Raw genomic sequence first — 72,089 nt, 5'->3', positions numbered from 1 at the left:
TGGTCAGTTTGCAAAAGAAGTATGGAACTGGATTGGAGATGTAATGGGCTGGGATAGATATTAGTTTTCAGGCTTAAGGGATTTATGAGACCTGGTTCGGTGGTTTGAGAAACAACCAAAAAAGCTTGGTTTCACATTGTTAATGGCTGTTTTGTGGAGCATTTAGCATGAGCGGGATGGTAGATACCATGGTTCTTTGGATAAATTACCTAAAGAGGTGGCTAGGCAGGCTGTGTTTGAAGTGGTGGATGTGTTTGGCATCAACATTCAAGACCTGCTTTAGTATGGGTTTTGATTTTGCTCTTCTGATTGGAGTTTTTTTTAAGAGCATTGTTTATTGTTTTCAATTTCATCTGAGGGTATGCCCTCTGTGCACCTGTAAATATATATTTTTATTTTATTTTACAACCAATTATGAAAAAAAAAAAGAGGGGGTGTCATCGTCCAAAAAATAGCTAAGTTGTATATGGTTGTCAATACATCAATCCTCAGGGGGTGTCGTTGTAATTAACCCTAAAAAATAAAAGTGTAAAGAATTTTAGTATTTATTTTTTAATATAAAAAATATTTATTAATTAATATAAAAGAGAACTTTATCACATATAACCCCTGTATTTATTTATTATGAGTTTTTTAATAAAAGAAAATATAATTTTAGAAGGATATATTTAAATAAAATAAAACAATTTCTATAAAACTCTACCACAAATTACCTTTTTTTTTTCTTCTATAAAACTCTATCACATTAGATAAGGATATATTTAAAGAAAATAAAATATGACCTAGGGTTTTCCAAAAAATCACAAACTCTGTATAATAAAATTTTATATCAATTTCAATCTAATGTATGATTAGTATAATTGAATTTTTATATTTAAATTTAATTAAAAATTAATATAATTGAATTTCTATTGTAAATTAAAAATTATACTAAATTTCGAATTACCTAATAAAATTGAAATTACAAATTACCTAATAAAATTCAAATCTATACTATATATATATATATATATATATATATATATATATATATATAATTTTTTAAATATTACCTAATAAAATTTAAATTACAAATTACCTAATAAAATTCAAATTACCTAAAAGAATTTATTACTTTGCAAAACTCAAATATTTTAGTATTAAAATAAAAAAATATTAATTAATAAAAAATAAAATATAAATAGTTCAGTATTAATATAAAAACCTAAAAGAATTTATTACTCTACAAAACTCAAATTGTTACAAGCTTCAAATCAACAATTAGAAAAAATATATATATATGAAAACAAAATTTTTATAAATTATAAAACATTCACCACGTGCGTCGCACGTGTCAGTATATATATATATATATATATATATATATATCTATTGGACCGGTTATATTATATACTGAAAAAACAAAACTTTAGTAAAACTTGAATACAAGAATATAATTAGTAACTTTGCATCTTAAAAAGGTAATAAATATAATTTTTAAATAAACATATTTAATTATTATTTGATATTAATACATACTACATATTAAAATTGATGTTGGTGTTGATTATCTCTAGTACTATTGTCTATGTAGTTTAGGGATTCCATCTCACTAACACTAAGACATTGGAGAGAATAAAGTTCCCCGTAAATTGTTTAGGCATTGTAATTCATTGACGGACAATCCATTAGGCATGCGAATTAAGCATCATTGTTGTCTAGCTCAAGATGTCTAAAACTCGCCAATTTCGCAAAATTACTTTGCAATTCTTCAAGACAGGAACACCGATTGAGTTTTAAGGTCTGCAACTTTTGCAACATGGGTATAAAATTTGGCAGTGTCATGATACGATTTTCACTGAGATCAAGATATCTTAAATGTTTTAGCTTACTTGTGTAACTTGGCATAATCTCAATCCCCACATAATGCTGATTTAATATTCGTAACCTTTTAAAAGTTGAAAGAATCCTTCCAAAAGCTAAAGTTCCCGAAAAATTTGACATTTCTAGCATTCAAAAAAAATGTTCGTAACTTGTTAGCTCTAGCCAAGCGGGATGAATTTACACCGAAAACAAGTGACACATGATGATTTCTTTCATTAACATTTTCTACATTCAAATTCACCGTGAAGAATTTGGCTTTCGCAACCAATTGCGTAAGGCCATGGATAAGATCATGCATTTTGCAACTTATTACATCACCCCATTCATCTCTTTGGACATCTTGAAAAAGGAACCTCCAAAGTAAATCCATAAAATAAGAATCACCAACATCCTCCAATTGCTGATTTTCATACACAGGCCGAATGAATCCCTCTGCAATCCACAATTGGATTAATTTTTGCTTATTAATTGTTTGATTTTTCAAATATAAGATGCATAATGTAAAGCATCGATCTCTTCAAATCTGAAGGAAGGTAATCATAACAGAACTTTAGTATTGATAAAATAACATCCTCTTTTTCAGCTATTTTTGATAAATCATTCTTTTTAAAAAGCAACCATTCATCATTTGTATCTTTAGTCTTCAGTATAGCCCTTATGGCAAGTGGGACTCCTTTACACTTTTGAACAATTTCTTTGCCTATTGTCACTTGAAATGTATTCTTGGACTCTTTCCCTTGTTTGAATGCCATTTTCTCAAATAAAGACCAAGAGTCCTTACTAGACAAGCCTTTTATAAAATATGATGAATTTGTCCTTGTAACATTTGCAACCAACTCAGAACGAGTAGTTATTAAAATCTTACTTCCTCTCATGCCATCCATCAACAAATCTACTAGTTTTAACCTAAGTCACATAGAGCGAGTTCGAGTGTGGGAGCAAAAGAGTCAAAGTCTAAATTTTTTTAAAGCGGGAACGTCTTGAGGGCGTCTGTATATTAGGTTTAAATAAAATTATATAAGGTCATGACATATATTTTGTATTTTTATTTATTTAAATACATATGCAAATATATTCATTATTTTTTATTCCATTAATGATATATGTAATAAATAAGCTAATTTTTCTCACTAATAGATATGTGGTTTATTTGTAATATTCTCCAATTGAAAAGTTTTTTAGTAATATATTTTCAAACATGTATTATATATATATATGGTAGTATAGCAATGTTATATAGCTGGATGATAAGCACTGAAAAGTGCGTATTTAAACCCCTTAAGCTTGAGTATTCTAGGGCCTTATTCTATTTTATTTTCTCATTTTAGTCTTATTTTGTGTTCTTTCACTTATCACCAAAATAAGTTAATTCAGCTGAATTAGAGCTTTAAAAGAAGCAATCTCAAGCTAAAGGAAGAAAGGAGCAAAGTGGAAGCAAAATGAACCCAAGCTCTAATCGATCTCATAGTGATTGATCCAACCATGCCATGATGGATCGAGCCTTTTATCCTTATCCTCAGCAAAATATCTTGTTCGATCGATCCAACATTTACTTCGATCGATCGAAACCCTTTGATCTTATCCTCACCTACCACTTTTGTCCTTTTCCCAAAAATATTTCAGCCTTGTCATTATCCAAAAAGTATGCCGCCAAGGTTTGATCGATCTAAGCAACCTTGTGATCGATCGAACTGCCTCAAGTTATGTGAAAAGTTGATTTCAAGCCAAATTAAATGTGTACTCGTGGTGTAATCATTTGGAGGTCCTAGTGCACGAGGTCTGATCATTGGGTGTGACACTTAAGCTACCTATATAAGGATTTTGGTTATTTTGAGTAAAGAGGTTGGTTAGTTAGAGAGGTCTGGCTAGAGATTAGAGAGATAAATTATACAAATTAAAAAAGTTATTCCTCTCATCTAGGGTTTTCTACCAAGAACACAAGAGGAGGAAGATGAGCTCTATCATGGAGATAGCCCTTGAGGGTTGGATGACAATATCAATGAGTGGCTAAACCATCATTCAGAACTCGGCCCTAATCTCTAACTTTCTAGAGAGAGAAAGTAATGAAAATATAGAAATTACAATGAAATATATGAATCTCCCTACAAGAATGGTTGAATCCCTCTTATATACAAGGCTTTGAGAGCCCAAAAAGGTAAGAACTCGGCCCTAGAATCTTCTCTTTCAAGCATAGCCCGAGTTGGTTCGAAATGAGATTTAGAACTGCTTTTTAATAACTTTCGCGAACAGTTCGATTGATCAGAGAAAAGTTTGATCGATCAGAGTTCAATCGATCTCACGATCGATCTCATTTGGCGGTTTTCAGCATCAGCCTCCTTTTTGCTCCAAATTCTCATTAAGACTTAGTTTGACTCCAAAAAGGCCTTAAGAAGCCATTTTTAGCTCGTTTTAACTTTATTGACCTGAAATAGACAAAAACACAAATAAGTATTAAAACGGGTAAATAAAGATAGATGAATGGACTAAAATACCGTCGCTTAGGGGGTTTAAATGCGCACTTTTCAGCGCTCATCAAGATGCAATGGTTCTTCGGGATCTGGGGTAGATAAAATTGGGGGGTTTGCTATATATTCTTTGAGTTTTGCGAGAGCTTCTCGGTGCTCCGCCCCCCAAATTTCTCCTTTTCTTGCTTTAATTGCATCGAAGAATGGCTTGCATTTGTTTAACAATCTGGATATGAAACGGCTGAGGGCTGCTACTCTCCCGGTGAGGATTTGAACTTCTTTCATGGTTCGAGACTGCTTGCTCTGTAGTAGTTTTGCCAACTGGGCAGGACTTGCCTCTATTCCCCTCTTATTCACTAGATGGCCGAGGAACTGGCCCGAGGATACTCCGAATGAACACTTCGCTGGATTTAACATCATTTTATTACCTCTAAGAGTATCAAACACATCTTGCAAGTGTTGCCAATGATCTTTCTTGTTTTTGCTTTTGACAACCATATCGTCTATGTAGGCTTCGACCGTTCGGCCGATCTGTTTTTTGAACATTTTGTTGACTAATCGCTAATAAGTAGCCCTTGCATTTTTTAACCCAAAGGGCATGACCTTATAACAGTAGGTCCTTCGTTCGGTAATGAAAAAAGTCTTCTCCTTATCCGTAGGGTTCATCGAGATCTGATTGTAACCTGAATAAGCATCAAGGAAAGTTATTTTTTCATACCCGGTCGTAGCGTCTACCATCTGATTGATTTTGGGAAGCGGGAAACTATCCTTTAGACAAGCTTTGTTTAGGTTGGTGAAGTCGATGCATACCCTCCATTTGCCATTCTTTTTGGACGACCACTATATTTGACAGCCATTAAGGATACTGGACTTCTCTGATAAACCTTGCTCTTAAAAGCCGGTTGACCTATTCAGTAATGATTTTGTTTCTTTCAGTGGCGAATCTTCTTTGCTTTTGCTTCACTGAATGATGGCTCGGGTCCACGTTTAGGCTATGACATGCTATCCGCGGGTCAATTCCTAGCATATCCTAGTGATTTCAAGCAAAGATATATGCATTTTGCCTTAAAATCTCTATCAGCTCCTCCTTCTCCTGGGCTGATTGGAGTGTCCCTATATAGTTTAACTTGTGCTTATCCTCTGCGACTATCTGCACGGCCTCTAAAGGTTCTTCAGTCGGGCACTCCTCTTCGGGCTCATCTCTTCCCTTAGGAGAGGAAGAGCCCTGTAATTGTTATTTCAACACTTACTTGCCTTTATCAGTTGGGCAGATCGTTGTGTGATAGCATTCCTTTGCCGTTACTTGATCCTCTCAAATATCGATAATCTCTCTACCGTTTGGACCAACGCATCTCATGATTTGATGTAGAGTTGATAGGACCCCTTCCATGCGGTATATCCACCCTCATCCCATTAACAAATTGTAGGTTGGATGAATATCCACAACCACAAAATTCTCTTTCAGAGATCTTTTGGTCGCAGTGACTGATAGTGTGATTACACCTATGGGCTCTACTCTTTTGCCGTTGAACCCTACTAAGGGGTTCCTGGTAGGGCGAATTTGATCTGCGGCCAGCTTCAATTGGTCGAAAGTCCACTTTGTTATAATATTTGTACTACTGCCTGGGTCGATCAATACTCGTCTGATCAAGCAATTGGCTACTAGCAGGCTAATTACCAATGGGTCTTCATGTGGGTGCTGTACCCTTCTGAGATCCTTCTCATGAAGAGAAACCTGTGTCAGGTTAGGTCTGTAGCCTACAACATTGATCTCACCAATCTTTCGTAACTTATGGGCTTGTTTAAGCTGAAGCCTGTAAGAATTCTTAGGTTGCTCGTCTTCCTTTGGACGGCCATGAATTGTATTAATTACTCGGATAGGATGATTTTCTATCGCAGCCTTTGGAGTTACCCGGGTTCGCTCATCTGCCTCTACTGTCCCGGGCTAATCAAATAGTCTGTCAATTCGCCCTTAGCTATTAGTGCTTCCACTTGCCTTCTCAAGCTCCTGCAATCGTTGGTTAAGTGGCCAAAATCACTATGGAATGCACAGTGCTTACTTTGGTTCCTCTGGTCCATCAGTTATCTGACTGGTGGTGGGATCTGGAAGATGTTTTTAGCCTTAGTCTCTTAATACAGCCTGGCTAGTGTCACTTTAAGTGGAGTGACTTTCTTGGCTGTGCGAGATTTCTTTTTGGGAGTTCTTCTCTCGATGCTCAGGGGTTCGCGCTGGACTCTTGATGCACTCGGTCGCTCCCTTGGTCAATTCTCCACAGTGACGAGAGTTGCCCTTTGCTGCCTGGTTACTTCGTTATCTTCGAGTCTAATATAGTTTTGCGCTCCTGAATTCAATTTTGACATGTTAGTTGGAGTTTTCTTTACCACAGAAGAGTAAAAACGTGAGCCTTGCACCATGGCTATCTTGAATGCTTCTATAGCTGTAATACCCTAATTTTAAAAAGGATATTCCTGGTATTTAATGGTATTTAATTTATTATTTAAGTGCATTTTATTTGATTATGTGTCATTATTTTTTTTTATTATGGGTGCTTAATTGTTTTCTTTTGTGGTGATTTAATTTATTTAAATGATATTTATTTTTAGTTATTTGATTGGAATTACTTGTTAGTGTTTTAATTATTTAATTGGCATTAATGGTTTAAGTGTAATTGGTTTAGTTATTTGATTGGAATTACTTGTTAGTGTTTTAATTATTTAATTGGCATTAATGGTTTAAGTGTAATTGGTTTAATTATTCTATGTGTGTCTTATTTTATGTGTGTCTTATTTGGTTTAATTGGGTTTACTAATTATTATTTTGTTCAATTAGATTATTTGTTAAGTATTTAATGGTGAATAGGGTAATTAGGTAAATACATCTAACTAGGGTTTTAATTACAGTATAAATTAGGGTTTTATATTATAGCCGTCGTAGGTTTCTACGTTAATTGGATGGGCCGGTTAGGATTGTGAGTTGGACTTAAATGAACCTAGGGTTTAGGAAAACTCTATAAGTATAAGGTAGACGTCTGTGTAGGGTTTTTTTAAACAAAGCACACGTTTTGTGGAAGTGGAGAAGGAAAAATGCAGTTTTTCACATTCTGCCAAGGTTTGATCAAAGCTCCGATCCCACTTCGTCAGTGGTCCGATCAAGCTAAATTTTGGAGGAGAAGTTCATGACTCAGTGACGCACAATCTGAACGGTGAAGATCAGAGTTTGACCTCAGGAACAGTGATTCGTACTCGTGAACAGTAACTGGGTCGCACAGGTTTTTTTCCATTCTGCCCAGATTTCATCAAACATCCGATCCCGCTTCGTCCGTGGTCTGATCGAGCTAAATTTTGGAGGAGAGGTTCACAACTCAGTGATGCACAATCTGAACGGTGAAGATCATAGTTTAACCTCTGGAACAGTGATTCGTACTCGTGAACAGTAACTGGGTCGCATAGGTTTTTTCCATTCTGCCCATATTTCATCAAACATCCGATCCCGCTTCGTCCGTGGTCCGATCGAGCTGAAATTTGGAGGATAGGTTCATGACTCAGTGTCGCACAATCTGAATGGTGGAGATCAAATTTTGAGTTCGGGAATAGTATTTCATACCCATGAACAGTAACCGGGTTTTGGAACTCGCCGGGATTTTTTAAGAAGACAACGTTGAAACTTTGAACAAAAGTTTCTGAGGCAAGATTCTATCCTTACTCTTTCCCTTAGGCTTCATACTCTTTGCACTCTTATATGATTTCAGGATTAATGAAGATTAAACCAAACTAAAATGATATCTGTTTTGCTATGAAACTAGTAGTTACAGTAGTGTTGTATGCTTGTTCAACCTAGACTAAGCATGTTTGTGGATGCATTGTGGTTCTGTGGTTCACATTTTTCCTTACCACTGCTAGTATAAATTGTTGGAAGGATGGATCTAGATGAGAGCTATCTTAACTTCTGTAATAGCAACTGTTGGAACTTAAATACTAGGAGGATTTGAGTTTAACACTAGATCGGTTTTGTGGAACACTATAATTTGAGCATGTCTACATACATACTGTGAATATTATTTTGATGCTTACATTATCACAGTTAGTATCAACTGTGGAGGTTAGGATTTTGTGATACATACCCTACATATCTGTATGTCATTTGTAAAGTGTTAAATGGAAGTTTTAATTAATTCTGTCTTTATATCAGACTAAAGGGAACAACTTAAATTGGGCATGTATATGTTGTTGTTGTGACCCTGTTTATCAATGCTTATTTTATCACTGCTAACATTGACTGTTGGATGTTGGAATTTAGTTGATATATACTTAATTTATTGGTATTATTGACTACTGGAGGATTGGAAAGTAGGCACCGGTATGGGACAGTGGCATACTAAGGATGGGTTTGGTTTTTAAAACAATACCATTACCCACCTACTTGGAATAAGGATGGGATTAACTAAAAGTTAAGTCCCGTGGATTTGTATTGTCATGGCAACTACTTGTTGAGCGGTAATACCAGGGATTTTGGATGGATTTTATATATGTACTGTTATGGTGCCTCGGTATGAGCTTGAGCCTCAAGACCGATGACTAGGGAGCGTATATGCATCGGGATGTGTAGCTGGCTACGATGGTTGGAAGTGTACCCTGTTTAGGTATAGGTATATATGCCCACTTCGTGTGCGTTTTAGCATGTTACCTCTATTCAGGTTGAGACTGGCCTGTAATCCAGTGAGAGTCCTTTAGTGTGACTATATATATATTTACGGACTATTAGCTATTATTGAATTGTTTAGGATGTACATGCGTATCGGGCCTCTGTTTGGATTGTAGTAGTATAGAACTTGCGCGTGGGCCTGACCCACTTCTATTTTTCAGGTACACGACAATTCCAGGCTTAGACGTGTTCGTGCTGAGCAGAGGTCTCTATTCACTCTTCCGACGATGTAGGGCTCTCTCTATAGTTTTATTTCTGGACGTTTATTACAGTTGTTCTATCTTCCGTTTGGATGTTTAATAGGGGTCCACTAGAGATGGATTCCCAAGTTGTAAACTGATAGAGTTTTGGAGTTTGGGTTTGATGGATTTTAATAATTATAATATTTTGCGGAGTTTGGGTTTGAGGAATTTTAATAATTATAATATTTTGCGGATTCTATTTTTAGTTCCTTCCAGCTTTAATTTCATTTCTTAATTTATTTTGTATCCCGTGTTCATTATAAAATATTAATTGTTTGATATTCCCTCGGGTTTGGGCCTGGGCCTGATCAACCCGTGTCTCGGATCCGAGGGGTATCTCAATAGCCGTATCCTGGATGCAATCTGGAATGTCGGAGGACTCCATATTGAATCGAGTAAGGAAGGCTTGCAGGTTCTCTCCCTTCATCTGTCGAATAGTGAAAAGACTAGCAATGGTTTTTTTCTGTTTCTTGTTTCCGCAGTACTAGGCTAGAAATGCTACACATAATGATTCAAAGTTTGGAATTGACTTGCAGAGACGGCTTTTGAACCACTCCAGGCCACCTCTGTCAGACTGGATGGGAATATTTTGCACATAAACGGATCATTGTGCGCCTCTAGAGTTATTTCCTGAGTGTAATGGTTTAGGTGCTGGAGAGGGTCCCTAGTTCCATTGAATTTGATGAACTTCGGCATCACAAATTTCTTGGGTCTCACAACTCGTTCTATCTCATCAGTAAAATGAGTGCTCACTATTGACGCAGTGAATTCCCCCGCCATGTCTTCTGGCGTTTGGGCCTTCAACCCTTTGATTCGCTCGTCCATTTCCTTTCAGAGCCTAGCAATAAAGTCACTACCTGAGAAGGGTTGATCAACTGCTGGGATCCGTACTTCCTTCCCGCCTGAATCAGCATCATTTGATGGATGGACCTTAATGGTTCGAAGTCCTCCCATAATAGAGCTTCCAATGATGTGGGATTAGCTTGCTGTGTCATTGGCATCATCCAATGTTTCATTGAGCTGTTGCCGCGGGACCCTCTGCTGGAGAGGTGGGTTATTGGGGATTAAGAGGCCTAGTTCCGGAGGAGGATTTTCGTTCGGTCGCTCAGGCGGTAGGTTGATAAGATGTCGTAAGGGAGGTAGGTTGACCGAATGTCGTTCGGACGATAGATCGATCGGATGATGTTCGAGTGGTAGGTTGATCGGAGGATTATTTCGTCAAGCATCCCCTCGAAGTCTTTCATTTTCCTTGCGCAGGATACTGATCTGCACCATGTTGGCTTCCTGAGCTTGTCTTGGTGCATTGATCTGTTCAGTACTGGCTTCGTTGGCTTATCGAAGGACGTCAATTTGCACTTGCATCTTTTCACGTATTTTCTACATGGTCTCTAGTTGTTGCGGCTATACGGTGTCTTATCCTGTTACCATTTTGGATCGATGTTACATGAAAGTGATAATGGAAAGGCTTTTTGCAAACGCTTCCCACAAGACAGTGCCAAAGTGTAGGTGCAAATTTTTACACCCGAACACTTAAAGAAAATATTAATATAAAAATCAAGAACAAGAACAAGCTTAAATGAATCAGACAATAGAGGAAGTATTTCCAGTCGAATCCGATGATCCTTTCCATTCTCATTCAGGCTTTATTTATAGGTTTTTTTTCAAAGATTTACATGGAGTCGTTTCTTGGCTTTTATTCCCAGACGTGGGTATTTATGGCTGCTGGTCGTGTGCATATCATTATGGTGAGCGTTATGGATTTATGGGCTTGGGCCATCCATTCAGTCTTTAAATTAAGTGGAGCTTCCTAAACTAGCATGTGCATGTAGCTTTTATTGTTGGGCCTCCAACTGTTAGTGGGCCTATGGATGCTCTCAGTTTAGTAGCAGGCAAAATCAGCCAACAAACCCACGTGCAAAAAGCACAAAACCAAAAACTTACTCTAAATATCAACCAGTGGTCCTACCACATTATTACCTTATCTTTACTTTTCTTTAAATTCAAATCTCAATCTGACATAACTTAACAAAGACACTAGTTCAGCCAGCGTGAAGGAAAGTAAAGCCAAGTGAAAACAAATCCCAAACAAATCCTAGTGGGTCCCGCCCCATTTCACACCAACTTTTCCTTTCTTTTTTTCTTTTCAATTTCAGCCACCCATTAAGCTTCTTTTCTTCATCAGACCAATATATATATATATATATATATATATATATATATATATATATATATATATATATAAAAGGTAACGAATCTAAATAAAACTCATTAATCATTTTTAATGGGACCCTCAACTATATCACATTTTTCTCTCTCCTTTTTCCATTTGGCTGACTTGCTCTATTTTCTTCTACTCATTTCGGCAGTTAGCTCCCACCAAGCATACATTATATATGTATATATATAATGTAACAAAATCAAACAAGGCTAATTTAAATCTCTCAATAGGTAATATACTTAATCCTAACAACTAAAAATCATGAAATAATTTAAATTAAAATTCTTAAAAATTCAGGTCATCATAAGCTCCACCACTTAAAAAGAATTTCGTCCCCGAAATTCAAATCAAACAGTCCGTAAACCAGAAAACACCAAGAACCACAAAACCAAAATCCAAATCTTTACCCTAGGCGATGTGAGATACAGTGATATGTAAGACGTTGTGGTAACTGTCAGTGCTAGTCACCCGCTCATACACTCCGTAACCGTTGTGGTAACTAGTCAATGCGTCACCCGCCCACTAAAAAATAAAAATAAATAACAAATCCGGGCTACCTGCCCAACCACACTAACCAACCATCCCAGTAGCTGCTGGTGAACACCATCCGCCCACACACACCTAGCTACGAGTGGTAGCTCACCAGTGCTATACACTCGCCCACTCACACCCGTCTACATCATCACTATACTCACACTTCCGGCTGGGTACGGTTCTAATACCATTTTGTCACGCCCCGAAAATTCTAAAAAAATGCTTTGATACCATTTTGTCATGACTCGAATTTTCTAATAAAATTCTCAATTTATACAACTCCAAATACATTAAAATACACCATGATCATAAAAAAAAAAAAAAAAGCCCTCTTTTACATAGGGTCAATTTTCTCAAATATACACAAAAATTCTCCAAAATAAATAAATAAAATCCTGCAACACCAATTCTTCAGCCTAAGCCCGAATCTAGCGATCCCCGTCCATCTTCGGTACCTGAAACTGGAGGGTGGTGAGACAAAAAGTCCCAGTTGAAAAAACCATACCAAGAATTTCATAGAGGTTTAATAAAATAGCTTCACAAAATGTACATAGTCATGTGAGTATATAAACAAAATACATATGCATTTAATTAAAATATTTAATCAAAACCATTGAAACAAAACCTCCCCATGCCATTTAAGGTATAGAGAACCCTACCAAAAAAAAAAAAAAAATTTATTTCCTCACTGGATCATCAAGACCTCAAGCTCCAGCCTTCTCTGCACCTCTCGACCCTTCATTTTTCCTCAAAACTCTCTATCTCTCTCTCTCTCTCGGCTCACTCTTTCTGTGTCTCTCTTACAAAGTCCCAAACACTTAGGCTATGTTTGGTAGGGTGGGTTTGAAGGGAAAGGATAATATTAGTTACCAGGGAAAGGGAAGGAAATGGAAGGGAAGGATAATTTTAATTTTATATTGTGTTTGGTTGATTAATGAAGGAAAAGAAAGGGAAGGATAATAATCATGTTTGGGAAAAGGAAGGAAAAGAAAAGGAAAATGAATTATTTTAATAAATTGACTAGTATACCCTTTTATACTTTAAAAGATATATATATATATATATATATATATATATATATATATATATATATGTAGTCTCCTATAGCCACAAGAAAAGAAAAAAAAAAAAAAGGCAAATCATTTCAGCCTCATCTCGCCTCTATCTCTATTATATATATATATATAGTCTCCTATGGCCACAAGAAAAGAAAAGAAAAGAAAAAAAAATAGGCCAAATCATTGCAGCCTCATTTCGTCTCCATCTCTATATAGGGCAAATCATTTTAGGGCAATCATTTTAGCCTCCCCAATCTCGCCTCCAGGCTCCATCTCTTTTCTCGTTCTTAACTCTGAACCTGCCCTTTCTCTCTTTCTCTGCACTACAAGAATCAGAAGTTCAAAACCCATATCTGTCTACAAGAATCAAAAGTTCAAAACCCAGTTCGGGTTCCATTGCCGCTGTTCAGAAAATTTCAGATTGTTCAAAAAATCAAAACCCATATCTTTCAGTTTCCATCGTCGCGGTTCCAGTTTGGGTTCACAGTTCGCAAGCTTCAATCACCGGCCCGCCGTCTCTCACTATCTCTGTAACTGCTAACTTGTATATATATTGTTTTACAAACTTGTGTAATCTTGAGGATAAAATTGGTATCACAGCTCCTCCATCAGCCATTACCTTCACTTTCCTTCCATTTCCTCCAATTTTTGGGAGGATAAGAAAAACACTGTTGAAGCTTTGACATAACCTTCCAAACCCTTCCCTTTCCTTCCAACAATTTTTACCAAACACAAATTTTTAATCCCCTTCCATCACCTTCCTTTCCCTTTCCACCCTTTTCCATTGCACCAAACTGACCCTTAATATATAGACAAGGCAACCCATTGACCTCAGACAAAATCAGCCAAAAACCCACAAGCAAAAAGCACAAAACCAAAAACTTACTCCAAATCTTTGCTTTTCTTTAAATTCAAATCTCAATCTGACATAACTTAACAAAGACACTAGTTCAGCCCACGTGAAGGAAAGTAAAGCCAAGTGAAAACAAATCCCAAACAAATCCTAGTGGGTCCCGCCCTACTTCACACCAACTTTTCTTTTCTTCTTTTCTTTTCAATTTCAGCCACCCATTAAGCTTCTTTTCTTCATCAGACCAATATATATATATATATATATATATATATATATATATATATATGGTAACAAATCTAAATAAAACTCATTAATCATTTTTAATGGGACCCTCAACCATATCACCTTTTTCTCTCTCCTTTTTCCATTCGGCTGACCTGCTCTGAGAGAAAGGTGAAAGCCATTCTTGATTGGTCTGTACCAACTAAAGTTACAGAGTTGAGATCCTTCCTAGGATTGGCAAACTACTACAGAAAGTTTATAAAGGGGTATTCCAAGAAGGTCCGTCCTTTAACGGACTTGCTGAAGAAGGACAAACAGTGGGTTTGGTCTGAGGAGTGCCAGAAAGCTTTTAGGATGTTTAAGCAGGCAGTGTCTATAGAACCGGTCTTGAGACTGCCTGACTTTGGTTTGCCATTTGAAGTGCATACTGATGCCTCTGACAGAGCAATTGGTGGGGTCCTAGTCCAAGAAGGACACCCATGTGCCTTTGAAAGCAGGAAGCTTAAGGATGCTGAATAGAGGTATACAACTCACGAGAAGGAAATGACTGCAGTAATACACTATCTTGACGCATGGAAGCACAATCTGTTGGGTACAAAGTTTACAGTGGTGACTGATAATGTGGCCAATACCTACTTCAAAACACAAAAGAAGCTTACTCCAAAGCAAGCTCGTTGGCAAGAGTTTCTGGGGGAGTTTAACTTTATGTGAATTCACAGGCCTGGAAAGCAAAATCAGGTTGCTGATGCTTTGAGTAGGAAAGAAGTGCAGGAGTATGTGGCGTCACTTACAACAGTGTATACTGATTTCCTTGACAGAATTAAAGAACAATCCCAGTCCGACAATGCCTATCAGAAACTTAAGTAACAGGTTGCTGATGGTGAAGTCAGAAAGTATTGGATTGAAGATAATCTACTCTACACCAAAGGAGATAGATTATATATTCCTGTTGGAGGGCTAAGACGGGAATTAATACGGGAGATGCATGATCCTCAGTGGGCTGGACATCCAGGGGTGGATAGAATGCTGGCGTTGATATCCAGATCATATTACTGGCCCAAGATGGAGGATGACATAGAGTTATATGTCAAGACTTGCTTGGTCTGTCAGAAAGATAAGCATAAGAGGAAGAAGGAGGTAGGGCTATTGCAACCCTTGCCTATACCAGAGCGTCCATGGCAGTCAGTTTCAATGGACTTCATTTCTGGTTTTCCTAAGGTGGAAGGTATGAGATCTATTTTTGTTGTAGTAAATAGATTCTCTAAGTATGTAATTTTTATTGCTACACCACATGCATGCCCAGCGGAAGTTGCTACTGGTTTATTTCATAAGTTTGTGGTGAAATATTTTGGCTTGCCCGAGGATATTGTTAGTGATCGTGACACCAGATTTACGAGAAGGTTCTGGATAGTATTATTTGGCTTGATGGGTTCTGAACTGAAGTTCTCCACAGCAAACCATCCTCAGACTGACAGATAGACTGAAAGGATGAACCATTTATTGGAAGAATATCTGAGGCACTATATCACTGCAAGTCAGATAAATTGGCTGGAGTTGCTAGACACTGCACAATTTTCTTATAATTTGCACAGGTCTTCAGCAACAGGGCAACAACCTCGCACACCACAGGAGGTGGCAGTGCAGAGGACTGGTGGAAGATGCCCTGCAGCATACCGATATGCCCGTTCCATGCAAGATGGTGGAGGTGGCACAGGACAGCCTTGCCAAGGCTACGAGAAGGATGAAAAAGTATGCAGATAAAGGGAGAAGGCCATTAGAGTTCCAAGTGGAAGACAAGGTTCTGTTGAAATTGACTCCACAGATTTGGAAGAAGATAAGCAATAAGACTGTTCACAGACGGCTGGTTCAGAAGTATGATGGTCCCTTTGAAGTTGTGAAGAAAGTGGGAAATGTTGCTTACAGATTATAGTTACCTGAGAAACTGAAGGTCCATCTTACTTTTCATGTGAGTTTCCTCAAGCCTTTTCATGAGGACACTGCAGATGCATCAAGACAGCAGGCTAAGAGAGCCCCACCTGTTATTCGGTTGCAGTTTAACAAGGAGGTGGAGAAGATTTTGTCTCACCGGACCCAAGGTCAGAGTAGGAAAAATCGCAGAACTGATTACTTGGTGCTGTGGAAATGATGCAGTGAAGCAGAGGCGAGTTGGGAAAGGGATGTGACATTGTGGCAGTTTGATAAACAAGTAAGGGAGTACTTGGACAAGTCAACGAGGGCGTCGACTTCTTCTGGTGAGGGTGGTTTGTTAGCCCCTTGACGGTTGTCCAAGGGAAGACATGGGCATTTCAAAGCCATGCCATGCCTTGGGAATACTTTGGCTTTGGTTAGACAGCCATGAGGATGCTCAGTGGGTTGTCAGCGTGCATAGGATGCTCAGCGTGCACACAAAGATGCTTAGAAGGATGCTCGGCGTGTACTGGGGGTGCCCAGTGGCATTTTCGTATATATGGCGAAAAGGTGAACTTTGGAGTTTTGTCCCGGGATCTTTATAGGAGGTACCTTGAATCCATAGAAGTTGGTTGGCACAGACGGCACTCGATTTGGATGTCGGGAAGGGCCTGAAAGGCCTTTATGACTCCTCAAGTATAGGTGATGTTTACTCCTGTCAGAGTACTGATTTTCCTTAAGACTATACTAAGGGGGTCTGTTGAGCACATCAGTTGGGCTATGGCATGGCTTGCTTAGAGGGCTTAACCAACGTGCATGGGCACGTGTTGCACCATTCCAAGATGGTTACACAAGAGGGGAACATTTAAACTAATGATGGGTAAACAAGTGTGCACCCGCGCGCACTGGCGTTCAGCCCGGCGTGCGTGTAGCCATGGGCACACGAGGGTTTGAGTACGGCGCACATGGATGGGCACCAGTGTACACACTGGCGTACGGCAACGCGCTTATGGGTGTGCACACGGGCGTGCATGGCTTGGCATCAACGTGCGCACCGACGTGCACTCGGGCATGCACAAGGGTGTGCATGGCATGGCACACCGTGCACTCAGAGACATGTGGGTACAGAATAGTGGACTTGGCAAAGGCTAAGTTCACAAGGTTGACTCAGATGCTGTTAAAGCATGGACCACACAAGTCATGGCTTGCGATTACAAGAGATGGCTAAGTGGGCTCAGTTGGTTGGGGAAAGTTACTAGGACTTCCCCGCTCATTATGGGAGGTGGGGGTGTATTGATTAACTTCCCATGCAGGTGGCACAAATCTGAGATGACAACACGCAAGTGGTTGGAGGTGGTTTCTTCCACTATGCAGAGTGCAACTTCTTATGGGATATGTGGCATGACCAAAACATGCTAACAACAGTCTAGCAGTTGGGCTTGTCAACTACATTGTAGTACTGGCATACTTAGAGGGTGCCAGCACAACCCTAGGTGGATGGGGGTGTCATCCATCATTTTAGTGGGCAGTTATCGGCGGTTTTGAGAGTGGCCTATATAATGCTAAGGTGGGCTTTGTAGAGGGAACAGATTGGAGGGTGTGAGCCTTGATTCTTTGTACGAACTCATGTTCCTTTGTAGTATGTTTAATATAAGCAAAGGTTGGGGCTTGTCCCTGTAAACTGCGTGTGCCTTCTTTACATTTCAGTATTGTGTGTATTATGTTGTGTGTTGGCTGAGATTTGGTGGCCCCAAGTGCCATTACAGAGGCAAAAATTTGTGGTGTGATTTAGCCCTGTAACAATAAGCAACATGTCCATATTTAATATCTGGTTTTTCTTAATTCCCTGTCTATAAGAAACAATCCTAGCTCCAGCATCTGGTTTTATTTTTTCGGCGTCCCCCTCCTAAGTGTTCGGTAGATGGCAGAAGCCCCACCACCCCAAGTCTGGTGGCCATTCCATCCTTTGCGGCTACCCTCCCTGCACATGCATTGGGGAAAGGGTGAATTTAAGCAAAAGAGAAAAATGAAAATATAAACCACTGACCAGAAGAAAATCACGATCCGTCAAACCACAAGCCCTGGCATGGTCCCACAACCGGTTTGGACGGGGCATATATTAGTCAAGTTGATTTCAGTGCGTTTTCATACATTTAACATAACAATCTTAACTCACTAGTGAACGAAACACATTATAAGCATCAATATTTAATTTAATGAAATATTTCTTGGACAACAATTACATTATCGTGAATAAAAGCACCTTGTGACTGGCTACGGTAAGATGTTTGCAGATGATGAAATCAAAGAGAGAGAAAATTTTAACACGCGCATTATGGATAAATATGATGACCATGAACGAATTCAATACATCGTGATGAATATGATGACCATAACCGAATAAGAGATGTTCACAGATCATTAAATTAACACAAAGAGTTGCAGTTTTCATCAAATCTGAGCAATTAACACTCACTATGGTTGGGGCAGTGGCATAGGCAGTTGCTTGCATGTAAATTTGAAAAGGACTTCACAGTGTCGACAATGACAATCAACACTGATATTTCTTCTAGTCAGTTTGATTGGGTGCTCTCTCTCGCAAAAACATTTGAAAACACAGGTCTGTTCAACATTAGAGTTAAGTAATTTCCAGTTGGGAAGCGAGACCTGCATGAAGATTGTGTGATTTGGACTTATTGTACGAACATTTGGTGAACTCACCTAGTACAAAATTTTATTCAAATTCCCTTCCTTTTGTGTGTGTGTGTGTATGTGTGTGTGTGTGTGGACCAAATTCGGGCTCATCCAAATGAACTAGTCGCATATGATTTAATCTGACCATACAAATTATTTAGGATCAAACTTATATCCACTTTGTTATTACTCTCGTATTCAATGTATGTGTGTGTAGATATATATATAATAATGGATCAAATTTAGCTTATCAAAAAAAATAAATAAATAAAATACTAATGGATCAAATTTAGACCAGATCAGCCATGATCTGTTCTGAATTAGACAAAAGAAATATTCAATCCGATAATTCAAGGAATTATCTTAGGATTTAATATATATTTGATTCGTTATTAACCTCATATCCGAAAGTCTTGGAATAAAAATGAAAACAAACAATCAATTTTATTAATTTTCATAAAAGAGGCACAATTCTTTGTGGTCATTATTTGTACAATCAATAATCTTCCTCTGATTGAATCTCCAAGAGTTGTTCAATTCAACGACTTCACAGGGCTTGATCTTCAACTGGTTGTATTAAGATTCGTCTTCAGAAACTTTGAAGTGTTGGACGGATGAGAGATTTGGCAAAACTTTGGCATTTTCTTAGTCTCCCTCTTTGTTGAAATATGTAGGGTGGCCTTGTATTTTAGGCCAAAGAGTGTGGTGTTTAGTTTGTAAACTCCCCAATAATTGTGCTGATTCCCATAAATAAGGAAAATTTGTTTCTTTTTATATTGAAATAAATTCAAATTTAAATTTGAAAACCACTTTTTCTTTAAAGATTTGAACTCTTAGGATTTTGACACATGTCCATGACGGGACATGCATTTATGGAATTTAGTTGACCAAAAATGTTTGACTATTTAACTGATCGGATGGTGATTTGAGCATCACAAAATTTACATGTCTAACTGTCTATGCTTAGGTTATCACAAAATTCATAAAGCCTCAGGAATTATGTTTTTGAAATTGACAAACTACAAGCAAATAAGACTACCGAATATAATGAAACCGTTCTTCTCTACTCAACAAAGCCTTTTCTCAACTACTTATGGTTGATTTTATTTATTATTTTAACCTATCCTATCTAAAGTCATAACCTTGGTCAATTCTTAGGTATTATATTTAGGGAAAATTACATATAAATGGAGTTAAAGTTCCATATTTACTTAGAGGCTGAGTCAAAGTTCTATATTTCTCTAAAATGGATTGTTGAGGTGGCACATGATTTTTTACTGTTTAGAAATTGTGATGCCTAAAATACCCTTCCGCGAAGGTACTACTTTTTCTTCGAAGGTACTACTTTTTTGAACTGGAGGTACTACTTTTTGGCGTCCAGGTACCATGTTTTTTAAACACTCGCGAAGGTACTACTTTTTCTCCGAAGGTACTACTTTTTTGAACTGAAGGTACTACTTTTTTGAACTGAAGGTACTATTTTTTTATTAGGGAAGGGCATTTTAGACACCACAATTTTTTAAACAGTAAAAAACCATGTGCCACCTCAGCAATCCATTTTAGAGAAATATGGAACTTTGACTCAGTCTCTAAGTAAATATGAAACTTTGACTCCATTTATATGTAATTTTCCCTTATATTTATATGATGGTACCACTCACAGGCTGTGGTGGGGACCACTAGATGCACTGTGGACCCATCACAGTGCATCTGGTCAATTGTCAATGGTTTTACAGAAACTAGTAGTTCTCTCAAAAAGGTTTATAAAATCCAACCAAACAGCTAACTCAAACTGCCAATTTTCTCAACCCCAACACCATCAAGTTATATATGAAACAAGAAGAACATGAAGCTGGTCTAGTCACCCAAAAGAGCTTCAAGAGCTTACATTGACACTGTTAAGTCTGTAGGTACATCATCAACCTTCGACCTTCAACATATATGCTGACACTATTCTTACATGTTTTCTTCACTTCGCATCTCTCAATTACCAAACATAAATTTCACCATGTATAAATGTAATTCTCTATTCAAATCATGCAGTGTGAGCTTTTGAAAGAGTCTGGTGTGGCCGAGTTTATATCCGCCATGGCAGGCGGCTGGAACACGAAGCTGATCGTGGAAGCGTGGTCGCATGGAGGTGCAGTGGCAACAAGTGTAGGCTTAGCCATGGCTGCCCGTCAAACAGGTAGGGTAGGCAACACATGTGAGGTGCAGTGGCAACAAGTGTAGCCTGTAGGCTTAGCCATGGCTGCCCGTCAAATGGGTAGGGTAGGCAATATGTGTGAGGTGCAATGGCAAATTGAGTAGGCGTAGTCATGGCTGCCAGTCAAACGGGTTGGCGTCAAGTGTGTGGTGTCAGACGAATGGTCCAAATTGGAATATGCTAACGCCATGTGTGAAGCCAATGTCCCCACCGCAAGTTGTGGTGGGAGAGGCCGAGAACGTAATGATAGGCTGGTGGGAGTTGTTTCTGTTGGTGGTTGGGCGGTGCAGGTACCATGATGGAGTGCCAAGGTTTGGTAAGTTGAGCCACTAGGGCGCAGTTTTAGAATGCCCAAAATGTCTTGAACTTAAGATGCAATTGGATTATATTTTGGGAGAGCTATATCCGGTCGCGATGCCTTCACTTCCATTGACTAGAACCATCGGTATAAATTGGCATGCACTTGAATGATAAAACAGATTAGCGTGTCATCCGCGATACCTTCATTACCTATATACCAAGCTCACCGAATAGGTTCAATAGATTTATTTGCTGTTGTCGTTGGGCTTGTGGGCCTGGCCCAGTCTTGGTGTTGAGCTGGCCGGTCTTCGTATAATTTTTCTTTTTGCTAATAAATTGTTGATTTCCATCCAAAAAATAAATAAATAAATTGTTGATTTTCCCCAAAAAAAAATGTAATAAAAAATATAAAAAAAATTCTCCTTATTTGGTAGCAACAGTTAGTTTTGGGTGGTTGAGTTGAAACATTTCCCTAATATAAATTAATATTTGGATTCGGATTAATCAATAGTGCTTAATTAAGTTCTACAGAATTAAAAGTAAAATAAAAAAAAATTAGAATTAATTAATATTTGAAATTCAATATTTTTCTTTTCTAGTTTTGATTCCACTAACTTTGTTTGGAGAATTCATCAATGAGACGATTTATCAGATTTTGGCCACATTTCAAAAGAAGCTCATTCCAACTTAAAGCCAGAATGCGGAAGCCCACACATCCGCTCAATGAATTTTCAAATTGATGCGAGTGCGAGCAAAAATTCTATCTGGAATGTCTATTTAAAGCTAAACTTGCATATTCTGTATTGAAATTTGGATTAAAAAAAAAAAAAAAATTTGAAGATAGAATGTAAAAATTGTCGGATGAAAGAATAAAATAAATATATAAAATAGCGAAACAAAATAAAAAGAATAGAAGGAAAATTGATTGTAGCGGAAGTAATATATAATAGTAGTATATTATACGCTAAACTTGCATATTCTGTATTGAAATTTGGATTTAAAAAAAAAAAAAAAAAAATTGAAGATAGAATGTAAAAATTGTCGGATGAAAGAATAAAATAAATATATAAAATAGCGAAACAAAATAAAAAGAATAGAAGGAAAATTGATTGTAGCGGAAGTAATATATAATAGTAGTATATTATACTGCATTAGTTGAAAAAAAAAAAACCTTGTGACACAATATCCTAAGCTGTGTATAGTATTCAAACATTAATTTATTGTCTAGAAAGACGCTTTTTTAGATAATCCATACTAACTTTTTTCAGAATTACAAACCAAGCGAGTTTTAAATTTAAATTTTAAACTAAATTTTCTCAAAATCAACGCTTTTAGAGTGGGAAATTAAAGAAATTAAATTTAACATCTAGGGACGTATTAGATACTCTCAAACAGCATCAGCCTATTTAAATCTCCAAATTTTCATTCCTTTCCCATTTGGAGGCTGATAGGCTTCAAAATTGAAGGAATGTAGCCAAGAATTACAACACCCACTAGTTTAACATTTGAAAAGTGAATAAAACAAATAATCAGCCGAGCACCCCCACAGTGAAAAGAGTTCAAATTGGACTTGAGAAAAAATATGTTAACTTTTACAACTCAGTGGGCACACAATTTCTGTGTCCGAAAATCTAGGAACCATCAATTTTTTTAATGTTCAGAATATATGTACAATTCACTGTGGTCGATTGTTGTACGATCAAGAATCTTTCCCTGGCTCACTCTCCATGAGTTCTTCGATTCAAGGGCAACTTGACGTTGAACTGGTTGTAATGACATTTCTTCAAATCTTCGATCTTCAAGATTTAAGAAGGCTAGAATCAATTTCGGATCGAGGGCCATGGAGGTGCAGTGGCAACCAGTGTAGGCTTAGCCATGGCTGCTGATCAAATGGGAAGGCAAACACCGTTAATGCAATTCTTATAGCTCTATAAACATCGAAATACATAATGAAAACCTGTAAAAGCAGAATCAGCCCTTCAATACTCAGCTGTTAGAAAGTCGCATTCAAGTTTCAAACCAAAGAATAGGTTGACCAATTATTTCTTGGAAATGCAATAAACAAGCAGACCCAGGGGGAATACAGCAGTGTGATTAAAAAAGGCCATGGCAGATTCCATGGCAGCAAATGCATTCTACTTTTTACTTGCATAAAAATTTAAATATTCAGAGAAAAAAATATATATATATATTGTTTTAGATTTCATTTACCTATAATAATGCAATAAGAGAAACAAATAAAATACTGCACATAGCTTTATTTTTTCATTTCAAATTTAGGGTTATACTATTACTCAATGTTATAACACCAAATTAAGAATCAAGGCATAGAGTTATTTTCCGAGTTCTACTTACAAGATGCAACACCATCAGTGCAGCTTTAAGACGGGAATTCTCACCATGCTCAACTAATAACCATAAAGTTATCTCACGAGTAGGACAGATGGTAACATGGGAATTCTCACCATGGAATTCTCACCATGCTTAACTAATAACCATAAAGTTATCTCACGAGTAGGACAGATGGTAACATGGTGACTCTCTCTCTCCCTCTCCATCTCTCTCTCTTTCTCTCTCTCTCTCTCTCTCTCTCACACACACACACACACACACACACACACACACACAAACCTAAATTCTTACATGGGAATACTAATTCATGGCACACTCTCTTGAATTTCTAGATCAAATAAGTACCCACTGTGGGGTTCCTCAAATCAAGGCCAAGTTCTCGTCCATGGCACTATGATATTTTCCCACCGCACCGACCAACCAACAGCCGTTCTTATATTTAAAGCAATATCAGGGAATAAATATAAAAATAAAAAAATAAAAAATAAAAACACACGTAACCACAAACGTAGGGGGCACAGGGACATTCTAACATGCAAATACTACGAATATATTTAGTAAGAGAACCTAATCTTGCATTTTCAATACAGACCATACTTTATAAAGAGGTGAAATATGTTGAGATTTGACAACGTGTAATTCGGGGTTATACAGATTGTATAACTCAAAATTGAATTATTTACTTCTTGATTTAGGGCTAATTGGTAGGTAATTAGTTTCCTGATTATCGTATATTTAGTAACCTATTTTAGCTAGGTATTATTCTATAAATTGAATGTAACACCATCGTCAATAATATTTAATTGAGTTTTTAATCCTCATATTCTTTCTTTAAATTTGAATTTCAAGATGGTATCAGAGCCATCTTGAATCGTACCTGAACAGACCTTTGAATCTCTTTGAATTTATTTTAAATTCATTGAGCCATACAAATACACATATCCTTGCACATACCCATACACATACACATACCCATACCCATACCCATACAAATACGACAGACCCCTCACACGTCGCAGCCGAATTGCTGCTTACGGCCGCCGGCGATCTACCATCGCCGGATCTGGATCTTCCAAGAACCGCTGCTTGCCGGTGACTTCAAACAACGACGACGTTGCCAAAACTCAACCAAACCGCTGCCGAATCAATCGCCGTCGCTGTCACCGAATCAGTCTCCTTCGCTACTCTCATCGCCGATCGGATCATCTAGCCGCCACTGCTGCCGCTAAAGTCGATCTCTGCCATCCGCCGCAGCGAGCATTGACAGTGGATGGTTCTAAGGGGGAGAGAAACAAATCTGAAATCTTGCTGTGGCATTGACGTCTGGGGCATGCTTCCTTTGGTTATCTGAAAAAATTATTTCCTAGTTTGTTTGCAAAATGTGATGTTTCTAGTTTCCGCTGTGATGTTTGTGAACTAGCAAAGAGCCACCGTGTTTCGTATCCATTATGTTTGCATAAAAGTCCACTTTCTTTTATGCTTATACATTTTGATGTTTAGGGTCCGTCCAAAGTCACTACTTTAGGTGGATCTCGTTGGTTTGTTACTTTTATTGATGACTGTACCAAGATGACCTGGTTGTGCTTGATGAAGTCCAAAGATGAAGTGAACTTATTGTTTTAGAAGTTTCATAAAATGGTTGAAACTCAATACAATGCACATATTCAGGTTCTCCGTAGTGACAATGGTGGAGAATATCAGAGTTTTACCCTTCAACAGTATTTGGAAGCACGTGGAACTATTCATCAAACTACTTGTTCCAATACACCCCAGCAGAACGGGGTTGCAGAGCGAAAAAATCGACACTTGTTGGAGGTTGTTCATGCTTCATTGATAGAAGCGCATATGCCATTATCGTATTGGGGAGAAGCACTTACCTCTGCAGCATATCTCATCAATCGAGTACCTTCCAGCTCTATTGCCTTCCCGACACCATTGCAGGCTCTCATTGACGCAGTTGTTGCCCCAACCGTCCCAAATCTACCTCCTTATGTCTTTGGTTGTGTAGCGTTTGTTCACCTCCATAAGCATCAACGCAACAAGCTAACTCCTCGCACATTGCGATGTGTTTTTCTTGGATATGCTACTCATCAAAAGGGATATCGCTGTTATCACCCTCCAACTCGACGAATGTTTATCACCATGGATGTTGTCTTCCATGAAGACTCGATGTATTTTTCCTCTGCGTCTGAACTTCAGGGGGAGTACCAGAAAGAAATTCAGACTCTAGATTATGATTATCACATTTTTGACGGCAATTCTCGTGGTGATGACTCACAAGTCGGACCAGCCAATCAGGAATCGGGCAAATTGGATTCAAGTGGTATACGTTTGGATCAAAGTGGTGATGAACGCCCCGAAATGGAAAGTATGGCGCCAACCTCACCGTCGTCCGAGTTTGAGTCCCTCACAACTGATATATCAAACCAATCACCTGCTGAGGATGTTCTTGAATTAGTGCCTGAGCCACTCAGAAAACAATTACCACAGCGTCACACTAGAGGTATTCCTAAACCTACATATGAACCCGAACTTTCTAGTAAAGTTAAGTATCCTATGAGTCATTATGTGTCAAACCATCGTTTGTCAGAATCAAATTTGTCATTTGTAAATCAATTATCTACTGTATCTATTCCTAACAGTGTGCAGGAAGCCTTAGCTGACCCTAGGTGGAAAGCAACTATGAACGCGGAGATGAAATCCTTACAGAAAAATAAAACTTAGGAACTCATTGATCTTCCACCAGGAAAGAAACCAGTAGGATGTCGATGGATTTACACTGTAAAGTATAAAGTCGATGGCACAGTTGAACGCTTTAAAGCAAGATTAGTGGCAAAAGGTTACACCCAAACCTATGGAATTGATTATATAGAGTTGTTCGCACCAGTAGCCAAAATCAACACAGTTCGGGTCTTGTTGTCTTTAGCTGCGAACTTGGATTGGCCATTGCAACAATTCGATGTGAAGAATGTCTTTCTGCATGGTGAATTATCTGAAGAAGTCTACATGGATCTCCCACCAGGATGCATGATACCCGAAAAGTATACTAGGAAGGTCTGCAGGTTAAAAAAATCATTATATAGATTGAAACAATCTCCGAGAGCATAGTTTGGAAGATTCACAAAGTCGATGATAACATTTGGCTACCGTTAGAGTAATTCAGATCACACATTATTCCTGAAGAAACAACAGGGTAAGATCACTGCACTCATTGTATATGTAGATGACATGATGGTTACAGGAAATGATCATGAAGAAATGAAGGCTCTCAAGAAGTACTTGTCCAGAGAATTCGAAATGAAAGATCTAGGTCCTTTGAGATATTTTCTTGGGATCGAAGTATCTCGATCTAATAAAGGAATTTTTCTATCTCAAAGAAAATATGCCTTAGATCTTTTACAAGAGACTGGCATGATAGCATGTCAACCAGCTGAGACACAAGTGGAAGAAAGACTGAAGTTATGTGTTGAGTCCAACCAAGTATCTGCTAATAAATGAAGATACCAAAGACTTGTAGGGAGATTGATGTACTTAGCACATACGAGACCGGATCTAGCTTATGTATTGAGCATTGTTAGCCAGTTTATGCATTATCCTGGAGAGCAACATATGAATGCAGTTATGCCCATTTTGAGGTATCTGAAATCTGCTCCTTGAAAAGGAATTTTGTTTACTAAAAATGCTGGTTATCAAAACATAGATGCATATACTGATGCTGACTGGGCTGAAGCTATAGATGATAGGTGATCTACTTCTGGTTAGTTCACTTTTATAGGAGGTAATCTTGTTACATGGAGAAGCAAGAAACAAAATGTTGTTGCTCGCTCGAGTGCAGAAGCTGAATTCAGAGGTATAGCACTTGGACTTTGTGAAACTTTGTGGTTAAGACTTCTCTTGCGGGATTTGTGTTATTTACCTAGGCAACCGATTCGACTATATTGTGATAATAAAGCAGCATGTGATATTGCCCATAATCCAGTTCAACATGATCGTACGAAATATGTCGAAATAGACAGATTCTTCATTAAGGAAAAGTTGGATGGAAAAATTGTGGAGTTGCCTAAAATTCGAACTGAAAATCAACTAGCCGACATTTTCACCAAAGCAGTATCAAATCAAGTGTTTTCAAAAATTTTAGACAAGTTGGGCATGTGTGACATCTATGCCAACTTGAGGGGGAGTGTTGAGATTTGACCACGTGTAATTCGGGATTATACAGATTGTACAACTCAGGATTGAATTATTTACTTCTTGATTTAGGGCTAATTGGTAGGTAATTAGTTTCCTGATTATCGTATATTTAGTTACTTATTTTAGTTAGGTATTATTCTATAAATTGAATATAACACTATCGTCAATAATATTGAATTGAATTTTTAATCCTCATATTCTTTCTTTAAATTTGAATTTCAAGAAAATAGTTCTAATATGAGACTATTTCACTAAAATTCAACTCAACCTTATAAAAATGGTAAACTGTCACAGTATATATTATTTAATCCCTATCCTCAGACTTTTTTTCTCTATCGAATCAGTTTATGGTCATGCTTCTCTGGGGCCTACAAAAGAACACAAAGTCAAATACGTGTCAATGTATCCCTTTATGACTCCTTTATTTTCTAAAACCCTCCATGTTAGATCCGTAAGTACCCTATCATAAGCAGTGACTCTTGCCAATATTTTTATAAATAAATTTTGAACAACACTGCAGTATAGGAAAAATATAAACACAAAATTGCCCTCTCTGCATAATTCTTACACTCGAGGAAAAGAAGTAGAAATATTAGAAACAGTTGGAAAATGCAGAGGGGGTGAGGAAATCGCAATACACAAGTTTTAAATTACATTAATATTATTGAACATAATAATTTAAAACCTTACCTTTTTTCGTCTCATAAAGAAGATAATAAATTGTGAGCTTATTCCATTCTCTTTTATCTAACCGAATAAAAAGAAGGAAAGCCTCAATCTCTTTTCAAGGAATATCTCATCCATCCCCCCTTCTTTATCTCCCTTCCATCCCAATTTTTTTCTTTGCCATTCTAATTTTTTTCTTTCCCATTCTAATTTTTTTCTTTCCTACCAAACGGAGCATTAATCAAGACTGGTGCAAGCTTGAAAAAAAAAAAAAAAAAAAAGTAATAATAAAAACAAGACTTTACTTAAGACTTCAATTAAGCTTCAATCAAGTAATTTAAGACATGTCAGTCTGTTCAAATTTCATAACATTAGGTCACCTTATAGTCGGATTGATATGTGGGGAAGTTTTTGAGAAAAAATTAGAGAGATTAATTACTTCAGTGGTGGTGCATGATCGGCCGCTTCACAAGAAAGCTTGATTTAGCGATTTCCTAAAGAACGAATGAGATTTTTGAGAGCTCCTTTTGATTTGTGTTTTGTGACTAGCTCATTTTTTTGTTATCTTTTTTATTATTAGAATATGTATTATTTCTTCTGATTTTTTGGAAATAGAGAGTTTGTGTTAGGTATGAAGTTTGAGATTTAGAAGAAATACAAAAAAATACATGTTGTTTAAAAGTTGAAGAAAGGTTATCTGACGGAGGAATCAGGAAAAATAAAAAACTATACATATAGTTCTTGCATAATGAAAACTATACATATAGTTCTTGCATAATGTTAACTTACACCATTAGTTATGTAATTAAAATTTTATTTTAATCTTGTAAAAAAATAGCATTTCCTCATTTGTTTTGGCGTAAAACATTTTTCAAAAAGATATTACTATTTTTTCAGGGTTTCTTCTATATAAGATTATTTTTTCGTATAAAATTCTTTCATATAAAGCTTTTCTTCTATACATGATACTTGTTTCATATAGATTCTTTCTTGTGAGGTTCCTTTGATAACGTAATTGACTTGATTAGAATCATGGATAATTTTTATCCTAGGTGTATATTTGACTGAGGATGGATAGAGTTAATTTGGTGTTCGGCTGATGATAATTCTTTTGAGTTTCGTCGAGCTGGGCTTAAAAATTATGTGGCCCATTAGTTGTTGAGAATTTTTTTTTCAAAATTGATTAAAATTAACATTTTTAATGACTATTGTAATCGAGAGGAGTGCTAGGTTACAAAAAGCATCCAGTGATCCAGCGATAAAGAGTTCGATAATAATAGGTTCACACTCTTACTTACGGTGATCCTTTTAAATTTGTCCAACCTTAAATTATTTTCATAATTTGAATTTATAAAAATTGTATTTTGTACATGTGTATCACTTACAAGTTTGGTTGAAGGCATAAAAAAAAATTAATAATAATAATAAAATAAAATAAAAATAGTAATGAAGGGAAATGACATATTGTGCTCGGTAAGAAAGAAAATGGAAGAAAAATATCATGATGAGTAGATTTTATTTTCCTTCCGGTAATTGGAAGAAATGGAATGAAGAGGTTACAAGGTTTAATAAAAAAATAATAATAATATTAATTTTGCCTTTATTTTATAAAAGATAAAAATAAAATAACATATGAGTCTCATTAGTACATGTTTTTAATTCTCTTTTAACCCTTTCTTTATTTTAAATTATCACTTTAGTTTGAATATATATATATTTCAAACTAAAGTGATAATTTTACAATTTTTTATTTTATCACTTCTTACCTATATATATATATTTTTCTTCCAAAACTAACTTTTCTTTCATTCTTTCTTTCTTTCCAAACATGATGAATTGGTAAAACTGCCATTTCCTTTTTGTCATTAATCAATGATATGGTGAGAAATTAACACTAGCTTTTGCTTTGTGACCATCTAATGTCATTTTTTTTGTTTTTTTTTTTTCCCTTCATCAGCATAATTTTGAAGTTGAATTATGTGATTGTTCCACCCATCAAAACGTCACAACTCCATCTGGATACCAACGAACCATCAATTTACGATCACTCTCAGCCCTCAACCTCCACAACTTGTTTGCCGGCGGCAACCAAGACGAGGCCAAATGCCGGTGGCAACTTCATCGACAGCCCTCATGTTCAGTACTAAGCTCACGACGGCGGTGTTGGCAGCGGAATAGACGCCGTAGGGCGGCCTTGATCTTGACAGCGCAAACCAACTCATCAGATCTATGTGTTCGACTCTGTAACAACAGATAAGGTAAATTGCTTTCTCTAAACTAGGGTTTTTCTTTGCATTGATAGTTTTAGCTGTTTGTTTGGTGAGAACGGAGTAGAGGAAACTAAATTGAGGTTTTTCTCGGTGAGAACTTTGGGTTAGCCGAACCTGAGTTTTTCTGTTGCTTTTTCTCTTCCTTTGTGGTCTGACCGCCATCGTTCACCGGATTGTCTCCGACAGTCATTGATGGCTGTTATCAATGTCTATATGTTTTCAGTGGCAACAATTAGATTTTGGGCTCTGTTTGTTCATTGGTTCTGGGGTCAGCTTATTGGTCCATATATATAGGGGCTTTGTTTGATTTGATCTTTTTTATTTACTATTGGTTGTTTACTATATATATATATATATATATATTTTTTTTTTTTTTTTTCTTCTCATTATTCTTTCGTCTTGATAGCCACATCCTCGTCTCTAGACATGGAAACTAAATCATATACAAATATTTTTATTTATATATTCATATGCGTATATATGTTAATTTTATAAAGATTGTGTATGTCTAATCATTTTTAATTGAATTCCAAATCAGAATTTATCCAGACAATAAAATTGGTATGGGAATTCAATCGGAAGTTTATCCAAACAATAGATTTGGAATTGAATTTGTGGGATTACAATGCAATTTTAATCCAATTTTAATCCCACACAAACAGACATAGTCATGATCATGCACGGATCTATAGTAGGCACAGTGCGGGTAATTGACTCACTGAAATTTTCTATTTTTTTTGTATTTTATACCCAATTATTTTTATTTTTTTGACCTATATTCCTATAACATTTTCAAATTGCCCCCGACATAATTTTCTAGGCCGTCGCTACTCATACAACGGGATTCACAGTGTTTCGAAAAGGAAAAGTAAGAGACACAAAACGGGAGTCGGGGGTCACTGCTACATAATTCTCTCTCGCTTCTGTATTTGGAATTTTTTTTTTTGTTTGGTCTGTGTATTTGTTGGGTTTAAATACAGACTTTGCAAACGCACCCCAGAAGGCATTTTAACTTAATTCTTCATTTATTTATTTGCAGACTTTGCAAATGTTGTGCCGTCAATGCGATTAACAAAAAGAGAATCAATTTTTCCAATTAGATAATTGACTATTGGACATTGGAAATCTCTAAAACTTTCGCAAGTTTTTTTTTTGTTGGTTGTGTATTTGGGATTTTTTTTTTTTTTTTTTTTTTTTTTGTCACTATAGGTGTGTAATTAAAGCCTTGTTTTGTTGTGTTTTAAGAGTTGGTACTATTGTTTTGTTTGTTCAATTTGATAGTTTTTTGTTCGTGGGACTTCGCTTGTATTTGGGAATTTTAAGCCTTGTTTTTTGTGTTTTAAGAATTGAGTACTGTTGTTTTGTTGTTCAATCTGATTGTTTAATGGATTTGTTCATGGCTTTCATAATAATTTGGGTATGTCTTAACTAGCATTCTTGACATAATACGTGGCTCACTGCTGCAGCTTACTACTAAGGGGCTACCTCCCTCTCTCTCTTGGGTGGAAATTGATTTCTCTCTCTATTAAATTTCTCTATTAAATTCAAGTGTAATTACATTTTACAATAAATCATTCAGTAAATCAAAATTTAAATTTTTTGTGAATTAATTATATTTCTACCGTTAATGAAATAGGCTAGAACAATCGTTGTTTTGGACGATACATATGTAGCAAGCCTATTTCTTTTTTTTTTCTAGTATTTACTAGCGGATTTGGTCTTTCTTTCCCTTTTTTTCTTTCTATAGTGAAGATAGTCGCACGTAATGACAGATCACGGCCATATTATTAAAAGCTTGTGGTAAGAATGGATTTCGTTCTAGTGCTCGAAAATAATATTCCAACGCTTTCGTATGTTCTCCATTACTTGTGTGGATAAGGCCTATGTTATAGAGTATATAACTTCGATCATAGGGATCAATTTCTAGTCGCATAGCTTCATAATAATTCTGTAAAGCTTCCGCATAATTTCCTTCGGATTGTGCTGACATCCGTTACGGTCGTCATTCGATTCGAAGAATCTCCGTTCCAGAACCGCACGTGAGATTTTCATCTCATACGGCTCCTCCCTGGAATCAAAAAAGATGAAAATATTATCATTATGAACTGAGCAGGGCTAGTGTTTTTACAAGAAATCTCTAGCCAACCTTCCTGCAAGAGATCTTTTATTAACATCAAACGTGTTGGTACTAGATCGAAATGATAACTCCAACAATTTCTTTGTTCTCAACGCCTCCTAATTTCTAGGAATTAGTCACTTCAACAGTCTTCGATGGTTATACGGGTATCCAAAGTACGAACGAGATGGATGTTTGTTGTCCCAACCATTCTTGTTAGTCCCGAGCCCAATAAGGAAAGGGGTCATTTATAACAAAGTTTTTGTGTTGTTGATTCCTAGGTGTATACCTCCCTCTCTCTCTTGGATGGAAATTGATTTCTCTCTCTATTAAATTTCTCTATTAAATTCAAGTGTAATTACATTTTACAATAAATCATTCAGTAAATCAAAATTTAAATTTTTTGTGAATTAATTATATTTCTACCGTTAATGAAATAGGCTAGAACAATAAAGGCTGCTCTAATCACTTTGGTAAGGCATCGTCTGAAATGCTTCTGCCAACATAGGTTTTAGTTTGGTGATCATGTGGCACGACACGAGCCCTGCGGGCCTGATACCTATGTTGGCAGACAAAGCATTTCAGACAAGGTGATTAAAGAAGCCTCCATTGTTCTAGCCTATTTTATTAATAGTAGAAACATAATTAATTGACAAAAAATTTAAATTTTGATTTACCGAGTGATTTATTGTCAAATGTAATTACACGCCTATTTCATTAAACCATAAATTACACCTAAAATGACAGAAAAAAATAATAATAATAATAAATCCCAAATACACCACCACCAAAAAAAACTTGCCAGAGTTTTAGAGATTTGTACTCTAAGTCAATTATCTAATTGGAAAATTGATTCTCTTTTATCAATCAGGCTTTTTGGGAAAGTTTTAGAGATTTGTACTATAATGTCCAATAGTCAATTATCTAATTGGAAAAATTGATTCTCTTTTATCAATTAGGCTTTCCGCATTGACGGCACAACATTTGCAGCAAGGTATGGAGCTAAAGATGGTAAAAAAAAAAAAATGGAGAAATTAAGTTAAAATGCCTTCTAAATACAGAACCAAGTCAAAATAGAACTTCCACACAAGAGAGAGAAGGGTAGCCCCTTAGTAGAAAGTGTTTTATGTCAAGAATGCTAGGGTTTAACACATACCCATGATTCATTGACCAATTACAAAAATCCTTAAACTAACAACCCATTAAACCATCAGATTGAACAACAAAACAACATTACTGATTTAAACACCAAACCAAAAAAAATCCCAACAAACCAGATTGAAGAACAAACAACACTAAACCACAACATAAGGACGAGAAACTCACCACAAACAAATGGAGATCAGAGTTTGGTTTAGATTTGTCGGTCACGATTAATTCAGAAACACGGACCAATTGATTGCTCATCATATCTCCAGTAATTTCTATTGTGATTCATGGATTCAGAAATTGTAAATCCATTGATTGGAAAAAATAATTTAATACATAGAAGGAAATTTAAAAAAAAAAAAACAAAAAACCTACCGAAGAAAGCAAACAATGAGAGTTATAAAAAAAATAGAAATCATCAGAGACTTAAATACTACGAATCATGGAACTAACCAATCATATTGTTGCAGTTTTTTTTCTCATCAATTGATTTCCTTCCATTCAGTAAAAGCACATACAAATTGAAACAACGAAAACACTTTCTTCTGTGTTCGTTTGATTGTGAGAGTGAGAGTGAGAGTGAGAGTGTGGGTGTGTGTTTGATTGTGTGTGTGAGAGAGAGACAGAGAGAGTTGGGCTAATTGCCGATCTAGGTTAAAGCGTCTTTCGGAGAAACCCTAACGCCACATAGAAAGTAATAGTTGAAGAGAAGAGCCACTCGTATATCGATATATATAGCCCACTTATATCGAGGAGTGATTCAAACAATTAATAGTTTACCCCACCTCTATTGTCATTAACAAACGGGGACACGAAGGTTGGCCAGTCACTTTCCCATCGGTCAGAAAAACGGCTATAACCTTTTTTTTTTTTTTTTCAACGTTCTTATTTCCTGATTAGTTGAATCGGATGGCCCGGAACAGCTAATCAAATGCAAAAGTGCCTCTAAATTAAGCTAGAACTAATTGTGGACTATATAAACGAGCAAGCAAGATTGGTCTTTCGTTTGTCTCGGTTCTGGGCCTTGGGCCATTAAATTGTTGCATCTCATTTGTTTGGGCTTTCTTGTTCCCCAACTTGCTTGGGTTTGTTTGGGCCGAAGGCCATCTCTGTACAATTCTCTTTTAATTTGTATATTAGCTTCACATTTGGAGAGAAAAAAAAAAAAAAAAAAAAAAAGCAAGACACTGTTTATAAGTGCTTGTGTAAAAAGACAATTGTACTCCTAGCTCGTGAGTCAATCTAATTTTCTTTATGTAAAATCGCACGTGTGTATGTAGGAGCAATGTTTTGTCTAAAATAGTTTGTTTGATCTTACAGGCCATTTGTTTCGGTATAAAATATTTTTTTTCGATTTTTAGGTAAAATAATTATTTTTTATTATTTTTTGATATAAGTGCTTGGGTTTATTTGTGCCAACGGCTCTGTACAATTCTCTTTTATAAGTACTTGTGTAAAAAAAGATAATTGTACTCCTAGCTCGTGAGCCAATCTAATTTTCATTATGTCGTAACGAAAAAAATCTCACATGTGTGTATGTTAAGGGCAATGTTTTGTCTAAAATGGTTTGTTTGATCTTACACTACGGCCATTTGTTTAGGTGAAAAGTATTTTTTTCAATTTTTAAGTAAAATAATTATTTTTTTATATATGACAAAAGTCAATATTGAGATTGAGGTAACTTGACCAAAATTTATGAATAAATTACTTTTATTAAATTTTGCTCGGTAATATATATTTTTTCATAAATTTTTTATGATAATCAAACACCAAAAAATATAAAAATATATATTTTAAAACATATTTTATATCCAAACAAAGAGAGTATAAAGATTTTATAATTTGTCAACTCTCTGAATAAATTGATGGACTTTATAGTGACATGAGCTCTGGCCAGTGTGATTGGTATGATTAACGGATGATTAACTTTAAACAATCTAAGTATGATCTTTGCTTATGTTTAGCAACTAATCAAATTATTTTTTAAAATTTAAAATAGAATATTTAATTTAACTCCATACAAACATAACTTTTGGTTTTGATGTGATTCATGAAATCTAGTTGGATCCTTAACATATATATACGATTCTTACTGTCTATATGGTTCAAATTTTTGTAAACAGAACTGGTTTAAGAGAACTATAAAAACACATTTTCTAAAGTTGAATTTTATTAACTCTATTTTTAGATAACAATTTTCATAAAATTATCAATCAAACGAGTGCTTAAACTATATATTGTATGTTCTTCTACTAATCCAACTGACAAAAAAAAAAAAAAAAAAAAATTACTCCCAAAGCCCAACAAAAAGATGAGGGCTTAAATTTTAATTAAAAAAAATTACTTCAGATAAATTGAAGTTGCTCCCAAAGCCCAACAAAAGATGCCACCTCCATGTCCAAAAAAGCCAGCTACTGATATCCTGCAGAGAAGGGATGCAACAAAAATGAGGTCCCAACAAGGAAATAATTATTTTGGATATCCACTAATATAATTATAAATTAGTAATTGTGTCACCATGAAATGCAATTTAAACATTACTGACACTATGTAGTAGAGATTAGAGAGAGAGAAAAGGTTTATCCACATAACATTAAATATCAAATATTAATGATAAAAATATAAAAAAAAATAAAAAGTAAGTTCTCCTCATAACAGAGATTTTTCTAGATATAATAAACATATTACCAACCTCTAGTTCTTCCTCCTCTTGTGCATTTTCCACTGCTTCAGAATATAAGAGAGTACTTCCCTCAATGTTGCTTTCTTTCCTTGTTTGAAATTCCATAGCCTGGTACCGTGTACCTTCCACTGGGGTTATACTCATTCATCTCCATCAGGGCACTTGTCATAGCAGAGTATACCTCATCACCACACTCATTTTTCAGACCTTTCAGTTTTTCATCCTCTTCATTGATAATTTCCTAATCAACCACACAAGTTTTACCATATAATTACCATTACACACGGCAAGTTGCTAATTTGCAACTTAATCTCATATTGATTCCACTTAAGGATGTACTATTGTTCTTATCCCTCCTATCTTTTAATAAATAGTAATCAGTGAAAGAAAAGTATCCTTGAAAATTTTAATAATATCTATTAAAATGATCAAATAAATTTAAATTTTAAAATATCCAATGTTTTATCAAGTGTGCAGCTGCAGAGGGAAAATTGGCTACCAACAATGCTACTTCAAATGCATAAGCATGTTGAAGAGGGAAATATTACGGTAATTAAAAATAATAATTGCAAATGTTACTCAGAAACACATACCTTATGGTCCTCACAGCCTTCAACTGTGATGATCTTAAATGGATGCCAGTTCGGATCCCTTAGGTAATCCTAACACAATGAACAAAGCTCCAAAGCCTTTTCCTGTGCTGCCTCTTGTTTAGAGTGTTTTCTCTTGGTTGAATGTTGGAATGCAGCACTGTCAAGCTCTCCCATCCGTTTTGACACCAATAGATGCACGGGAAGACTGGTCCTTGAAGAACTGCCAGGGAAGGAAATAACTCGTAAGCCACATAACAGAAGGTATCTCACACGCTTTTTTTTTTAAATGATTCTCTTTTTTCAGCATATGCAAATTAAGAACAACAAAACACATTTACCTTTCTTTTCCATTTTATGAACTACATCATGGTTAAAGATTCATAATTAGTTAAGATGTTAACACCATTGTCTTTTGGGAAAGACACCTTATGAATCAGTACCGGTAAATTCAAATCGTGAAAAGGTGTTAGAACTTTTTAAATAGCTTTGCAAGCCACTTTATAGTTTATAGAATTCATATCAACGGTTCCAATTTCCAACCTTGCAAATGTTCTTTCACATAAGGTGCTGAGTGCTGACATAAGCAGCAAAACTGAAAATCTTTCAAAGTTTAAAGTCACAGATATGAAGATTCAGTGATAGCAACTAATGCGGCAGATGAGTTCTAAATCTCTATGACCTTGTCAGTGACAGCTTCGTCAGAAATTGAGAAAAATCTCACAGAGAAAAGACTCAGAACATATCTACAGTCCATTAACCCAATGAATATATGCATTTGTGACATACCATAAGAGACTGTCATCTCCAGAAAATCCCAATTACCTGAACGGCTGCCTCATTAAAGATGGCATCTTTTGCATAAATTAAATTCTCATCAGGCACTCATTGCATGCTTTTTTCTTATTCTTAAATTTAAGCAAATATGCATTTTCAGGTATAATGCACTTAGCAGAGTATAGAGAAGTAGGAAGTAGTCGCCAGGCAAGTTCATGCACAAGTTCCCTATGCTTTCTTAGTTTATTGTTTTGTTTGTTGATCACTACAGTGAGCACTCATTGCTAGCTAGCTGCCGTGAGAGATGGGAAAAAGGATGAAGAGGAAAGGAAAAGAGAAAACTTTTAAATAATTCAATAACATCCTTCTTCCCCCAATGTACCTTCCATCCTTCCACTCAACGGGAATGTTAGCTACAATTCCCCTCCAAGGCCAAACAAACAGCTCATTCACATCATTGCTCTTGGCATACTCACTATCCTGTCTTGTGGATCCTGGTGGTGACCATTTCAAATCAAGGTACTTTCTCATATAAATAGAGTTGATGACGTGACTGTACACTTTACATAAAGTGTGGAATGGAAAGAGTGCCTTGCAACGGGGTTGTTGCTCTAAATGATGAATTTTATTACTGTCGCGCCAATGGCTGTTGCGTCTGAGTCTTGGTGTTGTAGGTATTCGAATCTTAATGCGACAGGAGGCTACCGCATAACAATTAAAGTGTAAAATATTTTAATATATTTTAAGAACTAGAAGAACTTCAACAAATATTTTAAAGGTAGGTTTTGGTAGACAAAGATTTTACGAGGGAAGAGGAACATGTTTTCCTTTTGGTTTTGGATTTTGAATTCTATAACTCCATTTGTTTGGACAAAATATTTTATTTTAGATATGTATATTTTTTTTTAGTTGGTACTCACACACACACGTTTCTTCTGAGATTTGAACCTTTGATCTCTTTTTGGGAAATAAGAGGCTAATACAGTTAGGGATGACAACGGGGCGAGTTTGGAGCGGGTTTGGCTAAACCCGTCCCCGCCCCGTCTGTTTAGTGACAAATCCATACTCGCCCCGTGCCCCGGGACGGGTTGAATTATCAAGTCCATCCCCGCCCCGTTGGGAGATGACAATACCCGTGCCCGCCCCGCCTACCCTCTCTCATGAATTGTGAAATGGTAAATTGAGTTTAGACAACAACTAATCGACTAAAAAAAATGGATTTTCTTCTTACCAATCTCTCTCCTACTCTACTCCTTCGTCAGAAGACAAACCCACCACTATTCACCACCATAACCCTCTTTCTCCTCACATTTCTCTATTAACAAAACCCAGATCTTCTCTCTAACTTGTGTTGCGCAGGTCACCCAAACCTCAAGTACGCAGGAAAAACTTGAAGAGAATCAAGAGATCTTACCAGAGATTCAAATTAATCATCGATCTCAACTGCCTAAGTGGACCGAGAGTTTGGTTTTTGGGTAAGATGCGCCGACCCCTATGTTGTGAACTTGCGGATGTGGAGACACTGCTACTATGCATTAGGGTTATAACTTATATAGAGTAACTTATAATATGTGTGTATATATATATATGTATTAAAATTTAAAGAATTATATATAACGGGGCGGGGCGGAGCGGATATGAATCAGAACCCGTCCCCGCCCCGTGACCCGCGGCAGGTACACAAAATGTATCCATACCCGCCCCGACGGTATAAAATTTGTTTCCATATCCTGTTATTAACGGGGCGGGACGGGGCGGAGCCCCGACGGGGCGGTAAAAATTGCCATCCCTACATACAGTTAGGCTGCTGGCCTGTTGGTTATTTTATATTTTTTTTGGTATTTGGTTGTCAAAAATTTAAGTAAAATATTTATAAAAAAAAATCTTTTTTTTTTTGGAAAATAAGAGGATAATACAGTTAAGTCACTGACCTGTTTCTTATTTTATATTTTTTTTGGTATTTGGTTGTCAAAAATTTAAGTAAAATATTTATGAAGTAAAAATATTTTAAAAAAAAAAAAATTAAAAAAAAACTTACACATCAACTTTTGCTAAGTTAATTTACACGTCCAACTTGATAGAATTAACCTAAACATTTATCAAACATCAAAAAATGAAAATAAAAATAAAATATTTTATCTAAAAATGAAAATATTTTCTAATGAACATATTTTTACGTCGGAACAAACTAAAATTTGTTAATTATTTTATTATTTTTACAAAGAAATATAAATTCAATAAAAAAATTTAGCAATATTTAAAGAACCAGTGCCTAACCAAATTTTAACAAAAACAAAAATATATTGAATTATTATAAGAAAAATTAAAAATCGAAAAAATGGAAGAACATTTACGATCCAATAAAGTACAAAGCAAAATTTAAAAAAATAATTACAATTGATTGAAGAAAAACTTTGGTAAGAACTTCTTAATGCCTTTTGTAATACCCCTAATTTTAAAAATGATAGTCTCGGCATTTTACTTTTTGTTTCGTTATATTGTTGTGTGGCTTTTTGCTTATTTGGTAATTGTTTCGTTGTTTTAATAATTAATTATTTGATTTAATTATTTAATTGGGTGTTTAAATTTCATTTATTTGTTTTAATGGTTTGATAATTAATTATTTGATTTAATTATTTAATTGGGTGTTTAAATTTCATTTATTTGTTTTAATGGTTTAAATACGTGTTAGATTGCATTAATTGATTTACGTTAATGAGTATTAATTTTGGGTGTATTAGTTTAACTAATTACGAGATTTATTTATGTAATTAGATTAAATTAGTAACAATGTTTAATGTATTAAATTAGATTCATTTATTTGTTTTAATGGTTTAAATATGTATTAAATTGCATTAATTGATTTAAGTTAGTGAGTATTAATTTTGGGTGTATTAGTTTAACTAATTACGTTAAGAGATTTATTTATGTAATTAGATTAAATTAGTAACAATGTTTAATGTATTAAATTAGATTCATTTGTTTGTTTTAATGGTTTAAATATGTGTTAGATTGCATTAATTGATTTACGTTAGTGAGTATTAATTTTGGGTGTATTAGTTTAACTAATTATGTTAAGAGATTTATTTATGTAATTAGATTAAATTCGTAACAATGTTTAATGTATTAAACTACTTGTTAACAGGGGTTTAATTAAACAGTAGGGTTCTCTAAGAAGGTTTGTATAGTAAGTCACCGTATGTTACAACTTAGATAGTTTCATGGGCCGGCTAGGATTGGAATTAGGGCTCAGTCTCTAATATTACATGGGTTAGGGTTATCGTTTTTCACCTATAAATACAAGCAATATGGTGGTTAAGGGTTTTAGAAAAATAAGCCAAATTCTGTAAAACAGAGAGACCGGGAGATATAGAGAATTACAGAGGGATATAAAGAGAGGAAGACTAGGGTTTGGGCTTAAGCTAAGACTGAATCAAGGAGCGGAGTTTGGTGTGTGCTACTGGACTGAACTAGAAGCAGCAAAGGTCGTTTAATACAACCGACGTTGCCGGAGTTGATAGAGACGACAGTTAGAGATTTTAATCCAAAGTCTCAAAGGCAAGTTTATGTTCTATTCTTTCCCATGAATCTGTGTTCTGTGCATACTTAGGTGGACTCCAGGGATTCAATGAAGGATTAAATACTCTGTTATGCATGTCTGATATGTATTTAATCCCATTTACTAAAACTGTGTTGTTAATAAGTATGGTGAATTAATTATATATAACTATACTTAGTTTTGGATTTAATTGATACTCAAATTGTTATAAGTGTATGTATTTAATCTCGTTTACTGAACTGTGTTGTTAATAAGTATGGTGAATTAATTATATATAACTATACTTAGTTTTGGATTTAATTGATACTCAAATTGTTATAATTGTATGTATTTAATCTCGTTTACTGAAACTGTGTTGTTAATAAGTATAGTGAATTAATTATATATAACTATACTTAGTTTTGGATTTAATTGATACCCAAATTGTTATAATTGTATCGATTTATCGTTTGTTTTGGAGGATGTGAACGCTATGATTTATTTTAGCAGTCTAAATAATTGGAGCATGATTTCTAGGTTCTCTAGTGAATACCTAATGTCATTATATATGTATTAAACTGTACTGATGCATATTTTGGGGAACTGTTGATAAATTAATTAGGGATAATTTCACTGACACCCCCAGTAGTTTGGCCAAATATCAGTCTAAAACATCTTTCGAAAATAACTATCACTCACATTGCAATCGTTTGCTCCGTTTTTCACTCACACCCCAAAAGTTAGTTTACAGGTGCGTCAGACCACTTTTTACATGTAAAAAGACATTCTTACCCTTTGACTTTAGTTTGACCCTTGACTTTGGTCCACCCTCATTTTTTAAATTTATTTTTTTTTCCAAAATATCATTGTTAAAAGACAATATGGCCCTTTAAAAATTTGTAAATTTACAAATTATACTATATATACAAGCAGACATATATATACCCCTATATACACAAACTGAGACATATATATATACTCCATACATACACAGAGACATATATATATATATATATATATATATATATATATATATATACTCCTATATATACACACAGAGACATATATGTATATATATATACACACACACACAAGCACAACACCACCATCGACACCGGCGAGGATGTCGGCATAAGAGACAGCGGCGGTGACAGCCGAATCGTGATGGCTGAGCACCAAACCACCCTCTCCGACCTCACCAACCGTCTTTCCAAAACCCTTCTCAGCAGCCAATCCAGCCGCCACAACCCAAAAGTCTTCTCGCCTCCGTCTCTTTCGGTTACCGTCGAAACCCGAATCGACCTCTACAATTGCCAATTGGGTCTACATATATATATATATATATATATATATATATATATATATATCGTCGCCTCCCTCACCCTATACCTCCCAGACCAGTCTTTCTCCGCCACCACAACCACCACCACCACCATCACCGTTCCTCTCTCTCCCTACCACCACCACAACCACCGATTCTATAACCCAACCACCAAAATTAAAACAGGAAGATGCCATCACAGCCGCTGACTTTGTTTTGTGAAATTAGGTTCAATTAGTGAAAAAAATAATAATAGGGGCAATCAAACACATTGAAACTTTGTTAACAGTAACCCTGAAGCTTCAACTTCCAGAATTAGTTTCAATCAAACACATTGAAGCTTCATCTTCCAGAATTTGCAGAAGCTTCTTTAACAGGAACCTTTGATTTTCTCTGAACGGCGGCCATTTCGTTTCTCAGATAAAGCATCACTCAAAGCCCTAATTCGAAGTCCAAACCAGTCCAATTCCTTCAATTTCCCTTAGACATTTTTTTTTCATTCGATTCATTCAATTCCAAGCGCCATCCAATCGTAATACCAAATTGGTGTGGACAATTCTGGAAAATTTAAAACGTTAGATTCGTTGATTGTGTAGGGGTATGGGAAGGGTTTACAGAGAAACCTCCAAGCCCTCGTCGTCTTCGTCGCCTCCGGCACCAAAGCTGACTAATGTCCTCATTTAGATGTCTTCTTCGTCGGAAAGATGATGAAGTTACGGATTTTATTTGTGGTATAATTGTCGGGGGTATAATTGTCTTTTAACTAATCTAATATTTTGAATTAAATGTTATTTAAAAAAAAGGGGCAAATTTGTCTTTTCCCATGCTTTTAACGGAGACTGTGACGGAAAAGCAAAAGTGGACCTAACTGATAGTTATTTTCGAAAGATATTTTAGACTGATATTTGACCAAACTACTTGAGGTGTCAGTGAAATTATCCCAATTAATTAATGTTATTTTTATCAAATTATGTAGATTGAAAGACTGTATGCACTGGTATGGGACGGTGGCATACTAGGGATGGATTAGTTCAAATACTAAGTCCTACCTAAAGTGGATTAAGGTGTGGATTAACCGTAAAGGTTAAGTCCAACTCTTATTAGTGTCAGGTCAGTAAATAACTGAATGACATAATTTTGGTTTCTGGGATGGATTGTTATACATATATCAAACCTTTATACTAGATGGGTGATATTTTGTATTAAGAGGACACGGACTTTATATATATATATATATGATATGGTACCATGGTATGAGCTTGAGTCTCAGGACCACGGTTAGGGCGCGTATATCGCCTAGGATGGATAACTGGACATAGGTGTTATTCCCTAGTAGGTCTAGGTACTCATGACCACTTTACGTGCGATTTGCATGGTATCTCTACTCAGGCTGAGACAGACCTATTGGACTAGTGAGCGTCCTATAGTGTGTATTTATACATATATGGACTACTCTAGATATTGTTGAGTCTATCTAGAATGTATTTGCGCATCAGATTCCTGTTTGGATATTAGTAGATCAGGACTTGCATGTGGGTCTGACCCACTCTTTTATTTTTCAAGTGCTCGTCAGCTCTAGGGTTAGAGTTTGATCGTGCAGAGCAAATACAGACTTCTTTTCCACCGACTACGTAGGACTGCTTCCTTATTAGCTTTGTTTGATTTCAGCTACTTTATTTATGTTGGGATTTGTTATCAGGGATCCACTAGATGGATTCCCGAGTCGTAAAATAATTGAAGGTTTTGGAGTTTGGTTCTTAATAATTATATTTTGAGAATTTTCATTAGAATTCATTTCAGTCATTTTTACTTAATTATATTTCAACTTGTATTCGTTGTTCGTACATATTAATTGTTTTATATCCCTCGGGTTTGGGTCTGGGCCTGATCAACCCGTGTCTCGGATCCGAGGGGTATCGCACCTTTCGAGAAAGAAAGAAACATATTGTTTACCTACTTATCACTGGAAAGGATGAGCAATGCAAGAAACGTATATATATTATTGTTTTAAATAATAATGATAATATAATAAAAATAAGTTTTTTTAAAAATCATTACATGATTAAGTGCTACTACATTATATAGGTCAATCAAATATTACCACACAGGTAAATATTTTAGATTTATTGAATTTTCCCTATGCTATTAGACGGGTCATGTAGTCCATGGAATAATTTTTTGGAGCACAAGGGAATTTGTGTTAAAAATAAATAAATAAAAAATTGGAGGATTTTAACATGGCTACTCAAATTTTATGTACCCACCAAAACGACGCAGCATCACCAAAACGAGACTGTTTGGTCTACCCTTATCCCTGAAATTTTCTGGGGTTCTGGGTTTCTCGGGTTTAAGCCTAAGCAAGAAAAGAAGAAGAAGAAGAAGAAGAAAAAGAGGAGATACAAACCTCACCGGCTGGATTATCAAACTTCAATAGTCAATTCACGTCTTTCTGGTTTGTATGCGCCTTTGCCTTTTTCCACTGTTTGGAATTTTTCTTTCTTTTTGAAATTTCATCATGTAATTTACTTGTAGAGAAAAGTATATATATATATATATTGGATATTTGCCGGAAAAAAATATGCATATTTGATTGTAAAATTGCGTGAATTAGTGGGGTTGGTGTTCTTAGTTATGGGTTTGTACAGTTGAACAATATTTTGTGTTATCTCGCTTGAAAATCATGCCTTTTATACCAATTTTTATTGCAGCTATAGTGATGGAGAATACCCATTTCCTGTATCATCTCCAATTGCATTGTTCTGGCATCACTTGAAATTTAGATGTGTCAATTAATTACTGAGAAGCACTTGTTTGCACCAGAAATGGCTTGAAATTATTATGATTATTATTATTGATAAGTGAAATGGCTTGTAATTATAAGCATTCAAATTATACTTGTATCGGGTGTGGGGTTAAATTTTAGGTCAAATATTCGAAGCAGTGTCGTTTTTGAATTATATACTCCATTGGAGCATTTACTATGTGCTTTTCATTCCAAGTTAAGCGGAAAATAATAATAACAAGAGAGAGAAGTTTTTTTTAACATGATACTAGTATCCATTAAGGTTTGCATTTGAAGTCGCATTTTACTGCCTTTGTTTCCAAATGAATCATTAAATCTTGTAAATACAATCTGATTTGAAAATATGTGTGGAAATGAGGTCCTATATATTTGTAGGAAATGGATTATGTTTCAAATCTTCCTTTTCCCCTGTTTGTTTGAGCAGCAAATGCTTCTCAAACAACTTCTTGAAAACCAATTGTATGTATGCTCGTCTTTTCTATTTCATGACAATTTGTGGCATGGTTGAAAGTTTACAAACCACTTAATAGTTTTAAAAAGGGTTTGATCTATGTGTTGTCTTTCTAGTTCTTTTATTTTGAAAATATAACTGCTGCTTATAGTTAGCTGTGTAACTGATTTTATAGGTATGGCTCTACAACATGCACCATATTTCGAGTATTTGTTCTCTTCGGCAAAAGAGAAAAGTGTAAAAGTTTCTCCTTCATTCGCTGGCGCTACTCCTCTACTGAAAGCAAAACAAAGAATTTCCCCAATTTCTTCCACAAGGATGGAGTGTTCTGGTCTATCACCACCAAACTTTCTAAAGACACCTTCTCTGGTGTGTCTCTTTTTTTTCTTTCGTTTTTTGTCCTTCCTAGAAAAATTAAATTTGCATTAGTGATAAAATATTTTGTAGATTTTAATATCTTTTCTTACAAACTATTTTATGGGATTGGATTGTGAAAATAGGCTGGTAGGTTTGAAGGAATTAGATCAAGAGCTTCCAGAACAGCAGAAAAACTCAAGTCTGGGGACGGGAAGAGAGCGGAAGAAGAATCTAGTGGTAGTGATGGTGATGATCCCTTACTTATGGACGATGAAGAGAGACGTGACTGGAGGAGGAAAATTAGGGAAGTGGTTGATAGGAACCCTGATATCGAGGAAGAGCTAGATCCCGTTGAGAAGAAGAAGATGATGCAAAAACTTTTGGCCGATTACCCCCTTGTTGTGGAGGAGGAGGATCCTGATTGGCCAGAAGATGCTGATGGGCGGGGTTTCAACTTGGGTCAATTTTTCGACAAAATTACTATTAAGAATGTTAAGAAAGATGATGATGAGAATTATGATAGCGAAAATGAATTGGTGTGGCAAGATGACAATTATATTCGTCCAATCAAAGACATCACCACTGCAGAATGGGAAGAGACTGTATTCAAAGATATTAGTCCTTTAATTGTCCTTGTACATAATCGATATAAAAGGTTAGTTTTCATCTATTCCTTTCAATGTTGCTTCATTTATTCCTTTCAACTTTGCTTCATTTTCTTTTAAATACTCTCCTGCCTGACTGAAAAATTAGAGGATATCAATGTTTACTTTTTCTTTTTGTTTGTTACAAACTGTTAGTTTTTCTTTCATCTCACTGCTTCCCATCTGTGTTTTTTGTTTTTTCTTTCTCCGTGGTTTGCAAATATTGCTTTTTAGTCTTGCTTCCAGTTGATGCCTGTGTATCTCTTTGTTCTTCCATCTTCCAGACTCCAGTAATGTCACAAATATGGTATCAAAGCTCTAGCCATATGGAAATACCTTTTCCTTCCTCCCTGGTCTAGGTCTTTCTCCATTCACCATCCTCTCTATGTCTGTACTTTATACTGTGCTAATATCTGAATTAAGTAGACGCTTGGTAGCAATAGATTTCTTCAAACGTCTTCTGGTTTCATTATTCTTCCATGATATCTATGGAGGTACATCCTTGCTTCATTTTCACATTACCTTCATGTGCTTAATTTCTAGTAAGCCTTGCTACTAGTGTGGTACCTGTGAAAAGCATTCCAATGCTTTTGAGAGAAAAAGAATAGAAGAGGTTAAAACAAGTTCTTAGGATTGCAAATGGTTGTGTACCATGGTCCTTAGTAATATAGGCCATTCTTATATAGAATATGGGGATCACATGCTATTAGCATGTATAAGATAGGATGATAAACCAATCCCACCAAGTTCAGACGTAGAAATAGAGTCGAGTTCTACTTGTGGAGTGTGTTATGTCTTGATTCATCTTCTACGACGGATGTTTCTCAGTAAGCTTCTTCTTTCTTTAGAAAGGGATTTCTTTTCTGATTACCTAGCTTGTTGAGGCTAATTCCAACTAGAATTGAACTTCAAACTGGAAATGAAATTACTTATTTTGTCATCTTTGAGGTACGGCTTGATGGATCACATGGAAAACAAGATTGGAAGAGGTCTGCACCTTAGACTTCATTCCAAGTTCAAGAGAATAATTACTTAAATACTACCCAGTTCTGCAGTACGACTCCGCACTTGCAGCAATGCAGGGAGTAGCTTTACAGAATCCTGAAATCCGCTATTCTGGTAGCCAATAAATGCGTGATGATAATTTGTCAAGGTGCTTGATTATTTGACGTGTGCTGTTGCATGTTCTGAGCTGATGGGGGTGAATTCATCCTCATCTACATCCATGTGAAAATGCGTCAGGATTCTTAAATGATTTAGTTGTAATATATATTTGAACACTGAAGTCTGAACTTTGAAGTAATGAGATTTGACCTATGGTTGTGAATTTTTTGTCGAAGGCTATACTAAATATTCATTCACATTTCATGAATTTGAAAGTTGGGGTGTTGCATCCTTCAGTGTCGCATTTTAATGTCCATATGCCTAACCTTTTATGAATGCAAATGAGTGGGATGTCCAAAAATCTTGGAGTACTTAAAAGATTTTCTATGATGAAGTAACTACTGCTGGTGATACAAAAAGGTGACTTGATTAAGTGGTGCTTTAATATCATTGTATTGACAATGTGCTTTTTTGCAACTAGCATAGCAAGTGTCTTGCCACACATTTTAAATAGGAAAACCGAATCATATTCAGTGTTACACATTTAGTTCCAATGCATTTGGTTCTCTGTGGATTTAGAAAGTCTAAAGGTGCCAATAGTTGGTTGTAAGTTGGCTGTCATTTATTCCTGGTCCATGGCTAATGTTTTTGGCTTAAGGATGTTTGTGTGTGTGTTTGTTTTTCCAATTTTTTATGTGAATCATTCAACTCTTAAACCTATCGTGTCGAGTATTTGGTACCAGACTTTTGGATTATTTTCTTCGAAGCAGAGCAAACCAAACGTGGTGTCTGTAATTGGCATATAAGGGAAAGATACATGTAAGTTAAGTCTAGAACACTGGGAGGTCATGAAAAACTCATGCAATGGAATCACCTTATAAAGACTCAGTGCATGAGGCATCTGCCATTGTGGGGTCTAGGGAGTGTCAGGATGTACACACCCTTATCTCCGCACTCTAGCTGTTTCCCATTTCTAACCCGTGACCTCCTGGTCAAAATGGAGCAACCTTACTATTGCGCCGAGGCTTACCTTCAATGGAATCGCCATATCTGTATTAAAACTGCTGATATGGCAAGGCCCGTCTTCAATGGAATCACCTTATCTGTATTAAAAATGCTGATATGGATAAAGGACTATGTTAGAAGAGAAGTGATGATGCATGCATTGGTGGGAAGCTAGAGGTAACACCTTTTGAGGACTGACAAGTGCAAGTACAATGAGATGGTTCTACCTCATACTTGCCTTTCTTCAGATTTTATAATTGAAATCTCTGTATATCAGTTGAAGAAAGCTGCTATAGTTGAATACAAGCTGTCAAAATGTGTTGAATAACAGTAGAAGTTTCTTAATATTTGTTTTGCTTTAGATTTGAATACCTTTTGTTTCATGTAAGATATTTAAATCTCTGTAGACCAAAGGAAAATGAAAAGATTCGAAATGAATTGGAGAAAGCCATTCACATCATATGGAACTGCAGGCTGCCTTCACCAAGAGTAAGTGAAGCATTTTGTTGTTTTAGACCTTCACATGCACCCCTCCCCTTTTTAACGTTTTATTTGCAACATTGAACAGTGTGTTGCAATTGATGCTGTTGTTGAGCTTGATTTGGTCTCTGCTCTAAAAGTGTCTGTCTTCCCAGAGTTAATCTTCACTAAAGCAGGAAAGATCTTATACCGGGAGAAAGGTGATTTTTAAATTAAGAAATATTAATTGACCTATTTTCTAAGTTCTAAATGTTGATTTATAATTCGATTCTTCTGGATGGTCAGCCATTCGAACAGCAGATGAGTTTTCAAAAATAATGGCATACTTCTATTATGGAGCATCCAAGCCCACTTGTTTGAATACCAGTGGAAATAGCGAAGAAGCAATTCCAACTGTTCCGGTCAACAACGGACAGTGATAAACTGAGAGATGTACCAATATATGCATGGCACAGAGAATGAAAAGTTAGGAGGGTTACTGATGCAGTGCTTGCCATATGGTTGTATCTGACGGATGCACTGAAACATTCCGTTTTAATGAAGTTTTCAGGGCTACATCTATGAAATATGAGTAATTTTCATTTTTACATAACTTTGTTATTTATGAGAGATAAGTAAGATAAATGGGACTATTTTGATTAACTACATTACCAAATCATATTTTGTCTGGTAAGTTTCTTGCAGATTCAGTAGTTTTTATCTTAACTTCCTCCATACTTCAATCCACTTGAGCAGGAACATTGTTTTAGGAAATCTCAATTAATGCATTCATTTTATCGACTTTTCTTTAGTGTTTTGTACATACCTAAAATTGGGAATTTAAAAGATGTTGACAAGTGGATCTCTCTCTCTCTGTGCAACGATAAACCTTCCTTTTGTGTTTATTAGTGAGAAATATAATTCTAGGTGCTATGGAGAGTTAGCTGTCTGAGGCATTCTGACAGACATGCTGAATGGTTTCGTGCGACAAATATAGGGATTAATGCTCTATATGTTAGGGAGGAAAGAGGAGGTACTAGGGAGCATATGGGATGATATTGCAGTCTTTTAGGTAAGAAAATGAGCTCTTAGGATAGGAGGTATGAAGAAATCCTAACAACACGTAGAGAAGGTAAGACTGCCTTTCAGGCAGGCAAATGAGCTTTGTTCTTCTGAATATTGGATTTAGGCATGAAGGAAAGAGATTTGAGGTAATGGATTCATCTATTTCTAAAATGTGAAGCGATGGAGTGCTGGGAAGAGCAGTCATGCCCGGGAATTGCTTTATCTCTAGTTTTACCAAGGAAAAAATACATGGAACAATCCCACCATCTTTATATAAGCTCCTTTTGTAAGAAGTATCCCTTACCTTCTCCTGGTTGGAAGTTATGAGGTGAAGGCGGCCTTTAGATTGCTGTCAACCTTTTGCATTTACGGGTATCCAGTCTTGCTGAAGGTGAAAGGAACTGTGGAAACTGAATAGCTTGATACAATTCCATATATTATGCTTATAGAGACAGGAGTTCTCTCTCTGATTGACAATAATGTTTTGAAGTGCTGTTTTTACCTATAATAGGTTGCACGGTGATGGAAGTTTTGGAATTGTTAATTCGTCAGTCATGTTGCTTCTGCTTTTGTCTAATGCAGGAAGAAGTCAAGGTAAATTCCCTGAGCTTGGTACAATTTCTGGACTAGGCCAATAGAGGCAGGGAATTATTCACCCTGTAACTGAAACCTTGATAGTGCAGGAAACTATTTGCATTCTTGTATTTCCAACACAATCAGGTTAGGGCATCAATTGAAGAAATTCTCAGTTTTGATAATGTGAATGTTTTGAAGGTAAGGAGTCCACCCTCTCTACTTTAGACCATTCTTCCAGCTCAATCATGTCCTTAAATCTTTGTGTCTCTACTGCTGGAATCCTCTGATCATGTCTTCCCCCTTTGAATTCATGACACTTGCTCTATTGGTGAATTTTCTTAACAGTAAGATGTTCGAATAAATGTACCTGTGCTCGTGATGGAGGAGCTCGCATTATCTGCAATTATCGAGTGCCAATTGGACAAGGCTGGGGAAAAAACCAACCCTTCATCCAAGTTGGAAATTTTCCACCACAATAGGATTTGATCATGAGCTTCTTCAGTTTCTTATGTGGTTGCAGGTACTAAAGAACACTTACTTCAATCCTTTCATCCAAGTTTGCATTATATCATTATTTTTCCGATGTCTAACTCTTGGACGTGGTGTTTTTCCTTTAGATTGACTTCTTCTATATATATAACATTTTTTTTTTTTTTTTTTCAAAAAATATCATTACTCAGTGTTGATCCCCGCCTATGTAAGGCGTGGGGAGGGGAAGACTGGAAATAGACCTCACTTTTGGCAGCATTTTATATAATTCCAGACAATCAGATATCTCTTTGATCCAATAAATCTATTAGTATAACATCTAAGGGTTCAACATTGTCCTGGTTTTGAACTTTCCTTTTTTCTGTTTGTAAATTTGCTCATACAGCTTCTCATTTACTAAAGTCAACAGAAAACTGCAGAGACATGCTTTTATCCGAAAATACCCAGCATCCCTTTCATTATTAGCCAAGTTGAGCCAGGCTTATCTTTCCAGACCCGTGCCATCACTCGTACCACCACCAATTACAGAAATGAATGCGACAGAGACATGCTTTTATCTGAAAATACCCAGCATCCCTTTCATTATTAGCCAAGTTGAGCCGGGCTCATCTTTCCATACCCGCGCCCTCACTCGTACCACCACCAATTACAGAAATGAATGCGACCTTCTTCTAACTGTTTATATCTAATAGAAGTAAAAGATTTTCTCCTTGTCATCCTCCCAACCACAGACACAAGATTCATCAACCAAAGAACTTATTTGTGGTCTCTCTTTAATTTTGTTCATGCTCTCCGCGAATCCCTCTTTCAAAACTGATTTTCTCTCATCCCTCTTTTAAACTGATGCTGGCTCCTTCTTTTGCAGTGTTATATATATTTTTCAGTGACAATTATATGTCTTTGATGTGACCCTGAGTGTGAATGATGTGATGTTTGGATCAAGAGAAGGGATACAACTCCAAACCTGATTTGTGTTGGCTGGATCTGCAACACCCAGTGTCAATAGTTGAGATTTGGTAGCAAAGTTATCCAATTCATGGTCAGTGTTAAAAATTATGCCTTTGATGTGACCCCGAGTGTGAATGATGTGATGTTTGGATCTAGAGAAGGGATACAACTCCAAACCTGATTTTCGTTGGCTGGACAGTGTCAAATATTTGTGCTTTAGTAGGAAAGTAATCCAATTCATAGTCGGTGTTGAAAATGACAGCCTTAAGGTTTTCTAGTGACATTTTGTCTGCCATTTTCTAAGTTCTCTCTCCTCTGCATTGCTATGCACAGCCTGGATTTTTATGATGCCTAGCTAGCTTTTTGAGCTCTTTGTTGAACTCCCACTAAAATCCAAGTTCTCTCAGAACAGGAAAAATGAACCTTTGTTTTTTTCTTCTCGAAAAATGAACTTGTCAAAAGCCGCCTGAAGAAAGGCAGATAGGATTGCCTCCTCGATGTCAATATCTGTTTCATCAAATGAGATTGAAATATGATTGTTCCGAGATAGATCTTCTGTTGCTATAATGGACATGGAGCTTCCATTCACTTGCTGTTCTTCTTCAGAGGCACTAGATTAGTCAATGTACATCTTTTATTGCCATTATGTGTGTTTTCATATATATAAGCATAATTAGACTCTATGAAATACATGTGGAGATTGGATCAAACTCAGGTGGGTTTGCATTCTCTGATGAGCTTATGCAGAGTTTGGAGGGGATCCAAGCTAAAGCCCAGTATTGCGTCATAACATTTCAGATAAGCTTGTCAGTTTTACCCTTAGTGTTTGGGTTTGATAGTGCTGATAAGGTTGGTCTATGATTGTCTCACTACCTATGCTTTTTTCATCTGTCATTTCTTGCCTTGATAGGAAAAATTGTTTTAATCTGGTGCATTTGGATTCTAGATTGGTAAAGAGAGGATGTGATATTATTATATGAAGAATCAAATGGCATCAAGAGTGTCCTTTATTTAAAAAAATCATTACACTGTCAAGAGAATTATAAATGACAGATCACTAACAAATATCCTTTATTATGATTTTGGTCTATTATCTTTGCATATATTGGGGAAATTACTCATTGTAAACGCTGCAACAGCAAAAGGCTTTATGGTAATGGAAGCGGAAGGCAAATAGCTGGTATGGGTTGGAGGCATCGAACTTGCACTCAGATACGCCCACTGTTTTTTTCTCTGTCTTCCCTCCGAAAACTGTGAGGCATTTTCCAGTACTATGAGAGACCCAGAATCGGAATTCACGGTGGTTATATTTCGGGGGTGGATTTATAGATTTCCAGTCTGCATCACCTATACTTTCCAGCGACTTCAATGAACGCAGGCTCACTTTGCCATGCTTGTCGACAGTGAGGTAACTTTGTCCTCCCGAGCATTTATCCATGTAATTTCTGAACCTGTTATCCATAAGGCAGATTTTGTGTTAGCTTTTAATTTTGCATGTTAAATTGCAAATGCAATAGGCTCGGCTAACCATAGAGAATGACAAAGTGTGCAGTTCCAACCTAGACATAGGTAGTGACGTAGCATAGTGTGTGTGTATATATATGTACACTTTCTTGGACAGGTTATAAGAATTACAGTTGTTCTAGTACTCTTTTTCAAATGTCATCCCAGCTCTTTTACTGTCTCACAAAAGCTTCTCAAACTCATGTTTTTCTATGTAAGTAGGAATATTTTAACTCTACAAGTCTCGTGCCTGTTGCATTGAGGTTTGGCAAGATAGAAGCACTTCTAGTTTAGAGATTTAGTTTTAGCTGTGTTTGGTGACATAAAAATGATAGAGATTTTAGCGCAACAGAAATCTAACCAGAACTCAAATTTGGTGCTTTCTAAATTGTGTATGTGAGTAGTGGTAAATTTATAGGTTAAAAATGTATTTATGGAAGGAGGATATTTTTTAAAAGTGTTATTAAGTACTGCATCTCCAAATACCATTTGACCTTCCAACAGTTACTACTTTTTTGACAGTTTTACAGGAAAAATGCTCCATTGGAAGTTTGGCTAGACTAGTGATAACACTGTGTGCAGGTGCAGCCAACATATGGGTGCCTTGTTGATTTTTGTCTCGAAGGAAGGAGATGTATATAAACATGAAGGATTTACCTGTGGTGGCCAGAAGCTGAACCAGAAGTAGATTCCCAGCCAAAATAAGCATTGTATTTTGAAGACTCCCCGCCTTTAATGTTTGGTACAGAATAAACACCTCTGTCCTTGGAGTCAACGTAGTCGGATTGTAATGCTCCAGCAATGAGAGAGTCATCAAACGCGGTCATGTGAGGTAAGGACTCGCTCTTGGGACATTTACTCGAGTCACACTTGGAACACTGGCTGCAAAGCAGGTCGCTCTTCAGATGTCCAGTGGCAGCAACAGAGGTATGAGCCATCACCAGGAGCAACAGAACGACAGAGAGGAAAACTCCACCCATTCTTACTCTTTTTCGTCTCTCTCTCGCTTGCGTGGATTTGCTAAAATGAGGTATGGATTGATGAATATATATATATATTGTAATCTTGTTCTTGTTTTTATCATCTCCCTACAATTATTTTCAATATTTAGTACCAATGGAATTTAAGTTGCTGATCCTGTGAATGTATGTTTTCGGCAACCACAATGAATGGCTATGAAAATGGTTGTCCTTCTTAATATTTAAATTTTTGGTTCCTAGTTTTTTACAACAACTTGGAAACTTGGAAGCTAGCTGTAGTTATTCTTGGTCCTGTTAGGTAATTCATCCCAAATTTTTCTTGCTTGTTTTGGGTTTCATTTCAAAGAGTCGTCCAAAAACTACCAAGGACCGTAGTATAGGGGTATCTCATTTACTTTCTAAATTAGAAGATCGAGGATTTAAGTTTTCGAAATGGCAAAAGTGCGTGAGTTACTTGACAAGGTAAAAAGATAAAGCGGCATTCCACAAAGTTTGGGTAAAAGTCCCTCCCTACACAGATTAAGTTTGGGGTTAATTTAAGACATAATAGTTAATGGTTTTTTTTTATTTGTTTGTTTTATTGATAAATGTTAGTTTGAAATTATTTTTGAGTCTTTTTTGATTTTTAAATAGGATTACTTTTAAATCTTAATTTTCCTTCCCATGCTAAAGGGTTTGAGGATAAGTGTGAGACCTCAAACAGCTTCCCTTCGTTTTCAACTTCACTGGCCACTATTAGATGTCATGTTTACATTTTTTATTTTACTCTAGCTCCATTTGTTTGAATGTAAAATATTTTTCTAAAAAATTTTATTTTTTACTTTATTTTATGAAGAAAAAAAATATTAAAACCTAATAAAAATAATTTATCCATCAATTTTCGATAAGTTATTTTACACGTACATGAATTCGATTTCAACTTCGATCTAAATCTCTTTCAAACGCCGAAAATATTATTTTATATAGAAATAAAAGAAACTTAAATAGTTTTTAACGGCACAGATCGTGTTACTTTGCACAAACATTTTAAGTTTTAAATTAGAGTACCCATTTCAAAATTTTCATTATGGAATGGCTCTTCCCTAGACTTGTTCTTCGGTTGTTGAATTTGCAGAGAAGAAGACAAATTGAATTAATCTACTTGTTTGATCTCTTTGTTTGACCAAATAATATTACTTTTGCAGAATCAAATTCTTGCCGTCAAGTAATTTGGTTGGATTAGTTTACAAGTCATTCTAACTCCAAAAGGCATCAACCCAAATTACATTAAAAATAAAAAATAAGTCCTCGAAGTGAACCAACCTCTTGAATTTGAGACTCTGATACATAGAATTTCAAATACCTTCAACACTAACCAAAAGTTTCACCACAAAACATCTTCTACAATTTTATACAGGTGGTATGATCCCGATTACACTCCAAAATATATATATATATATATATATATATATATATATATTCATTTTTTTTGCTTCAATGTGATCTAAAATAGAAAGTTGCTCATAGCTTCCTCAATGAGCTCATTTATTATTATTATTATTATTATTATTATTTTTTTGTTCTTCTTCTCAAAAGTTCTAGTAAACAGACACAAACTCACAATATTATTCCAAATAAAACTCGAACACTCAACATTTCATGTCATCTAAACTAATGTTCATTAGTTCCGCTATAAGCTCGGTTAAATTTGAGTTGAGTAGAGCTTAATCTTGAACACAAAAATGCAGAAACTGGAACAGCCAAATGTTGGAATAATTAATGAATTCACTAACGCAATGGATTCCCTGTGGTGGGACCCACTAATATTATTGATGAAACATCAATCAATGATATCCATATTTGGTTTGGGAGATCAATCAATCAATTTCTTCAAATTAATCACCTCGTAATTATGCATTAATAGTCCTATTACTCCTATAAATACATACAACAAACATCAAGCTCTTTTCCATATATATATATATAAGAAATTGAAAAAAAAAAAAACAAGCATGATTTTACATAAAGCTAGCAAAAAAAATGAAAGATGACACATTTGGTGTGAATTGACATTTTCATCAAACAAATACCAAAGGAGCTAGAGAGATGAGAGTTTTAGGCACCAGTGACACACGAGAACATTCTGTGGCTCCTAAACCGCACCATTTGCTTGGACTTGACCATATGCTCCGGCGAGAGCCCATCGCCGAGGGACTTGTGTCTCCGGTGAGTACCACCATTACCTTCTGCATGGAAGCTCGCCATCTTCTCCGGTGGAGGGGCCACGTACATGTGGCCATGAGTGCCCGTGTCGTAGAAGTCGGCGATGTTGTAGCTCTGAGCCGTGCCGGAGGAGAGACACTCGTAGCTCCGGCGAGTCTTGGTTCTCTTGATTGTCCTGAAAATTATAGGGATGAGACCTTCCATGTGTGTGTGTATGACCTTTATGGTCTATTCTTCTTTATTGTGTGAAGAGAAAGTTGAGGCAAGTGAATAATTTGAAGACAATAATATGAAGACTTTTTGGGCCTTTGGGGTTTGGTGAGTCTTGTGATGTTCGTATGCGTGTATTTCCCACTACTTTTGTCTTATAAGAAAATTGGAAGCATACACAACACGTCAATGGGTTTTTTTTGACTTCCAACAATGGATACCAAACCAAATGCCATCATTTTCTTTTTTTTTCATATAATTTATAGATAAAAGATAATACATTAATACTAGGCTTGAACAACAAAAGTATGCAATGTTTATCTAATTATTTGGATGATGGTTCTGTCCCACTAACCATATATAAATAATACATAAATAATTTATCACAATTCTAAAAGAAAAAAGAGGTTATTATTGACTACTTTGTCTCGTATTCAAAATTTTATTTATATGTATTTGTAATAGCAGGGTCGGAATCAGGATTTCAAGTGATCAAGGACACGGTGCAAAATATATATATGCATAACATAAAAAATATAAAATATAAAAGAAGAAGAAGAATAAGAGAATTATTCAAACATGCATGTTAAAAAGAAGAATTTTAAGGAATGGAAATTAAAAAAATAAAATTAAGAGAATTTTAAAAGTTAGGGAAATGTAAGAAATTTGAAGAATAAAAGAGAAAATAAAGAGATAATTTTAGAAACCACAAAATTTAAGAGGCACTGCGTGAAATTCTTCATGAAAATGATAGAGTCACCTAATGATTTCCCGAATAAGTCCCGAATATGACGTGTTTTTATCCATCTCATCTACTTAAACAGTTTTTAAAAGATAATTATTTAACAGGAGATAAGTATAGCTAACCATATCAAATTCAGTGTTAATTAGGAAATTCTTTTTCGGTTCTCTATCATTACTCATTTTTCATACATTTAAAAAAAAAAAAAAAAAAAATTACCACATATTATAGAGGGGTCTGACAATGGGCACATGCCCCCTAGGCCTTCAATGGCTTAGTCACAAGTTCAAGACAATAGTCTTTTAATGTGAAGACTCTCCAACCCACAATGACAGAAATCTTAGATATTGAGTTTGCTTTTTTTTTTTCTTTTTTTTTTTTAATTATACGTAAAGTATTTATCACAAGTAACAATTATTATTGAACAAGAAAAGTATCATTTTAATTAAATAGAATATGACATATATACACACTAAATGTTTCTTGTTGGTTAATAATTACTTATTGTGTTTCTTTAATGAATTAAAAAGAATACCTTCAATAATATGGTCGACTTGCTCAAAAGCTTGGGTACTGTGCTCACCCATATGCCATATATTTCTATATATATAATATATATCTACTTGCACTCTAACCATTTGTCAACACATTCTTGAAATTAGGGGTTTAATTTTCCATCTTTTCCAAAATTAAGAAACCCATATGACTAATTATTATATAATTAGACCTTATCACTATTATCTCAAGTTAGTTATATCAATACCGTTAATTTTACAAGTCTTTAACCAAATCGACACTGTGCCACCGCGCACAGAGATGGATTATTGTTTTTCTTATTGTCTTATAGCCGTCGTACGGCATAGAATCTTCTTCATTACTCTCTCTCTCTCTCTCTCTCTCACACACACACACACATATATACATGTATATATTAGCAAATATAGCCGGCTTTGGGTAGGTGAAAGTCCAAAAAAATGTGACAAAAGTCGTCTTGTTTGCTCAGGCTTTCTTGTAATCTAATCTCTTGGAATGTTAATTTGTATGAGGTGTCATGATATATGCCTTCAACAAGCAGCCTAACACATACACAAATAAATAAATAAATAAAAATTGTCATCCAACAATTATACATAATTAATTAAACCAGCTTATTAGAAGTCTGTATACAAATAAATATTGCAGATTGAGAGAGACAATTAATAGACAATATCTGTAGTAGTTTTTGTCAGCAAGGAGGCATCAATGTCATTGTAATTAGGAGCCAAATTGCCGAGTCTAGCTTGTTTTTGCTAGTATTTTATATCTAAGATTCTACGTGACAAGGCCGCCGCCTAAGATAAGCTTGATGAGGTTTGGTTGACGTGTCACTGTCACATAGATCTAATATTTTAGTTAATGGAAAGTTGGTAACCTAATTGTAAATTGGAGATTGCATGGAGGCTAGGGCGAGAGGTTTGTCAACCAGGTGAGTTCGGGACAGGCACCTTCTTCATCCCTAATCCCCATCCTTGTTAATAAGGGTACGATTCGATCGTTTCAGATTAATTTGGAGTTGAATTTAAAAAGCTACCTATAGACGATTTACCTCCAATCATTTCGAATAACGCTTGCATCCTCTATAATACCTTGACTGCTGGCACAGAGTTAGCCGACGCTTATTCCTCACATACAGTCATTGCTTTTTCTTGGAAAAAAAAGTTCACAACCCATGGGCCTTCTACTTTCACACAGCATTGCTCCGTCAAGCATTCGTTCAAAACCAGAATCGTTGACGCATAAAAGTGAATCGAATTGTGAAAGATATGTTTAGTTCAATTCGTACCGATTCCAAAAGTCTTTTATATACCCCCACCTACTCATTAAAATTTTCACACCTTACTCCGACACAAGGCTGTACATTTTGTCATCCCTAATAGAGCATGTCACCAATTATCAATTGGATTTTTTTTTTTTTTTTTAAAAAAAAAAAACACTTATCTTCTAACTTGCAATTGTTAGGGTGTTTCTCAAGTTCATCATAGTATTTTATTTGAAGTGGAAAAATCTTCAGTTGAGGTGGAGCTATGAAGAGATCCTTGTTCAAAGTGGAGCTTTGGAGAAGCACGTGAAGATTGAATTTTGAGCCAAGGTGGAGACTGTTGGGTTTATGGCTCAAAATTTGTGCGCAGAAAATTAGTTTTCTTTTTCGTTTTGGAAGCTGCGAGAAATAGTTTCCTGGTGGGTTTTGGAATCCAGAAGACTTGGGGAAAAAGGCTAAAGATTTGGGAAAGAAGTTATACCTGTTATTTTAGAGTTGAAGATGGATATGGTAACTCTTTGTAAGTAAGTTGATCCTTGTCCAACAAGGAATTAAATTTGAGGAATACTTGTCTAACAAGGAATTAGATTTGAAGACTCTATAAATAGATATGGGTATGAGAGGTTTAGAAAGAAAGAGAGTAAAAGATAAGAAATATAAGGGGTTTAAGGGTGAGTGTTGTGAGGAGAGGGGAACATATATGTAATTCCCGAGTGTATACATGTAGCCTCAAAATAGATGATGAGTGAGTGAGTGGGGTTTTGACATGTGGTTGTATATCTTCTTACTTGATTCATAATAGTGAAATCTCTCTCTCCCATGCACGTAACCCTAGAGTTGGGTGAATCATGTAAAATATTATGTTGTGCGTGGGTGTGTGTGATTGTTATCTCCATATATGCTTGTTTAATGTGATGTAATGATGCTTCCGCTGTGTGTGAAAAATGAGGGATTTAACTCTCAACAATAGCCAACCGTTGAGTGAGTTGGAGGAAGTTAGTTATCCCCAACAGCAATGTCAATGAGCTAAATTGTTGTGTGTGTTACTTGTTAGTGGTTATCTAAGATTTAAGATGACTCCTCCTAAGATAAGATTGATGAGGTTTGGTTGGCGAGTCACTGTCTCACACACACACACACTCATATATGTAATATCAAACGTGAATGTTTGCTTGAATTGCCATTTATTGTACAATCGTCTAAAAGGGTAGTAACCTTAGTCTGATGACTAAAATAGGATATCATTTTTTTTCTCTCTTTCGTCGTTTTAGTTAATGTTAACCTACTTGTAATTTGGGATGGAGCATATTCATTTCTCTCTTATGATTCTTCTAATATTTAAACTATTAAATCGTGAAGTAATTTACGAGAAAATATACAAGGTAATTTAGTGGTATCTCGTCTGCCTCAAAAATAATTGGTAAGAGTTAATATCTCCATCGAGATAAATGGGTGTGTAAGTTTCTTGGCAAAGAAAAAAAAATTACCAGAAAAAGGATAAATTTGGAAGGCTAAGGGAATGATTTTACAAGATTTTGTAATTTGACAGCTTGGAAATAGAGTGTAATAAAAAAAGTGTTCTCCAAGAGTGTCATGGCAGTATCATACACGCGTGGGACATTACTAAACATAGATATGTACGATTTTTCTTCTTTCTTTCTTTTTCTTTTCTTCTCTTTGTAAATCTACGAATCATAAAAAAATGTTTAGGCAGTGGAAAATATTAAATTTCGGTTACTTGGAATTGGAGAATTCAAGATACCAATTTCATGCAACCGAACGTGGAATAAATAATGTTTTCAAAATATGTCTCCAAGACCATCTCTAATGCAAAATACTATTTTTGCATGCCAAATCTATATTTTGAGAGGAGCTACAGTGTGAAAATGCCATATTTTAGCAATTCTGTTCCAATGGTGCATTTCATCCAAAAAACCAATGGAGGAGATTCCGACTCGGATGAGGGTAGTGTTTGGGTCAATCTTCTTGTCATACAGTCATGATAGGTGCAGGTGGACACGTGGCTTCGGGGAAGGCTATGCAGAGATGCTCACGGAATTATTGCCAAGGTTAGTAATAGTGAATTCCCTCTTTATTTGTGTTTCTAATTTGAGTTACTGGTTGTGAGGACAGAATCCAAAGATGTTCAGAATCTATGGTATAATATGTCATGGATCGATGCGGAGGTTGGGGTTTATGGCATTATTCAAGTGCAGCAGTGGAGTTGTTGCAGTGTTATATTCAACATTCGGGTTGGTCGGGGCCAACATGCTAAGTTACAGGTAGAGACTTGTGACACTTTGTGATTACTTCAACGAGGACGTTGAAATTCTTAAGTGGGGGAGGTTTGTTACAGGGTTGGGACCTTGACAAACCCCCTGACAGCCATGGGATACTCTCAGTGTGCACTGGGGATGCCCAGTGTCATTTTCGTAAATATGGCGAAAAAGTGAAGCTTAGAGTTTTGGCTCAAGATCTTTATGGGAGGTACCTTGAGTCCATAGAAGATGGTTAGCGCAGACGGCACTCGATTTGGATGTCAGGAAGAGTCTGAAAGGCCATTATGACTCTTCAAGCATAGGTGATGTTTACTACTGTCAAAGTGCTGATTTTCCTTAGAACTATACTAGGGAGGGGTCTGTTGAGCACATCGGTTGGGCTATGGCATGGCTTGCTTAGAGGGCTTAGCCAACGTGTATGGACACGTGTTGCTCCACTCCAAGATGGTTGCACAAGAGGGGAGCATCCGAACTACCAAAAGGCAAATAAGTGAGCAGTGGCGCGAGCAGGCGTCTAAGCGGGAACGCGGGTAGGCGTCCAGCCCGGTGTACGCGCGGGCGTGCAGTCGCGTGCACATGGGTGTTCAGGCATAGCGCGCGTAGATGAGCATCAATGTGCACGCCAACGTGCAGCAGCGTATTTATGGGCATGCACATGGGTGTGCATGGCTTGGCACGCTGTGCACTCTGAGACATTTATATGTGAGTGCAAATTAGTGGACTTGGCATGGGCTAGGTGCGCAAGGTTGGCTTAGTTGGTTGGGGAAATTTACTAGCACTTTCCACTCATTTTGGGGAGTGGGGGTGTGCTGAGTAACTTCCCATACATGTGGCACAGGCGGTTGGAGTCTGTTTTCCTCCACTATGCTGATGGTTACAAAAAATGGCTAAGTAGGCTCAGTTGGTTGGGGGAAGTTACTAACACTTCCTACTCGTGTGCATATATTATGGAGAGTGGGAGTATGCTGAGTAACTTCTCATGCATGTGGCATGAGCAGAGCGTGCCAACAAGCTAGCAGTTGGGCTTGTCAACTGCATATGTAATGTTGGCACACTTAGAGGGTACCAGCACGACCCTAGGTGGATGGGGGTGTCATCCACCACTTTAGTGGACGGTTTTGAAAATTTGTCTATATATTGTTAATGTGGGTTCTGTAGAGAGGGTAGATTGAGAGTGAGACACCGAGTTGTGTTGTGAGAGACTTTTGTATGCTTATATAGGTTGAGGCCTTTCCTTTTACTGTTTTGTGAATAATAGTAAAAGGTTGGAAGCCTTGTGCTTCTGTAAATTCGTGGGTGTTATTGTCCTTACATTCTTGCAACTATAGTTGTGTGTGAGAGTGTTTTACTTGCTGTGTGTTCTAGGCAACAAGTGTGAGTTGGTTGAGCTAAGTTAGAAATTCAGAGAAAAGTTATTTATATTTCTGGCTTAGTGTCATCACAAGCTACTAGGTTCGTGTTCAGAATTTACCCATGTGACACCTATCATGATGAGATTGATGATGGGCTGGGCTTCTTTTCAGGTTTAGAGGCCTTGCCCACTTAACAGATTGGCCTGATAACACTCTCAACAACCCAAAAAAGGTCCGTCATTTCTGAATTCAGCATCGATAAAGAAGTCAAGTAGAAACCATTTATTACTCACACAATTATTTGTGAATCAAACTTTAAAAAAATAAAAGTTTTTTAAAAAAAAAAGCCCAATGAGTTTATGTTTTTTGCATCACACGTGTGGTCACAACCTTTTGCCTATATTCCATTTGAATGAACATTAGTAATTTATTATCATGGAAGACTCAATCACATTAGCAACTTATTTAATTCTTTTAATTGAGGAGTATAGCGGCGTTGATAGGAATCGGGAGTTAAGTCTTTAAGGTCTCACTTTCGAACCGTACTCTTGACTTGAATGGTGTGTGTATTCTGCGACCGATACACATACTCTGAGAAAAAGAAGAAAAAAAAAAAATTAATCAATGTAAGCAACTACTAATAACTTAAAAAAATATGTCAACTTTTATATATATATATATATAATAAAAGAAATTGTATCCAATATATATATATATATATATATATATATATATATATATATATATATATTGCTTTTGTCTATAACCTTTTTAAGTCACAAGACCATTTTAATTTTTATGTATAAAGATTGAATCTCGAAAGAATATCATAATTTTGAATTAAACTTATTCGAATAAAAAATATTTTAACAGAGGTAATGTATAAAGATTGAATCTTGAAAGAATATCAAAATTTTAAATTAAACTTATTCAAATAAAAAATATTTTAAGGAGTGATTGAATCATTGAATAAAAATACCTCCATCAATGTACTTTTTTAAATACATTTTTAATGTATAAAGATTAAATTTGAGTAAAAATTGAATCGTTAAATGAAAATACTTAAGTTTCAGAAGAAGAAGATGACGACGAAGGGAAAGAAAAAGAAATGATTTTCAATTCCGGAAGAGATTATCTTCGAGAAGTTAAAAGAACTTCCCGCGAAAACTTTACTGAGATTCAGGTGCGTTTCCAAACTTTGGCACCCGGCGGCATCAACCTCCTCTTTCTGAAATCAAAGGATAACCAATTGTACGCCATACATCCAGAAGGCCGGTCACCTTAATCGAATTGTTGCTTTTTCCTCTATATTTTTGTCAAGGGCTTGTTGTGTCTTCAGGGCTGCATATGGAACCCTAGCAGCAGACAAATAAAAGAAATTCCATCACCAAGTATTAGAAGTCCAACTTTTGATATACAGGCAAATCTAGAAATTGTTTATGGGGTAAGCTAAAAAAAAATTTGGGTGGGTTAATACTAATTTTTCTTTTTTTTTTTTAAGGCTAAAATTGCCTATAGCAAAAAAAAAAATTATTATTATTATTATTTTTTTTACGGGTGGGCTTGCGTTCACCAATCCTAACACCTAGATATGCCAATACATTGGAACTGACATCATTCAACCTTTTAGGGTTTTGATCCAGCTGCCTCCCGTCACAAAGCCCTTAACATAACCGAGATTATTTAAATTGATGATGAAAATGATAGCAGCCATACCCAGTACAAAACATTGAAGTGCCAGCAAAAGACAAGATTCGAGAAAGTATATGATAAAAGTTTGATTGGAAAAGTATAAAATAAACGACTTCCAACAATTTCAAATATTTTACATGGCAATAGAAGAAAATGCAACAAAACATTGTATTAATAAATCCAACAATTGTGTTTATTTTCTGCTCAATAAACAAGCTATCCAAAGACCGTGGAGATTTTTAAGGAACTTGGTCCATGTTGAAAGACAAAGTCATCGGTTAATCCTATATGGATTTGAATCCAACAGCTACTCTCTCGATCTAGAAAGTTCTCACCTTCTCTCTAGACATTCTCTCCCTCTAAAAGACTCCCTTTTTCTGGAATAGTCTTAATAGGCTTTTTGAAAATATCTCTCCTCTTCCTTCTAAATATGTCTCACCCTAAAAATCTATGCAAAGTACGTTAACTATTTCTATATAAATAGGAAGCCAATAGCTCTTTGTAAGTAGACTGGAGATACAATTCTAAGACGTGAGTGATGTGAGTGACTCGTGTCGATAAAATGACCAAATTTCATACAACATGCTAGTATTAAGATCTACAATTTTTTTACTAATTTAGTCAACTCTTCAAATTATCACCTACAGACCTCCACAAGGGAGTTCATGATTTTACTGGTGCAATCAAGTTGAATAAAGTTCCTCTAATCCTTGTCCCAATAAAATTGGTGTTAAAATTAAATTAAGCATTGCCTAACTTGTACTTTTGAACATATATTTTAAATTCTAAATTTTGAATATTATTCATTATTAATTCATTGTAAAATCAAATCAGCATCATATATAAAGACTATGCAACTAAGGAATTCAAGTGTCTCCAACTGTTTAGATGGTCATAAGATATACATTTAACACATTCGTACCAACATAATACACACAATTTTGGATCAGGATCCTCCAGTTGCACAGTGCATCCAGTTCCTCCAGTTGAGTAAATAAATAGTAAAAATTAAAAATTATGGAAGCTCTATTCTTCATTCATTTGTTTCTATAAATTTCTCATTCCCTTCCTTAGTATACTAGGTCATTTTATTCCAAATTAACAAAGCAATATCTGAGCACAGAGACCAGCAAGTATTATTTCCAAGTTTAATATTTTATTTCCAAACAAATGTATACTTTTTTAGAAGAAATCAATGAAAAAAAAAAAAGTCACTAAGGAAGGAAGATGAGTGAACAATACCAGAAAAAGGAAATTAATAATCTGTTTATTTTGTTCGAGACTGGCATGATTTTTTGTTTAATTACTTGTGTACGTTTCTTTGTTATGCAAATATTTTTGTACATAACATCCCAAGCCGTTTGTAATTTTAGTCAACATAATTTTACTGAATGATAGTTATTGACTCTAATCGGAGAAACACTAGTTCAAATTATGATTTACTAAGTGGTACGTCGTTTACTTCATGCTATGTTATACATAGCTTCCCAACAAAATCCCACTTAACAAAATCCCAAGTAGTACGTAGTTTGTTTCATACTTATATTATAAGTACAATCCCAACAAAATCCTACTAAAGAAAGTAAGTGGAGTACATAATTGAGTAGGAAAATGATTAGGAACAAACACAAAAAGATAGAGACATGAACACCAACACAGTAATTATGAATCAATGAACCTTCAACACAGGAATTATGAATCAATGAACCAACAATTTTTAAATAAAGTGAAAAAAAATTGACTGTTATCGCACGTAAACAACATGAATTTGGAATTAGTCATTGTTTAGACAAAGAAAACAAATTTGATGATAATCAAATGAATTTGACTGGAACCCCAAAATAAAATAAGCATGAATTTGGAATTAGCCAACAATTGTTCAGACAAAGGAAACAAAGTTGACGATAATCAACTGAATTTCACTAAAACGCACAAAATAAAATACAAATATCAAGTAGAGAGAGGAAGCCGAGCAACCCCAAAATAAAATATCAGAAATCAAGTACAGAGAAGAAGACAAACAAACCAGACCCACCTTATCTATTAAAATAACTTATATATTATTTTAAAAATAATATTTAAAGTTTTTATATATATGGAATACAACTTAAAGGAGCTGTGAAAATTTAGTTACTCTATATTTTTTTAATTAGCATGGCGCTCTCAAAAACACTTATTTAGTGCTGGATGAACCGAATCACAGAGTGAAACAGGAGGCAATTTTGCACCCACAATGTTAAAGTTATCACGCCAACGCTAAATTATTAAATTTTATGTGAAGTATATATGTCGTCAAATAATATACCACATGGTTTATCTATATATATGTGTGTGTGTGTGTGACATAATTAGGATTAATGGATAAGACACAGCAAAAATGAAGTTTTTCTTTCGGTCTCTTGTTTTTTTTGCACCATGTCACCCATTTCTCATTTATCTTCTTAATATTATATCCACCAAGGATTACCTAATACATGCTTTAATTCAATCAACCCATGCAACATGTTCTTATTTAAAAGTGTAACAAATGATTTTTTTTTTTTTATTCTTTTATTTTTATTGCTGGTCAAAATGAAGTCATTCAGTGAATAAACTAACAAGCTCGTGTCAACTGAGTTTAGTATCGAGTCTAATCAAACTCATTTTTGTTTGTGAATTATCGAATAATAAATTTTGGTTAAGGAGTTCCTGGATTACTGGATTAGCGAGTTGTATCTTTGAAAAATATTTAATATGAAGTTTAAGTTAAAAGTTTATTAATAGAATAATAAATTATTAAAAAAAAAGAATAAAGTGCATATAACTCACTAAACTTTTAGCTAAAAGCATAAAACCCTGAACTAAGCATATCCCTAAACTATTTCAAATCTACAAACTAAAGACATATTGAATATGACCGGTACCAGAACTGATCAAGAACATTATATTATTAGTTTGCCCTTCAATAAAAGGACGTTGTTTTGGTGTTTAATTGGCTTATGTTGCTGATGTGTCAAAGGTAATCTGAACAACAATAAAATCATGACTTTATTAGTTCGCCTTATCTCAACATATATCTTATCACTTATTACTTTATTAGTGGACCAAACAAAGCCTTACATACAGTGCACTTAATTTAGGTCAAACGTGCCTGATTTCACCTGAGCAGAAATGGAAACAGCGTCGTTTTCATTCACGAAAATTTCAGTGCTTACCTTGGATGAACTTCACCGGTATCAAACCTGTTCAATATCACGCTCTCATGCGCCAAGATTTATCTCTGCGAATAGATCTAACGCGCGTACACGGGCCCCGCCGCTGGCTGACGATCGTTTCTGCACCGTTTTGGCTCCGACGCTCTCGTCGGTTCAGTCCACTTCTCGCCGTTTCAAATGCTGCTACGGAGACGTCGCGCCGTTTCCAAATCCTTATGGAGAGAGATCCGATCTCCCTTCACGTCGCCGAAACCCAGTGCAAGCAAGAAGTCGAAAGCCCATCAAAGATTTGTTCTGCCCCTCGTTTCTGCACCGTTCCGTCGCCGACGCTCTCGCCGGTTCAGTCCGCTCCTCGCGGTTTCAGTTACTGCTCGGGAGACATCGTGCCGTTTCCAAATCCTTCTGGAGATAGAGAGAATTGAGATGGTGAGAGATTGAGATGGCACGTGGACAGCCACGTAGCAGTCAGTAGTGCCGGGAAAAAATTAGTCGGGCAGTGTAGCATTATCCTTTCTCTTTAATGGTAATAAGGGGTGGAATTGTCATTTTGAATTAACAACAGAACTCACGTGTCTCTTTACAGACAAAACCAAACGGAACAGTATTCCCTAGGGTTCTTGCAAAAATGGGAATAGTTTAGGGGGGTTTTCTTTCAAAATAAAGATTAAGGAGATTCCTACAGAAAGAGAATAAAGCTCAGAGGTTATATGTACTTTACTCTTTCAAAAAAAATTCTTAACGGTTTATTTATTTATTTTTATTCTTTTCAAAATATGTACATGTTTAAATACTAATTATTTTAATGTACTCTTTTTTAGGCCCCGTTTGGGAAGTGTAGTGTGATGTAGTGTACTTCTCTAACTTAGAACAGAACAAGTGTTTTGTAGTGTGATGTTCTGAAATGAGAACAAAACATGTTTGGTGTTCCAAGTTTGCTCTACCGAATCATGAAACAAAAATATGGTAGAACATGTTTGGTAATGTATATTATTCTAAGAACAGTGAAAACAAAACATGTTTGGTGTTCCAAAGTGTAACCAAAATTAATTTGATAAATAAAATAATTAAATATGTTGGATTAAAAATGTTTTTAAATAATATTTTTTTCAATACATTTTTGCTAACTTTATTAAGTATAAAGTTAGAAAAAAATGATTGTATTATTTTAATATATTGTTCCTCCATTTATCTTAATTTATTATAAAAATCATTAAAATAAATTAAAAATTCCAAATATGGAACTGAAATAAAGTTTCAATATATCATAGTTTCATGAATTTTAATATATTACATACATGAGTATCAAAAATATTACAGCATTCGTCAACAATGCCAATAAAAGTTCATGAAATAAAATTAAACTTTCAATATTACATCATTTCTCAACAGCCACAATAATAAACAACAACAACATGAGTAAAAATAACAAAAATATAGTTATAGTAAGACAACAACATCATCCATAGATAATGTAGTTTTGCCGATTTTGTTAAGCTTGCATAACAGCAACTACATCCTCCAACTCTTCCTGCACATGACCACCCACTTGCAGACGTTGGTGCATGTCATCCAACCATATAATTTTTCAAACATTGTCAGCAAACATTGTCAGCATTGATATCCATCTAATTACATAGTTTTGTCCACTAATTAAGAATGGTAACTTTTTTCAAGTATCAACTAAACAATTCGACTAAAAATAGACCAATAAATATATTCGTATGATTTCACGTGTCATTTTTTCGATGCCTGTTAGTCACCTTTCATTCACATTGATTTGTTGGTAATATTTTACGTTTTAGAGCCAAACAGCACTTAAATCTTGGAAGTTACATTATGACAGATAAGGATCGAAAGAGTTCATTAGCAAAAGGAAATTCTTGAAATTTTGAAATGATATCATATGATAGTTGGAAAGAGAATATCTCCTTATGTAGATATACTGAAATTTCAATTCAAACCAACAATATAGATAAACAAACAGTGCTATGGCCAACATCCATATATATATATATATCAACTCTTCCTGCACACAGGATCATTGACCACCAAAATGCATCAATTTAACAAAAAAATGCACACGGTGGCTATGCCTATATATAATTAATTATATATCTATATCTATATATATGTATATATATATCTATGTATATATATATATATCTATGTATATACAATGCACACAGGATCTAACAGTGTCACCGGGTTGCAATCAAAACCCTTTCCTTCAGTCCACTGTAAATTTTTTGAACATTCCACCACAAAATCCCCATTACTGAACATTTTAATTAACAGACAAATTACAAAATCAAAGCAAGTTAGAAGCTTGATATAAGAGGCTTGGCAGTTTAATGGTCCGGCGAAGCCACAGTGCACCATAAATAGAGATACAAGAGAGCATTCCTCAACAAATCAGGTAACAAGGTCTTCATAATTATTTTTTTTTTTCAAGCAAACAAAAAATTAACTCACTTGGTGTCGACGATGAAGGTAAATAGACCGAGAATCCCCTGTGAATCCGAGAGTGCAGAGAGCAGCGGTGAAGCTTGGTTCGCCGGAAAACACAGAGGTCACAAAGGGGAAGTTTATCTTCAGATCTGCATACATAGTGGAACACCGAGAACAAGGATCTTCATTATACATGTGACTAAATTTAGACAAAACAGAATGACTCCATTTATGAAGAAGATGCATGTTTGGAACTCACCGGTGAGAAGAAGACGTTGCCGAGAAGCTTCGTATTTACATCAATGGTGTCGATTTCAACCCTAGATCTCGGAAAGCTCCAGACACAAAAGGGTACACTGTGAATCGCCTCAGTCGTGTAGAGAGAACCCTAGAACAAGATGGACCAATTCTTTACATTGTGTTCTGTGGATTTCTTGTTTTGGGCTGTTGTTCTCCATTCTACAGTGAATAGTGGGCCGACCATAATTTGGGAACACTTTGGAACATGATTTTTTTGTTCCGGAAATTGGCCCAAAAACTGAAATTGTTCTAGCACTGTTGGACACAATACAGTCCATACCAAACAAGTTGGTGTCCTCAATAGTGTCCATTTGCACTGTAGGGAAGGGCATAGAACAAGATGGAGCATGCCCCAAACAGGCCGTGTCTTTAAAATATGGTTTCACACCGAGTGTGTTGATCGAGCAAATTGATCAGTACATCAGAAACAGTTGCTTTCTGTCAAGTTCTCTAATTGTAGCAGTGCTAGATCGGTCGCCCGTGCTTGGTATCTCCCGAGCACTGTGATCTCTTAAGCCTCCAGTGAAGAGCTCTTCTCTGCTGTGTTTGCTGTTGCTTCTTCTGCGTTGT

The 72,089-nt window shown here is 35.8% G+C and overlaps 2 protein-coding genes, 1 long non-coding RNA gene and 2 other non-coding genes across 5 annotated transcripts; 1 reads left to right on the top strand and 4 right to left on the bottom strand.

The window, feature by feature from the left end:
• Positions 1–34,198: 34,198 nt before the first annotated feature.
• Positions 34,199–34,275, bottom strand: LOC132282533 (small nucleolar RNA SNORD18). The gene has a single exon (XR_009471792.1). It is a non-coding gene; the product is annotated as a small nucleolar RNA SNORD18 (small nucleolar RNA).
• A 147-nt stretch (positions 34,276–34,422) lies between these two features.
• On the bottom strand, positions 34,423–34,502 carry LOC132284467 (small nucleolar RNA Z199). The gene has a single exon (XR_009472287.1). It is a non-coding gene; the product is annotated as a small nucleolar RNA Z199 (small nucleolar RNA).
• Positions 34,503–36,314: 1,812 nt separating this feature from the next.
• On the bottom strand, positions 36,315–37,336 carry LOC132303309 (uncharacterized). The gene is made up of 3 exons (XR_009481175.1): positions 37,286–37,336; positions 36,702–36,933; positions 36,315–36,431 (listed from the first exon to the last, which is right to left on the bottom strand). It is a non-coding gene; the product is annotated as an uncharacterized LOC132303309 (long non-coding RNA).
• A 7,859-nt stretch (positions 37,337–45,195) lies between these two features.
• Positions 45,196–50,445, top strand: LOC132302792 (thioredoxin-like fold domain-containing protein MRL7L, chloroplastic). The gene is made up of 6 exons (XM_059799738.1): positions 45,196–45,370; positions 46,348–46,541; positions 46,673–47,184; positions 49,690–49,771; positions 49,851–49,962; positions 50,048–50,445. The coding sequence occupies exons 2-6, from the start codon at positions 46,350–46,352 to the stop codon at positions 50,179–50,181; spliced, it is 1,032 nt and encodes a 343-aa protein (XP_059655721.1). The 5' UTR covers positions 45,196–45,370; positions 46,348–46,349; the 3' UTR covers positions 50,182–50,445.
• A 6,951-nt stretch (positions 50,446–57,396) lies between these two features.
• On the bottom strand, positions 57,397–57,708 carry LOC132275985 (uncharacterized). The gene has a single exon (XM_059777225.1). It carries the CDS (start codon positions 57,706–57,708, stop codon positions 57,397–57,399), a length of 312 nt encoding a protein of 103 aa, XP_059633208.1.
• Positions 57,709–72,089: the final 14,381 nt, after the last annotated feature.

Source organism: Cornus florida, unplaced genomic scaffold (genome assembly GCF_030987335.1).
Source record: "Cornus florida cultivar Cherokee Brave unplaced genomic scaffold, ASM3098733v1 CherokeeBrave_3.0.0_Hap2_Chr01, whole genome shotgun sequence".
NCBI lineage: Eukaryota > Viridiplantae > Streptophyta > Magnoliopsida > Cornales > Cornaceae > Cornus > Cornus florida.
This window is presented reverse-complemented; position numbering and strand designations above follow the sequence as displayed.

What these genes read in the sequence shown, in the direction of transcription:
- LOC132302792 (XM_059799738.1), top strand. Translation starts at nt 46,350, where the DNA reads ATGGCTCTACAACATGCACCATATTTCGAGTATTTGTTCTCTTCGGCA. An exon ending in GTACATAATCGATATAAAAG is followed by an intron (nt 47,185 to 49,689) that starts GTTAGTTTTCAT and finishes AAATCTCTGTAG; the next exon opens with ACCAAAGGAAAATGAAAAGA. An exon ending in GCAGGCTGCCTTCACCAAGA is followed by an intron (nt 49,772 to 49,850) that starts GTAAGTGAAGCA and finishes AACATTGAACAG; the next exon opens with TGTGTTGCAATTGATGCTGT.
- LOC132275985 (XM_059777225.1), bottom strand. Translation starts at nt 57,708, where the DNA reads ATGGAAGGTCTCATCCCTATAATTTTCAGGACAATCAAGAGAACCAAG.